At 39.0% G+C, this 71,769-nt stretch overlaps 6 protein-coding genes across 8 annotated transcripts in view; 4 read left to right on the forward strand and 2 right to left on the reverse strand.

Moving 5' to 3' along the window:
• LOC122668907 (periodic tryptophan protein 2) overlaps window positions 1-1,177 on the forward strand; it is a 12,457-nt gene extending 11,280 nt beyond the window's left edge. The window contains exons 6-9 of the mRNA XM_043865473.1: window positions 36-380; window positions 546-773; window positions 885-1,070; window positions 1,113-1,177. Coding sequence (XP_043721408.1) covers window positions 36-380; window positions 546-773; window positions 885-1,055 — 744 coding nt within the window. The 3' untranslated portion in view covers window positions 1,056-1,070; window positions 1,113-1,177. The remainder of the gene's footprint in view (window positions 1-35; window positions 381-545; window positions 774-884; window positions 1,071-1,112) is intronic.
• Window positions 1,178-3,986: 2,809 nt separating this feature from the next.
• Window positions 3,987-15,819, forward strand: LOC122669206. Its single transcript, XM_043865903.1, has 2 exons — window positions 3,987-4,215; window positions 15,488-15,819. Exons 1-2 carry the CDS (start codon window positions 4,076-4,078, stop codon window positions 15,621-15,623), a joined length of 276 nt encoding a protein of 91 aa, XP_043721838.1. The 5' UTR covers window positions 3,987-4,075; the 3' UTR covers window positions 15,624-15,819.
• A 1,794-nt stretch (window positions 15,820-17,613) lies between these two features.
• Window positions 17,614-27,427, reverse strand: LOC122666981 (respiratory burst oxidase homolog protein E). The gene is made up of 14 exons (XM_043863120.1): window positions 26,605-27,427; window positions 26,310-26,469; window positions 26,097-26,145; window positions 25,844-25,957; window positions 25,010-25,459; window positions 23,481-23,864; window positions 21,780-21,875; window positions 21,285-21,400; window positions 20,936-21,118; window positions 20,424-20,586; window positions 20,097-20,294; window positions 19,829-19,957; window positions 18,002-18,080; window positions 17,614-17,809 (listed from the first exon to the last, which is right to left on the reverse strand). The coding sequence occupies exons 1-14, from the start codon at window positions 27,179-27,181 to the stop codon at window positions 17,700-17,702; spliced, it is 2,808 nt and encodes a 935-aa protein (XP_043719055.1). The 5' UTR covers window positions 27,182-27,427; the 3' UTR covers window positions 17,614-17,699.
• A 16,607-nt stretch (window positions 27,428-44,034) lies between these two features.
• Window positions 44,035-44,868, forward strand: LOC122668788 (tRNA:m(4)X modification enzyme TRM13-like; the record flags this gene model as incomplete). Its single annotated transcript, XM_043865319.1, has 1 exon — window positions 44,035-44,868. A coding segment is annotated over one exon (834 nt), but the record flags the coding sequence as incomplete, so codon positions are not given.
• Window positions 44,869-48,125: 3,257 nt separating this feature from the next.
• Window positions 48,126-53,433, reverse strand: LOC122667112 (dormancy-associated protein homolog 4). Of its 3 annotated transcripts, XM_043863310.1 has the most exons (4): window positions 53,429-53,433; window positions 48,507-48,813; window positions 48,326-48,414; window positions 48,126-48,224 (listed from the first exon to the last, which is right to left on the reverse strand). In XM_043863310.1, the coding sequence occupies exons 2-4, from the start codon at window positions 48,793-48,795 to the stop codon at window positions 48,168-48,170; spliced, it is 435 nt and encodes a 144-aa protein (XP_043719245.1). In that variant the 5' UTR covers window positions 48,796-48,813; window positions 53,429-53,433; the 3' UTR covers window positions 48,126-48,167. The 3 variants fall into 3 exon arrangements, with proteins under 3 accessions (XP_043719245.1, XP_043719244.1, XP_043719246.1); XM_043863309.1 differs by lacking the exon at window positions 53,429-53,433 and having other exon boundaries at window positions 48,507-48,831; XM_043863311.1 differs by lacking the exon at window positions 53,429-53,433 and having other exon boundaries at window positions 48,315-48,414; window positions 48,507-48,831.
• A 12,065-nt stretch (window positions 53,434-65,498) lies between these two features.
• LOC122668789 (olee1-like protein) lies at window positions 65,499-66,070 on the forward strand. The gene has a single exon (XM_043865320.1). It carries the CDS (start codon window positions 65,573-65,575, stop codon window positions 66,068-66,070), a length of 498 nt encoding a protein of 165 aa, XP_043721255.1. The 5' UTR covers window positions 65,499-65,572.
• The last annotated feature ends 5,699 nt before the right edge of the window (window positions 66,071-71,769 follow it).

Raw genomic sequence — 71,769 nt, forward strand, 5'->3', positions numbered from 1 at the left:
CTTATGCATTGGTGGTTTCTTGTACATTGCACCAGGTCCTGCTGCGTAGGTTTCGGATAACCCACAATCTCTCTTTGGATGGAGTTTTAGACTATTTAAACTCCAAGAAGATGACTGAGGCTGGTCCTTTAGATTTGATTGATGATGACAATAGTGATGTAGAGGAAGGCATTGATAAGCAAACCCGAGGGAAGTTGGGCTATGACTTGCCTGGGTCTATGCCGAACCGTGGAAGGCCTGTAATTCGGACAAAATGCTTGAGGATAGCACCGACTGGCAGGTTTTGGGCAGCTGCAACAACAGAGGGAGTCTTGGTGTATTCAATAGACGAATCCTTTATATTTGATCCCACTGATCTTGACATGGATGTTACACCTGAGGTACTCACCATTCTGTTTGGCATTCGAGTCTCTTAAGAGGGTTATTTAAATCTCAAGAAAGTTTTTGTTTAGTTTTGCTGCAACCGAGTATTTATTACTTTTGACCTTTCAGGCAAATGTTTATTTTCAGGGCCTGATTCTTTTTTTAATCATGGTGTTGCACAGGCAGTTGATGATGCTCTTGATGACGATCAACCTCAGAGGGCACTATTGCTCAGCCTCCGTCTGAATGAAGACACTCTAATAAAAAAATGCATTGTTTCTGTAAAGCCAGTGGATATAAAAGCAGTTGCTTTATCGATCCCTTTCAAATATTTGCAGAGGCTAATTGAGGCATTTGCAGATCTTCTAGAAAGCTGTCCACATTTGGAGTTCATTCTTAGATGGTGTGAGGTATGTGTCATTGCTTTAGTTTCTTTTGCTGTTTACATTAAGATACACTCTGCTCATCATTGTACATCTGGGCCACTTTATAAAATATTGTTTTACCTTTCGGAACTGCAGGAGCTCTGCACAGTTCATGGTCACTCTATTCAACAGAATTCCAGAAGTTTGACTCCGGCTTTAAGGTCATTGCAGAAGTCCATTACAAGATTGCATCAGGATCTGGCGGATACTTGCTCCTCCAATCAGTATTTGCTTCAATATTTATGCTCAATGCGCAGCAAAAATTGAAACAATCCTGTAAAAGATATAGGGAGGAGGGGGGTGGATGGCATGGGCTGCATTCAAATTTTGTAGAAATTTAGCGGCATAACTGAACTGTATACCAGTGGAGGGTGTTTGAGGCCTGTAAATTTCTCCTTTAAATTTTGTAGAAAATTAGCGGCATAACTGAACTGTATACCAGTGCGGTATTTGAGGCCTGTAATTTTCTCCTTTATCTGTTTGTTAATTTTTAATTTTCTATGCTTCTTTCTTCTAAAGGGATTACCCTCCTAGCTTCTAAGGTGAAAAAGAATAATTTTGCCATTTACCTTTGATTGTTATGAAACAAAAACAAAGAAATAGAAATAGTTGAAGAACTATGGCCTTCAAAGCAAATGGCCCGAAAACAAGCAACTAAGGATTTAATAATCACAGAATTGTAGAAAAAAATTTCATTATAGAAGAAAGCTCCCCTCCCCAAGAAAACACAATAGAGCATGGTAAAGTTGGAAGCCAATCTAATGTCTTATGTGTAGAGGATCAAACTACGTCATGCCAGGGATCAAGTCTCATACTTAGAGAGACTTCCAAAATAAATTGCATTGGTATAAGCTGCTGCTCATCACTCAATGATTCGGAACTGGAGGGACACTAAGCAACACAACCGTCTCAATTGTCATGATCAGCTGGGCTCATGTTATTGTGTTTAAGAATTCATGGTTGGATGCTCTTCTAAGTAATGGATATTAAATCCCAACTCCTAATGAGTATTTGTGGCCTATGTTATGATAAATTAAAACTGGTAGAACTTACAAATTCCCTTGAACTTCTCCTTCAACTCGATTATGTGTTCACACTTTGTGGATCTGAAGTAGAAATCCGGGAAGTCAGTGTGGTATGTAATGTTGGATGGATATGGATTTGCTGTGCCAATGGTCAGCACCGTTGTGGGACCCTTGGTTCGTTGTGCTTCGAAAATTTCTTCCACGTATTTCCGTTGTTTGTTTCTCAGTCAATAGGGGCCTGCATGATAACATTTGTTTCTCTATTCTTCTGTTTTTGTTGTTCTTGAGAACAAAAAAATAAGAGAAATCCGTTTGTTAACATGGGTTCATTTTTTTTTTGTTCCTGGGAATGAGCCGGGACAAGAAAGTTGCTGAGAAATAGGAAAAAAGAAGCTCCAATTTGAAGCTTCTCTGTCCTAGAAATAAAAGGAAAAAATAAGAGAGGAGTTGCTCTTTAATGACCACATGCTTAATTTGATGGGCAAAACACTAATTTCATGTTCAAAATAAAACACCGCCTCCAATGAAACTTCAACCACCATCACCGCCGCCACTACTTCCATCACCAACACCACCACCACCTCCACCTCCACCTCCACCTCCGCCACTACCACCACCACCACCTCCGCCACAGCCACTGCCACCTGTATCACCACCACCTCCGCCATAGCCACTACTACCACTACCACCACCACCACTAGCTCCACCTCAACCACCACCACCACCACCGCCACCACCACTACCTCCACCGCCACCTCCACCTCTACCTCCGCCACTACCACCACCACCATCTCCGCCACCACCACTGCCACCTCTATCGCCACCACCTCTGCCACAGCCATCACTACCACCACCACCACTTCCACCGCATGAATTATCTAAAATGATCAAAATAACCTTCATGACTCTTAGTATTTTTATTGATTTACCCCAATTCACTTCTCATAAAGCTCGGATTGACTTGAGCAATGTGTTATCACATTTGTGTTAGCCTTCCAAAGTTTCCCAGATTCTTATTCATAATAAGGAGAGAACAAGAGAGAGTTACATACTCTTGAGTCTTGATCAAGATTATGCAAATTTTGACTCAACTTAGATGATATGATCGAGTCAAAAATTGGTTTTCTAACTAGAGTATCAAAATCTTTATTCTTTAGCAATTCGAAACAAACTATGGTATCAAAGTATTATTTTTTTTTTTTGGGTTGAAGATAAATTTATTGAGAAGGGGAGTATGAAACAGCCGCAGCATCCAAGTTACAAAGTTCCTAGAGCAAGGAGTGAAATGTGGCCAACATGTCTCACATGCTCAAGACATGGTATCAAAATCTTCTTCTTTAGCAATTTGGAACCCTTCATTGTCAAGCATAATTCAAGGAATCAGTACTAAGACAGCTAAATTGGTTGATTCAAATTAGAATCGACAACAAGTGATCCCGATTCTGGTTGAATCTGATCCAACATTTTTAGATCATTTTAGCTGAATCTCGTCGGCTGATTCAGATCGAAATGGGATCAGAATCAGATCTCTTGAAGCAAGCTGTCTTTTTTTTGGAGGGGGGGGGTTAAGTTTGAAGCATGCTGTCCATTTTTTTTTTTTTTGGGTGCATTTGTCGAAGGCCTATTGGCCATTAGGGCCCCACAAGAAGGCAAGGAGAAGACCCACAAGAGATCCATATGGACCTACAACGACTCCACTTCTTGGAAAGCAAGTAAAGAGTGAACTTGGTGCCACTAACTTGAACCACCGGTCAAGCTCCGGACGCAATTCTCCCATGGAAGTGACGAATATGATGCTGTCTGTTAGTCGTTGCTTTACTAGTTTCTACAGAACAAGGATCAAATGGCCCAATAAGGATGCGGGCCCACTTAGAGACTGGCCCAATAAGGATGCGGGCCCACTTAGAGACTGGCCCAATAAAGCTTAGATGATCAATGGCTGGTTGCGCTAGGGAGAGTTTGGGCTTATTTAAAAAAAAAAAAAAAGGGATTGAGTTTAGGCGAGAGACGGAAATTTCGCTTCCATTTCCGAGTATTGGACCGTACGGATCAAGAAGACTCCTGTGTGTTTCTGGGTGTGTGTTTTTTTGGTTCTGGAGGAGAGAGCACCTAGCGTTTCAGGAGCAAATCTTGTCTTAAACCCTAAACCCTAGTTCTTCCCTTAACCCACGCGTGTCGCAACACAATATAGGGATATGGAGTTCTATTGTGGATCATACCTTGTTTCGTCGAGCTGTTCTTGATTGGATTCGCGTTTTGTAGATGGAGGGACTAAAGCAAGGCCTTTTTTCGCTTTCGAAAGATAAAGAGCCGACTTCTTCCATCAGTTCTTCCAAAAGAGATTTCGCCGGCCCAACTTCCTCCGCCGACCAGTCTGGCGTTTTGATCACCAGAGCTCCCAGGTATTTTAATCGAATCACTCTTTTTCTCTTCTTCTATCCTCATTAGTCATTACTTACTGTTAAAGTTTTTATCGGTAGACTGAGTCGGCACTTGGTTTTGTTTACCTGAGGTCGACTCATTCTGTGCAAAATTTTTACCTGAATCGATTCGAATTTGGTGAGTGTGTTGACTCCCCCACTCTTAGATCTTTAAGAGTTGTACTGCCTCACTGTCTGGAACATTTCCAGGCTTTTTGTCGAAGAAGTTTTGTCACTGATCCGTGAATCCGTTTCCAGTTATCCTGATTACTACGTTTCTAGTGATGAAGCTTACACTTCCAAAAGCAAATATCAATTGGAGTCAAATTAGTCGAATGATACTATGACATTTTGGGAAACTAGTGCTATGCATGATTAGTATGTATCTCATTCAAAGTTATAGCGTGGGATTATGTTGCATGTACAGTTACCAGTAGGAGCTGCACTGACTCCCAGCAGATTTGGACACTGAACTCACACAGTCACACGTGGAAGGGGACTGACATGGGTGTCTAGAATAGATGTTCTGTGCTGATATATTTATCCTTTTTTCTCTCTGATGTAACAGAGGAGAGGGTTCTTCCTCCAAATTTAGAAGTCAAAGGAGGGGCTATTTTACCCATCTAGTTGTTTTAAAGCAGTGGGTCCATTAGACTAAGGCTCATGGGGACTAAGACTGTTTGAACTGTAGGACCAGGCTGTTAGGCCTCCAGCTGCTAGAAAAGAATAATCTGATGTCCTGTCTGCTTCTGAAACGTTGGTTAAACACTTAAACTGCCTAGGTTTCCAGAAAGCTCCAAAATTTGCCTTGTATTGCTTACTGTTATTGGAGGACTAGTATTAAAGGGACTTACTGCCTTAGGAGAGAAGAGGTGGTGGGGGTGGGGATTTGGATTTTAGATGAGCTGAGGACAATGTCTCTATGATCTTCTGGGTTTATGTTTTCAAAGTGGTGATTTGTGTTTAAGGTTGATCTTTGGTGAGTTGTGATAAAGCTAGAAAACAGAAGGTATAATCTCTGCTGGTTCCTTCCATTTTAATCATGGAAGAAGGAAGTATGTACTGCCATTTTCCATCCTTTAAGAACTTAAGATTGAAAGCATGTACAGGGAGATGGATAATTTTATTTTTGGATTGGAGTTTTGGCCCCGTGATACTGCTGTTGGTTGTTTTTTCACCTTTATGTTCATAAATATATTTACAACAACAACAACAAAGCCTTTTCCCAATAAAATGGGGGTATGCTACATGGATCCTTGTTCTCCAATCAGATCTGTTCGATGTCATACAAGATATGAGACCTAAGCTCTGCATGTCTTTCCTCACTACTTCACTTAGGGTTAATTTAGGTAATGTAGTCCTAGATAGGATAGGACCCTACTAGGGGCCAGGTGAACAGAAGTTCTGAAACTGATAACCGATTGGGCAGAATTGGGTAGTTTAGGGCAAAACTAGGGTTAATGCTAGGGTAAAGGGTGAGTGTGATATATGATAATGATGGGCAGGTCTAAAGGAAGCTAATGGTATAAGTTTTAATAGGTTTCAACAAAATTTGAAATTCTGGAAATTTTAGGGTTAGGGTATCGGGTTTTGGGAATGGTGAAATCTAGGGTTTAGAATAGGATTTATGGGCAGGGATTCAGGTCGAGCTCTATGCTGATAGGGAACAACACTCGGCCAGGTTTGGGTGAGTTCTGATTGGCAAATATGGCTGGACAGCAAGTTTAGGGTTTTGGGGTTTTAGAGAGATGAGGGGGATTAGGGTTAGGGTGTTGGGATGAGGCTGCAACTAAGGTCGAGTGGAGGGGGAGGTCTAAGGGGCTGTGATTGAATTTTGATGGTGATTGATGGAGGGAATTGGGCTAAACAGAATTTAGATGAAGTTAGGGTCAAGGGGATCGAGTGTGGGAATGTAGGTCTAGGTCAGAAGGTTAGAAACAGCAGGGTAGTTGCAGGAAAATAAAGTAACTCACTGGTTTTGCAGGAACTCAATAACAATAACTTGAATCAGCTTGTAGAAGAGTCTCCCGATCCGAACAGATGCAAGGAGTGAAGAAGAAGAACCTCCCGATCTTAACAGATGCAAGGAGTTGGCTGGTAATCCCCCAATTCCTCACCTTGAGATCTACAAGGCAGCAACACTCTCACAGGAGCAAAGGCAGCAAGCATAAACGATATATTTTTTTTAAAACTAAACTGTGGGGGAGCCTCCCACGATTCTGTTATTAATAAAGGCCTAAGGGCCAAATCCTAATGCAATTTCCTTCTCTCTTCCAAAATCGTGGAAGGAGTGTGAGACTAATAAACAACTTAAAACAAAAAGACCTATTTACCCTAACAACTTAAAACACTTTAAATAGCTGAGATTCCTAAGTAACCAATAGGATATAAGATTCTACAAGCCAATAGGAACACTTCAATTAAATTAGACCAACTTAAATTGAACCAATTGGATGCAACCAATTTGAACCGGTTCAATTAAAAACACAAAAATAAAACTAAGTATAAAACTAGTCTAAGGCTGAAATAAACTAAGTATAAGATTATACTACGGCTCTTATTATGACCCTATGCTTAGGGTGGCTTCTTCAACTTGAGTAGGCTTGGATCTACATCAACTCTCCCCAACTTAGAAATATTCATCTCCGATGAATGGGTGAAATCCATGCGACATTCCTGCAACTTGGGGTTAAGTTTCTTGACATCATTAGTAGGAGTCCAAGTACTATGCTGTTTGGAAGAAACCCATCCACGAATTTTGTGATGATGAGAGGGAAGCAACATGTGGACAACAACTCTTACACTTCCCGGGCAGAATTTTGGTGAGGCTGAAACAGTAGGAATAAAATCTTCAAGTCATGGAGCCTTCTCTTCAAAGAACCAAGGGGGCATCACAAATTCTATGTGTTCAACCTCCATAGGGTCTTCATTGTTAATAACCTTCTCATCGAGCTCCACCTCTGGAAGAGTAGCAACTTTCGGGCATAGAGACGGTTTATATCATGAAGAAGATGAGGTGGTGTTAAGGGCAGCAACTAGATCGTAAGATCACCTCATAAGTGCTGCCCTAAGGTGAAGGGAAAGAACCAAGAAGAAAAGGAGAAAGAAGATCGAAGAAGAGAGGGAAGAAAGGAAAACAATGGAAGGAAGGAGGTGGGTTTTTGACTTAGATCAGAATAGGGTTTTTTGGTCCTGCTCTGATACCATGTTAGCAAGACAGAAATTGGGGAAAATGGCTTAAGTGAGTAGTTTGTTCACTCAGCCCCTTCATTTATATCTTTCAATAATAAGGCAGAATTACAGGAATACCTTGTACAGCCGACTATGCTAGTAACAGGGAATAAGCACGTAGAAACAAGTAAAAACCAAAAATACCCTTATAGGGTTACATACTTAACAGTTTTCAACGTGGCTGCCCTTACTCTATATGTGGGCCATCATTTGGACGAAGGTGACACTGAGCACGCATCACGACTTCCCCATTTTGCAGTCCCCATTGTTGCGGAGTTTACTACAATGTGGGGTGGCAAAGGCTACTACTACTCATTCCTTGTCAAATGGAAGGGACGACCTGAGCTTGACTGTACGTGGATCCATGCCGGTGGTTTCAAGCATCTCAACTGGGATCTCTACGAGCGTTATATATCACTCTTTCATTCATCGGAGACGAACGATTTTAAGAGGGTGGGGGGTTGCTGATTTAAATCGATTTCTAGGCTTAAAGTACAGACGAAGGAATCACAAAGGGGATGGTCCATCACTCAAAAAAATGGGCCATAGAGCCAACTAGCATAGGCTGGGCCAGCCCAATCGAGAGGGTGTTGTGGCTCTAATGTAGCTCTAAATAGGAGAAGGATCCTATTAGAGGCCAGGTGTACAATGGTTCTGAAATTGACCAGCCGATTGGGGCAAAGTAGGCTGATTTGACTCAAAATTAGGGTTAGGTAAGGGCAATGAGTGAATGTGATATTTGATAATGATGGGCTGGTCTAAAGGAAGCTAATGGTATAGGTTTTAAATAGGTTTAAACAAAAAATTAAAATTCTGAAATTCTAGGGTTAGGGTTTCGGGTTTTAGAAGCTAGGTTGAAATTAGGGTTTAAAGTGGTATTTTGGGGCTGGACTTGAAATCAAGTTTCCCAAACAGTGAGGGGAAGGCTCGACTGAAGTTTGAAGGGGAATGGATGGCTGGAAGTGTGGTTTTTTGAATTTTAGGGTTTTTTTTTTGGGTTTTATGTGAGTGAGGGGATTAGGGTTTTTGATGGACAGTTGAGGCTGCAGGTTAGGTCGAGTGGAGGGAGGGCAGTAAGGGATCTGTGGTTAAATTTTGGATGAAAACTGATGAAGGATGAAGGCTGTACAGAATTTAGAACACTAGGATTTATGGAGGTCGATGGGAATTTAATGGAGACTTAGGGTTTTGATGGGATTCAAATAAAATTAAAAAGGGGGAATCGATTGGGAGGGAAGAAGAATGGATGGAACAGAAAATTAAACTTCAACTTACAGCAGGAAATCCACCGGCAGCAGCTTTATAATTGAAGGAACCTCCCGATCTTCTTGATGCAAGGAGTCACAGGAATCCACCCACCCTATCCATCTTGAAATCCACAAGGATATACACTCACAAAGGAGCAGGAACAACAGCAGCAACAGCCGATAGCAGCAAACAGATTTTTTAATTCAAAATTCAGTGTGGGGGAGCCCTCCACGATTTACTCTATTTATAATATGGCTTTATGCCAAATCCTAATACAACTTAATGACTTCTCCTTCACAAAATGGTGGAAGGGAAGGAATTAAAACTAAAACTAATAACTTAAAATAGTAAAAGACCTATTTAACCCTACTAACTTAAGTTAAAAGACATCTAACTTAAAACAACTAATTTAAAAGAAGATTCCATACTAGCCAATAGGATTTAAGGACCTATTAACCAATAGGAACACTTCACTTAAATTAGACCAATTGAACTAATTGGGTGCAACCAATTCTAAACCGGTTCAATCTAAAAACAGGAAAATAAACTAAGTATGGAAAATAATAATCCTAATCTATGTCAAGCCCTAAGTTCAGGGCTTCTTCTTCTTCTTCTTCCTACTTGGAGCTGCATCAACTCTCCCCGTCTTGAAAGCATTCATCTCCGATGAAAGGCTGGAGATCACAGAATGGTCTTCCGAATCAGGATCAAGTTTCTTGAGTTCATCTTCAGTGGATGGTTCAAGCTTGTATGCGGACAGCAGTTCTTTGACGGATGAAGAAGGCTGGAATTCTGGCTGGGCAGCAGCCGCTTGAAGGATCACATGAACACCTTTAGGATCATTACCTTCGTCTTCAAGATAAGCAGCCACATCGTCATCATCATCAGGAGGAAGTGCATGGAAATGAATTTCGCCCTGGTCTTCACCTTCACCTTCACCTTCACCTTGAACTCCTTCCTTTTCAGCCACGTTGACAGACTTCTTCTTGTGTGGGCAATCCCTAGCAATATGCCCCTTGTCTTGACAGTAATAACGGCCCATAGGAGCTTTGCTCTTATCATCCACACGTGGGGGAACAGCAGGGCGAGAGGTGCTGCCTATAGAGGAACTTTGTTTTGAGGTGCTAGTGTTGATGTAGGCCTGCTTGGAAGTAGAACCCGGCTGTTTACTTGAAGCTAATAGCTCCTCTGCTTTCAAGGCCTTCTCAAAACAATCTCGAACATCTGCAACGTCAACCACCCCAATTGCCCTGTTGATCTCACTTGATAGACCCAACCTGAACCGGGAAAGCATTTGGATACCCTCCTCCCTAATGCCAGTGCGAGAAGAAAGAGCATCGAATTTCCTCATGTACTCCGTCACAGTCATGGTCCCTTGGCGGAGGGAGTTGAATTGATCCTGCAGCTGAGACCTGAAGTGCCTTGGCAAGTATTGCTTACTCATTTCATGTTTTCCTAAGTGTGGGGTGCAGTGCCATTAAAGTCCATCTCTCTTTCAGTAGTTCTCCACCACTCACGTGCAGGTCCGACAAGTTTTGCACGGACTAACTTCATTTTCCTCTCTTCAGATAGGTCATACCAGTCGAAATAATCTTCTATTGCAGCAAGCCAGTCATAAAATACCTGGGGGTTAGGGTGACCATCGAATTCTTTCAGCTCAAGCTTCACCTTCTGGTTGTCGGTGTAGTGTCGATTAGGGCCCTGGTCTCCAGTGAAGTAGGACCTCATATACTCCTCAAAAGTAGGCTGGCGACCTCTGTCTCTGTCTCTGTAGCCTTGGTGGTGATCTCTGTGTTCCCTAGAAGGCTTACGGGCATCTCTAGGTCTGTCCCGACGATCTCTATAATAATCTCTACCATCCCTGTCATCTCGGTCAGTCCTGGATCTGTCCCTGTGACCTATGTGTCTATCTCTATAACCCCTGTAGTCATCTCTGGGGCTCCCATCTCTGTCAGGCAGCCTCTGTACCACTGAATGGAGTTGGCACTTGTCTTCTTCTATGGGTACATTGCTGTCCCCATTGAGTGCAAGTTGTCTATGCTCAATTACTTGCAGCCTTTCAGCAATAGCTCTCTGTTTAGCTCTAAAATCTTCAACCAAAGTCTTCTGGTCAGCAGTAAATTTCTGAAACATCTCTAACATTGCTGCCAAAGGATCGAGTGGTTGTGGTAGCACCGGATTGCCATGTTCAGCCATGGCTCTGATACCAAGTTAATGTAGCTCTAAATAGGAGAAGGATCCTATTAGAGGCCAGGTGTACAATGGTTCTGAATTGACCAGCCGATTGGGGCAAAGTAGGCTGATTTGACTCAAAATTAGGGTTAGGTAAGGGGATTGAGTGAATGTGATATTTGATAATGATGGGCAGGTCTAAAGGAAGCTAATGGTATACGTTTTAAATAGGTTTAAACAAAAAATTAAATTCTGAAATTCTAGGATTAGGGTGTTGGGTTTGGGGTTTTAGAAGCTAGGCTGAAATTAGGGTTTAGAGTGGTATTTTTGGGCTGGACTTGAGATCAAGTTTCCCAAACAGTGAGGGGAAGGCTCGACTGAAGTTTGAAGGGGAATGGATGGCTGGAAGTGTGGTTTTTTGAATTTTAGGGGTTTTTTTTTTGGGTTTTATGTGAGTGAGGGGATTAGGGTTTTTGATGGATAGTTGAGGCTGCGGGTTAGGTCGAGTGGAGGGAGGGCAGTAAGGGATCTGTGGTTAAATTTTGGATGAAAACTGATGAAGGATGAAGGCTGTACAAAATTTAGAACACTAGGATTTATGGAGGTCGATGGTAATTTAATGGAGACTTAGGGTTTTGATGGGATTCAAATAAAATTAAAAAGGGGGAATCGATTGGGAGGGAAGAAGAATGGATGGAACAGAAAATTAAACTTCAAACTTACAGCAGGAAATCCACCGGCAGCAGCTTTATAATTGAAGGAACCTCCCGATCTTCTCGATGCAAGGAGTCGCAGGAATCCACCCACCCTATCCACCTTGAAATCCACAAGGATATACACTCACAAAGGAGCAGGAACAGCAGCAACAGCCGACAGCAGCAAACAGATTTTTTAATTCAAAGTTCAGTGTGGGGGAGCCCTCCACGATTTACTTTATTTATAATATGGCTTTATGCCAAATCCTAATACAACTTAATGACTTCTCCTTCACAAAATGGTGGAAGGGAAGGAATTAAAACTAAAACTAATAACTTAAAATAGTAAAAAACCTATTTAACCCTACTAACTTAGGTTAAAAGACATCTAACTTAAAACAACTAATTTAAAAGAAGATTCTATACTAGCCAATAGGATTTAAGGACCTATTAACCAATAGGAACACTTCACTTAAATTAGACCAATTGAACCAATTGGGTGCAACCAATTCTAAACCGGTTCAATCTAAAAACAGGAAAATAAACTAAGTATGGAAAATAATAATCCTAATCTATGGCTCCCTAATCAAGCCCTAAGTTCAGGGCTTCTTCTTCTTCTTCTTCCTACTTGGAGCTGCATCAGGCTCGCTCAAAGGCTGACGTGGGGGATAGATTCCGGCAATCTTTTATTTATGTACTTTCTTTTTAAGTTCAGCCTATGTCTGTTTTGTTTTGATTTTAGTTGCTCGAGGAACAAATCTCAATTTCCTCTTAAGGGAATGCTATTGTTTCCTTTTTTCCTTTTATTATTTTTTAGTTTGGAAAGTTTCAAATATATATTGTAATGGACCTTTTGGGTCCTCCCCATGATTATTGAATGAAGAAAAATTTTATTTGCACAAATAATTACCGTGAGAGCATAGTACTAAATCTGGTCTCGGAAGGCCATTTCGGCCAGACCGAAATTTTGTTGACCAAAACATTGTATTTTTTTTTTTTTTCGAGTTTTGCTTGGCCATTTTGGGGTGCAAAATATCGAAATGAGCGAAATATCAAAACGAAATGACTGAAATTTTGATGAAACGGTGCATTTTTTACACCAAAATTTCCGAAATGTTCAAAATTTCCAAAACGAGATGACCGAAATTTCTGAAATATTGCATTTTTTCATTTTGACCTACCATCACATCTTGGACCCACCAAAATATCTGAACGCAATTTCGGTAAGATTTTGAACTATGGGTGAGAGACCTCGGGTGAGATGCAATAGACTGAGTGTGTATTCTATCCTTTTCCCCTTCTCTGCTCTTCTCCAGTCGATACCCTGTTTTCCCCTAACTTGAGTTCATATTCTATGATCAATTGATTTGAGGCTAACCGAGACCTCTACAGAAGCTACTGGTTATCACTGATATAACCATCAGATATTCCCAAGTTGCTTTTGATTGGAGGACTCCCCAAACAGTCCCTGCGGCTCAATTATCTCAAAGAGCTTTGTTGGGATTTTCAACACCATCGATCTCCAGATCTGACCGTCAACTGTTGCTGATATTTGAAGGCCTGAATTCTGACATACAACCATCCCTTCGATACTGATTTGGAGCAGATCAGATGGCTGGGTTGTTTATATTCAGTTGCCTTGTAATTCTGAAACCAACCTTCTATTTCCATGACACTGATATATCTCAGCATCTAGCCATTAACTTGCCCTGAGATTTTGAGGTTATATTCTACATATCAAGGCTGTTGTTCGATGGTAATCTCATCCCCTTTCATTCACTGTTGATGTGTTTTTTGAGATCAGTTCATTCTCAGGTTTTGGGCCCCTATTCTGTCCTGCAATAGGTGTTTGTTTGCTTCTTTTTATTGTTTCCATGAGCTGGGTTTATTCCATATCTATACTAGACATCGCTAGGGGATATAAGGGTGATTTTAATTCATTGTAACTTGCTGTTTGGTACAAGTTCATGTATTGATATAGTGGTATTAAGTCTGAAATCAGTGTTGTTTTGGGTTATATTTGTGATCCTGTCTGGAGTTTGGTTATTTGAGACCTAGCTTTACATTACAGGGCCTTTGGATTCTTCATACTGAACACTGCTCTCTTGACTCCATCTGAGATAGTTGACTCCATCTGAGATAGATAAACTACGCTCCCTGTTCATTTCTTCTGTAACCTGTGGAGTGAAATGTTGAAATGCCTGCTCTAGGTTACTAGATCCCTCAGATGTATACAGCTTTTGGTAGAAGGTAAAAATTTACTTATCAATATCCTCCTCTAGCCACGTGCCACTCTAGGATTTTAGCTTCAAGATCTTATTCCTGTTTGTCCTCTCCAGGGTAGTGGTGTGAAAGAAGCTAGTATTCCTATTCCCGCAGTGCAACCACTGCATCCTGGATTTCTGTTTCCAATGGGTTTCTTGTTGGTCAAGGAGGTTTTTCAAGGCATTTTGGGTCCTTGTTCCATATCTGCTAGGTAGGGGTGCCATGTCATGGATTGAATGCTGAAAATCATCCATCTTTGTAGACACCTCAGTATCAACATTTGGGGTATTAATCTTCTTCCGTTGTGCTAGTTTAGCCTAGGAGATGGCAATCTTCTTATGAATTTTAAACATGAGAGACCCTTTGATAGTAGTTTGCCAGCTCTGTTTAATATTATCAGCACAGCCTGGTATATCCCTCCATCTTGCCTCAAAACTGAACAACCTTTTCCCTTTGGGAGGGGAAAATAGAGGAGATAACAATGAGTTTCGAGAACTAGAATTGTCTATTTTCGTCTTTCTTGTAGTAAGAAGACACTAAGACCACTCACTACACACCACACACACAGACGACTAGCGTGGTCCTTCCCCCTGATAAATCAGCCATGTATCCAGGGTTGACCACATCATCACTGTTTGATCAAGGTGTGGTCACGGTCTCAATTGGGTCAGTTTTAAGTATTAGACCATGTAAAGAAGGGGCCATTGGAGCCCATGTCCATACGAGCACATCTGTCCACAAATTCCCTGAAGCAGTCAATCTGAGCAGCGGACTTTGGGTTGCCTTCTTGCATCTCATTTCCATTCAGTACTTCATTGAAATCACCCAAATCAACCAAGGCCGATTCTGTTTACTACTCATAGTGCTAAGCTGCTACCAGAAAGGGGGGGAGGGGGGGCTGTCAGAAGTCTTTGGAGGCCCATAACTGAGGGTCAGATGCCAGGGCATAGTGTCAGAACTCGCCTTTACCTTGCAGTCAATCATACGTTGGGAACTATAATCAACCTGCAATGAGATAGAACGTATCCAGAATACACACAGGCCACCACTGAACCCAATTCAACAACAAAGTAATTTGGAACAGAAAGACATTGAGAGAAGTTGAACTTATCTGGCTTGCTCTGTCTCCATTAGAAAGAACACAGAAGGGTGATGTTTGGACACACAAAGTCTGGAGAATCTGAACTTTCAAGGGGTGCGCCAAGCCTTGGCAGTTTAGCTTAGTATTTTCGTAATCCCTCACGGGACCGGCCGAGCCTAGGTCTCGCTTGATCAGAGTCTGCGGCTGAGAGCGGGGTGGGGGGGATGTTTAAGGGGCATATCAAGCAGCCTTCTTCCATCTCCGTGAGGGGGAGAAGAGAGGTCCTCCAGACAAAGGGCTCTTAACCGGTGCTTTAATCCTTTCTGTTTTATAGTAACATTCGGGCGATGACTCCATTTTAGGTGGATTAGTTACCTCAATTACTCTGTGGAAGTGCATAAAAATGTTTGTCATTTCAGATGTATGTTTGTAGTTGGAGAAATCTTTTCATTATCTGTCTGCTTTATTAGGGATCTGACATTGGACAATACTGTATGCCCAATTTTGATGGTATTGTCATTCAGAAGTGTGAGCCATTTGTTTCCTATATGCATTTTTGCAGGCAAGTAGTTTCACTGTGGACATGTACAAAACTTTGTGCCTTTGGCTTTGCTGTTGGTGTTATTGTTGGTTTCACACTGAAGCAACGTCTTAGACGATGGGCTGCTAAAATTCTCAAGCGACTGAAGGATGATTGAAGGCGCTAATTGGTTACTTTCATTATGTTGTTATTGTCCTCTTCATCAAAAAACTCATTCGTTGCTTGTTGGATAGGCTGTTGGTTTAGAATTTACTTTTTCAGTTACACAAATTACCTAGAAGAAACCTCTTTGTGTGGGATCTGCTTCTGGTGAGATATATGATATATCAAGCCATTACTTATGGTTTTTGAAAGTATTGGTTATTTATTTTTTTTGGGTGAAATATTCTTGTTGCTGTTGCTGTGGAATGTTATACAGGGTGTTCAACCTCCTCCTTCCCCCCCCCCCCCCCCTCTTTTTCCTTTTTTGCTGGAGCAGTAGTCAATTTTCTTTTTTGTTCTAAAGCAGTAACCAATTTTGTCTGTCTAGTCTGTCAAAATGAGTTAACTTAGCCTAGAGTTAAACCTCTTTAAGAAAAGTGTAAACCTCGTTCAAAAAGGATTTACTAATATCAAAAACCAAATTGTTGCACAAAAAATTAATTTACCCTTTGCAATTAGGTGCAATAGAACCAATGACTTAAAAATTTCTAATTCTTTTAACGCTGTTAGTATAGTTGCATTTTCCTTGTATGGATCATCAGAGACAAGTGGTATAAAAGACCAAAAGGTTAATGAAGGTTTAACATCTTTAAAGGAGGTGGGGGGTTTGTGGATTTGGGTTAAAGCCAACTGATGCAGTTTTGTTTTGCTAGGTGGATTACTAAATCTCTGAGAAAAGTTTTCGGATCGGCTCCTCTACGGCTTGGGGTTGTGTTGCTATCGTGCTGCCGGCAACTCCTAGGTTGCTACCTTTGCACATATGCCCATCCAATGGTTGGGCATCGAACTCTTTTCAAATTTGAATTTTGAGCGGCATTTTTGAAGAGCTTGATGCCCAACCATTGGATGAGCATATGTGCTGAGGTGGCAACTTAAGAGTTGCACGTAGAACGATGGCCGCATAACCCTAGGGATTTGGATCCTCTGGAGCCTGGGGTTGAGCGGCCATCATGCAACGCTCAACCCACAAGTCGACTCATGGATTTGATGTAAATCCAATGGTTGCTAGACGGCGGTTTGACATTTTTGAATTTTGAGCAATAATTATGAATTTGCAATTGAGCTCGTCTACCAACCATTGGATTTGCATCAAATTCATGTGGTGGCCTGTGAGTTGAGCGTAGCACGATGGCTGCTCAACCCCATGCCGCAGAGGATCCAAATCCAAAGTTCTTACCATGGCTCAAGGAAAATTCAATACTATCTCATCGATCGTCCTTCACCATGGCTGAAGAAAAATTCAATCCCATCTTTTATTATGACATTTGATAGATGAGATTCAATTTATACACGTCAAATATGAGACCCTTCATCATATGTAGTCCCCCAGTTTCTCCAATTTGGATCCTCTACTCCCGAGCTGCCCGGTAGGACCATGTTGCGTAGACACAACAAGGTGGGAAACGACCACCTTACCGCTGCTCGAGCGCCTTACTCGAGTGGGGGTAAAGCGATCATTTCCTGCCTTGTTGTGTCTACGCAACACGACCCTGCCAGGTAGCTCAGTAGTAGACGATCAGGATTTCAATGTCCCTTGAGTTTGGATCTTCTACACATATGTTCGCCTGCACATGCATGTCAGGTGGCAACAACTTTCTAGTGTGCTTTCATGAATACCTACCATTCTTCACCCTTTAAATGATAGCATGTGGAACAGATGTTGGCACCTAATCCGTCAGGTGAACGTATGTGCAGAGGAACTCAACTTGTTATGTTCCTTCCCACTAGAAAGAAGAAGAAAAGCAAAGAATTATTTGTAAATTATTAATACAAAGAAATGTGAACTCTACCCAACAAGACAACTTGTTAATTTACACAAAACATAAAGAGACGTATGATGAGGGCTTTGCTTATATGGAATTGCTATCTTTATATACATTTTACATTTCCATTGATGAGCTAGCAACTAGCAAATTAAGAGATATATAAAATTGATAAAACATTTTCCTTTCTATCATATTTTCATTTACACAAAAAAGTAAAGACGTGTCTGATGAGGGTACGTGTGGTGTGTCCCATTGATCGACATTCTTCAGAAATACTCCTTGTGGAACTCGAACCGTGTGGATGTTTTTTGTGTTAGTTCACGTGATAACTTCTTTAGCTCCTTTGCTAGTACTGGCATCCCACAGTAGAATACTCCTGCAATTGCAACAAAAGAAGAAAACCAAAAAAACCAAAAAAATAAAAGGATTTCAATTAAAAAGGGAGGTCGCACAATGCAATCCAACTTCAATTTCAAACTTCATGGCCCCCCTGTGTATTTATTTATGGTAGTTCTATGCTTCTATTCAGTTACTCAGGTGTACGTAGTATATAAATTGTTGCACTTACCAACAGTGGCACACGGGTGCTTTGAAGCTATTTTTTTGAACACGTGTTTCCAATTCGGCCGCGCGAAATGTGTTCTAACCTGCGACATGTGAAAATATAGAGATGGTTATATCAATTTTTGATTTTTTTCTAACAAAAGTGGCCTTTAATCAATCAATATCTACTAGGAAGGAGGTAGCTAAAGGCCCGTCCGGCGGCCATGGCAGACTATTCGGGTAGGTTATAACTATAATGTGATTGCATATTTGGCGTTCAAAAATTTTGCAATCGGTCAACCTTGTCATGGACATGACCTGCTTCTTATTTCGGGTTGATACGGACAAGACACGATTTGACAAAATTTTGTGTGTCTAACATGAAAATAATCAGATCTAGCAAAGCTTTTACCTTCGAAATTTCGAAAAAAAAAAACAAAACAAAGTGAAAATTTTTCCCAGCAAGAGTGGAAATTCACTCCTCCCTAACAATTCCGAACCCTCTCTCTCTCTCTCTTTCTACCTACTGATAAAATCGATCGATTTAATTTTACTGTTACACAATTGCATTTCCTTGCCTGCTAGCCTTATAACAGGAACATTCTTACTACAAGTGTAGCAGCAAAATTTTTTCCGAATCAATCATGTGCCTCCTCCCATTGGTGTATCTTTCTCACTCTGGCCTCATGGGAAATCTTTCCCCTTAAAAAAATATGACCAAATAAAAAGACATAAAATATATTTATAAAATACAAACATTAAGAAATTAATTCATATATTTAATGGATGGAGTTTCCCTTCACTCACGGTGAAGAGAGAATCTCTTAACTACCCCCCGCCCTGCCCCCCGCAGTCATATTGGACTCTAACAATAATGAAGGAGATTTTTGGTAGAGTAATTATGACCCTCTATTCTTTGGTTTAACTTCGTCTTTATAAATTTCCAACCAGAAAACCAATTTTTATATCATATAAATATATAGAGCGCATGTTCTCTGTCTGGGAGCGCATTTGGGCGCAGGTTGTGTCCAGGCATATGGGGCAGGATAGGAACGGGGTTTGGGTCATTGGGGTGGGCTGGTCATTCTGCCCTCTCCTATGTGTCTGGGCGTACCCTGCGCCCCTAGTGCGGAGAACTTTATCCTAAATATATAATCCAAAAGCTCAAACTCTTGGGTGGGGGAACTAACAGGTATATGAGAGGACAAAAGATCGTAGGGGTAACCGATGTAGGATTATTCTCCCAACAGAGTTGACTCGAACATTAAAATCCCCAAACCCAAACATAGAGCTATAGGTTCAAATTCGTGTCAAGTGTTTGTATATAATATTTGAGATTGAGTTCCCTGTCCAGCTGCACAACTTATGTTAGCAGCTCTCTGTATGTCTATCTCTCTCCTTTCACAATAAGGGGGCAAATATGTCATTTCAAAGAAAGAAAGAGAGAGAGATAGACAAAGGGACAAACATAGAGAGGTGCTAGCGTATGCTATGCAGCCTGGCAGCAATTTTTTACCCATAATATTATATCATATATGTAATATGTGTGTGTAGAACACGGATCGTGATCCTCTACGACGCTCTGCTCGTAGCGGCCTGTGACAGAGTGCTGCACGCAATGTCCGCCTTACCCCTGCCCGAGAGCCTTGCCCGAGCAGGGGTAAGGCGGACATTGCGTGCGACGCTCTGTCTGGGCCGCACAGGCCGGTACAAGCAGGGCGCCGTAGAAGATCTGTATACATAGAATACTAGCCCTACCGTATCGATCAACATATGAGGAAACTGAAAAACAGAAGAAGTATAAAAAAGCTAGAAATCATAGAGAGAGATATATATATATATATATATATACCCGGGTGCCAGAGAGGATGTCGACGCCGTGTTTGGCATGGTTCAAAGCTTGTACCATGGTAAGCAGGGTGGACCTGGCATCCCCTTCTTCATAGACGCTGGTGAGATAGTTGTGCAACTCGATCACACCCTGTTTTCAGAAACCATTAATTATTTAGTTAATTAATTAATTTATATTTCAGAATGAAGCTAATAATAAAAAAGATCGAAAAGAGGAGGCCGGAAATAGTATTATGAATGAGGATGAGTACTATTAATTACTAATTAACCTTTTGATCCATTTCGGCGACCTCGTTCATAACTCCTTTAAACCATTCGAAGGAACCAGATTCCCTTGTAACCCAGTAGAAATGAGCGTTTGTCGTCCTTTGCGTTCTCTTCCTCCCATGAGGTGTGGACGTAGAAGGAGTCATGGATCCGTGATTACTGCTCTCTTCAGATCTACATGTCGTCTCCGTGTTTGAATCCTAATTAAAATCCATCATCAAACATGCACGTATATATAGAGATTTTTTTGGTTTTGGGTTTTGGTTTCACAAAATTAAAAGAGACCGAAATTAAAGACACAGAGAGTGACTTAATAATGATGAGAGTACATTTTGTTGTTCTTCTGCTGTGCGTATATTGTTGAGTAAATCTCTGAGGATGCTAATAAAAGGTGTGGCTCCAATTCCAAGCCCAACAAGGAGTAGCACGTCATAGTTTCTGTAGTCTTGTGCTGGAGCTCCGTACGGTCCATCCACGAATAATTTTGGTAAACTACTGCATTAACCAACCCATAATAATAATAATAAGGATTCATATTCTTCTTAATTTCGAGGTTAAAAGATCTTTTAATCCCAAAATGTACACGAATTTATTCAGAATGGGGGTGGCCTCCTCCCATCGTTGACGGAGGTTCATCATACCTTCTTCGATACCATATTAAGTTTTCTATCTTAAAATCAATTGGTTCGAAATGAGATGGTCTCTTGTGGCTCTTATACTGGATAAAAAAAACCAAGCACCCACAGCCAGCCATTGTGGGATTACTCCAATATAAGTAATAATTAAAATTAAGATTTGATCAGAGTTGAATTAATTTACCCACGTGTACGTACTTACGTACCTGCTCTTTTCTTTAATTCCAACTTGACCAAATTTGGCTCTGCCGATTACTGATCGTGGGGATGAGCCACAAGTACTAGTTTCGGTGAATACCCGTTTCAGCTCTTGTGTCCAATCTCCTACGCTACGGATATGAACACTAATGTAGTTGTCATCAGGTGCTGAAGTAATGGAAAATGGGTGCCTGATAGAGAGATATTCCAGAATTAATGAAGTTAAATATTCATTTTATAGGAAGAAAGTAATAATTATATATATATATAATATTTCTAGCTAACTTAAAATGAAGAAGGGAGATATATAGAGAAGAAATGAAAGAGAGAGTACTACTACGTACAACTGCTACTCACCACTCAAATGGGGAGATTGTTGGGCATTGTAGAAATATGTACTGCCCACTTCTATACCTAAACCCATGGGGCTTCGACATCACTATGCTCAGTACATTTCCCGGTAGTAATGAAACCTGCAGGTGAGAGACAGAAATATTTCCATGACCCCCATACCCAAAATCCAATCACCCACGAAAATTAAGTTTGTTTTTCTTTTTTTTTTTTAGCTGAGGAGGCATATACTGCTTCTTATTAACGGAAAACCTGTCCAAAATATGAATTTTCTTTTCTTAAAACTACCTAAGAGCAAAGTTATCCGATACAGTCTGATACATATCGGTATTAGTATCAATATCAGTCTGAGACCGATACCAATTCCTATATCGATATTTAAATCCATGCCGCTAAATGCAAAGAATATATTTAGAAACAGTTCTTTTTGTAATAGGAAAAATAAATGAAATAATTTTTTGTTTTTAAAAAAACAAATAAAAAATGAATAGTTACTAATACCTTTAAGATCTTAACCGAGTAACTTTTTGATCGAAATGTTCGTAGAATTCGTTCACAAATGTAGAGCAACAGCGGGATAGAGATGTACATCCAGGTCTGTTAAATCAAGACACTGTTAGTATACGTAGTTTGTCTCTACTAATTAATTAATTAATAATGCACAAGTACTTCTAACTAGCTTAACCGGCCACTTTCTTTATGATCCAGTTGCTCTGAAATAATCTGGAAAGAAACCATTTCATTTTAGGTTTTTAAATACTTCAGGCCTTCAGATCGATCAGATCGATAACAGATAACTTGCATATATAATTACTGGAAGGGATGGACAAAAGAAACATCTTGTTCTATCAAGTAAATACTAATATAAAAGAAGCTTTCTTGTAATTTTATTTTAAAATTTTCCTTATAGGCTATCATACATCCTAATGCATGAAACCTTGTATAAAATGGGACTATTTCTTTTTTTTTTTTTTTGGGTGAACAAAACTTTAATAAGAATTATGTGTAGCACACATGGATTCCGAATTACAAGCTTTAAGAAACCATGGAATGGAATTGGGCCAAGTAATCCTACAGGACCGACCCATCCGAGCAAGGGAGTCAACCAACTGTTTCCTCCCTTGGAATAAAAGAAAAGTACACAATTCTAATAAACATGACGTACTCCATGAAAACAATATCCCGAATAATAGGAATCACTGCAATTGGAGAATCAGATTATGCACTGATGAGGATAGAGATCAATACTTTGTTGCCCGAAAAATGCTATAGTCGCTATAATTGAAAGGATCTGAGCATGCAACTTGACAGGGATATTTCCCTCCAGTTTATTTTTTTGGGGGGGGGTTGTGTGTGGGGTGGGTTAAAGCCTTAAATCTATCTAAAGAAAACCTTTTGGGCAAGAAAATAAAAATCATTCCGTTTTCCTATCCCTATTTTACGAAAAAATTTGGCAACAATCCGGATTGCAGTCATGTTCCAGTTGCCCCCAATCACAGACACTCTAATTTAAAATAATTTCCTTCCCTTTTGGATTCATAAATACTCCATTAAGTTTTAGCATTTTCTAAATTACCTTGAGGGATTCCAAGTTGGCGTACATGAGTGGAGCAGCAGGAACATGACTGCAACCCTGAGAGCAACTAAATTTTGTCCCTTATTTTATGGTTTCGATTATGGGACCATCTATGTAGGGATTTTTGGATTGGGACGTCAGGCAATTTGCTCGAAGATGAGTATCTGGCTAATGGCTGTCAAAACCTACCTTTGCATCACCACCAGAATGTGAATAAATAATAATGTATTATCTATTAATCTAGTGGCAGGGAATCACTTGGGATTACCTAATTTCAAGTTTTTAACAGGTAAATCCAAATCAATCATGCTCAAGTCTATGTATAGAGCATTTTTTTTCATTTTTTTAATGCTTCGTGTATAGAGCACAACTACCGATGGGATTATTTAGATATAAAATTATTTCAGTTTTCAACTCCAGGTGGGGTGGCTAGCTATCACATGCAGTCCTAGCTTCTTCTTCTTCTTTTTTTTTTTCTATTTTATGATATTAAAAAATTAAAATGGGGGATTTTTATAGTGGAAAAAGATGTCTAATGTTTAAGATGTGTTTGGTATGTAATTTTGGAATGCATTTTGAAACAAAGATGGAACAAAAGATAAAGACGATTGTGAAAGAAAATTTACCGTTTTGAGGTACCACTTGTGTTCGAGGAATAAGAAGTAGCCGTGGGCGAGGAGGACGGCGTAGACGAGAGCGAAAAGGTGATGGGAATACCAGAAAGCGTTGAAGCCCGTCAATCGGTTGAAAGGTGGTGGGAGCCTCACAACGTTCTTGCGGAAGCGGCGGGTGGCCAGTGTGAAAGAGATGATCATGAGGACCACCATGGCGAACCCTGTCACACCTTCTGCGCCCTTCACAAGCTCCCTGTACGTCGGCCTCTTGTCATTGAAATCCGACGATATCAGCATGAACTTCTCTGCTTTTGAATTCACGATACGCGGGAAATCGCATGCCAGATGGGTCCCGGCATGCACAACTATTCCTATCGCTATTGCTGTCGCAATAATCTACACACACCATTCCAAAAAAAGACAAAATAAGAGAGTGGTTGGGGATTAGGAAAGCTGATTATTAAAATTAAAAGGGGATGATCTCTTTGACATAAAACAACTAAGAAAAGAATGTCGGTTTGGGTTTCATGAAACTATCATTAATGCCCACTTCACTCTAAGTAGAAATCAAAATCTAATCTCTATTCTTTGATTTTAATGTTAGGGGTTCTCTATTTGAAGGCATCCACTCCATGAGTTTTCAATGAGGTATCTGATGGCTGGGTTGCCTAAGCACATATTGTGGCTCATGCTCAGGAATGTGTGTTAACCAGTGCAATGCAGCCGTCAGATGCCCATTGGATGCCCATTGTTTTTTTTGCCACTTGCCCAATTGTAGAATTATGTAACCATCTATAAATTGTACAGTGGATGGGTTTTCCCCTATGATTTGCCACCGTCAAACCAAATGCTTGGGATTCTCTTTTCTCTTGTATTTTACTTTTGCATATATAATATAAGGCGAGAAGTTCCTACCACAACAATGGAGTGGGGATTCATTCTTGTGACCTCTCACCATGAGCCATAAGGCTTACACTAATATTCTTTCTCCTCAGACAAATTGTGACCCCCATATAGAAGGTTTGCTTTTTTATTTTTTTGGTTTAATATTGGTTAAAGAAAACTATGCTTATGAGTTATGAATTAACCCCAAATACGAGGGAAAACAAAAGAAATTGTATGTTATTAAGGGGGAAAGTGGGTGTGGGAAGAGTCCGAATGCTCTCCCCTGCATGTGAAGGTTTTATGTACGATCTTATCATGATGACATATATCCTTTTGTTTCTATAAATGTCCTTTAATGTCTATGCCTGTAATGTAAAGGGACATTTGTGAAAGAAAAAAGACACGTGTTATAATGAAATCGTATGTGATGAATCGTTACTCTTTCATGTAGGATGGAATTCGGTATCATGGGAAACCCGAGAGAAAGTCCGGTGATTCTTCACGTACGTGAGCATACGTGAACGACTCACAGCCGTTCAGATAGATTATACTCACAGATTGGATTCCATCTGAATGACTGTGAGTCGTTCACGTACACTCACGTACGTGAAGATTCCCCGCTCATAGTGAATAGTATTTATTTTTTGTTTGTTTACCTTGTGGAAATTGATGTTGTCGTCGAAAGGAACAAACAACCTAGCACTGGTGGAGCGAAGCCACGTAAGAGTGTTGCGACAGACAGGAAGCAAGATGAGAGCCATGTTGAGCTTGAGGGTTTCTGCGGCGCCCTTGGCGGTGGTCAAGCAGTAACCCATCACATGGAAGGCATCCTTGTTCCGGTACTGCACGAACTTCCACATGAAGAGGGAAGCCATGACCAAACCCCAGAGCCCCAGGATCCAAGCTCTCTGCCAGTTCTCCAAGACCAGACCCGGTAACTTCCCTCCTAACACGCGCAACAGGTTTTTGGGCTTGAATGATTCCCCCATTCCCATGTTCATATTCACGCTCAGGCTCTGACTCCATCCCATGCTCGTCGCGCTCAGTGGTCTGCTGTAGTTCATGTAGTTTTCTTTTTGCAGCAACAACCCTTCCAACTGCCACAACTGTAAAACAAAATAAGCAATACATCATACTTGTTAAAGGCGGATCCAAATAGTATTTGATCGTCTACCGAATTGGAAACATATCGGTACATATGCGCTGGCACTGCTGATCCGAACCCCCAATCCCAAAGGTCTGCGTTTAGTTTGTCATCTCTTGCTCCCTAGCTACCCGGCTAGCTATTACCCACTCCCAATGAAAAATTCCAATCGGAACTCCAACTGCTCTCCTGGAATTGAAGACTTTTTGTTTGTATTCCATTAAATTAAAGGATCAAATGTTGTAGATATGAGGACTCGATCGAAACAAGATAAAATCAATCCCCGATTCCCATTCCCCACAAGTGGACAAAGAGAGTTGATAAAAAGGGTTAACATGAAATTTACCTCGATATAGCCCAGGTCTTCTGGGTCTAGTTCTTCCATTATCAGTGAGGCGTATTCTTCTGCTTGTTCTTTCAGTTTGGCAAGCTTGTTTGCAGAAGCACTGAGCATTATCAACTGTAAAGTGCAAAGCAAACAAGAAAAGAAGAAGAAGAAGAAGATGTCCGAACGCGTAAGAGAACGGCACCAGGAAAAGAGTTATAAGGAAAAGAGGGGAAAAAAAACAAAACAACCAAATTACAAACAGTCTACTTACTTCCTGGACTTCTTCTCTTGTGATTCGGCCATCTTCATTTCTGTCCGCCCTATAATTGACGATTATTGCCAAAAGCAAGCTTTGTTAACAAAGATTTCTATACTTTGATTAAAAAAAAAGCTCAAACAAATCAATGACAATTAAGAAGGCAGAGACAGAGAAGAATAATAGTGAGTGAATTGAAGAAGATTGGGGAGTACTGGAGATACCCACATGTCGAAGAAAATCTGGAGGCGGGCGTCAAAGCTATGGTCCGATATCTGCAGCCAGAACTCGTGAAGTTCTTCTTTCGTAATTCTCGTTATCTTTTGACATCTCCGTCTCGCTAATGCGTCAAAAATCCCTACCGCGAACTCCTTGGAGTCGTTCATTCCTGCTCATTAATTGGAAACCACGCGTAAACTATTAATTTTGACTATAATAAAAAACAGATTCAAGATTCAGACAAAACAATGCTACGAATAAGTTGAAGAGTGATCTAGTTCTATAATTTTTTCGCCCTTTTTACCTATACATTCGCAGAAATCTTCTCTGGAGAGGAAACCATCTTTGGCCAGCAGCTCGAACCGTGATTCGACAATACGCCAGAGTTCATTAGCATCCTCTGTTGTGGTGGTTTTACTGATGAATCTAAGACCCTTAAGCGCTCGTTGAGCACTGGATCTCGTCCTTTCGAGCTTAGTTTTGATTTTCCTGGCATCCCGAGCAGAGATCGTGAGCTCGTCGGGCTCCGACGATGATGTTCGTGTTCGCGACGACGAAGACCTCAGCCACGGAAATTTCCGGCGAATCTTAGATGTAGCAGATAAGCTCCGGCTTAGGAGACCATCAATTCCATTGAATCCAGTTGGATCGGCTCTTTTTGTCGGAGTAACACTGCGTACGACGATGGAGTCATCTTCAAGCTCCAACGTCACTTGCACATAATCGTCGTCATTGTTTCTGCTGAGATCATTGAGGAAGATTGGCAGCATTGCCCCTCCCAGGCCATACTCGCCGGAATGCTGCAAATCGTCTTGTACGTCGAATCTCCTACTGTAATTTGATCGTCTAGAGCTGCTGCTCCCAATTGATGGTGTTCTCATCTCATTCGTTTGTTTGTTAGTTTGTTTCCTTTCTTTCTCCTTCTGCTTCTTCTTTCGTTTCCTGATATGTTACTTCAAATAATAATTTCTTTCTCTTTTGTACATAATAAGAATCTTTCCAATCTCCAGATAAGAACTGACGGCGCCATAGCTTGACACGCTTGAGCTGAAGAAGCTTCTTAAAACAAATACCTCTTAACTGATATCCGCGCACGATTTCAACGCTGGTTGCTGTGTCTTTGCTTAGAGTGGTTGAGAATTGTTGAATACAACTTCTGATCCGATACATATATATTAACAGGATTTTTAAAATAAAAATAAAAAAAAAATTAAAGAGAAAAGAAGAATTAGGCCTATACTCTGTTCTACGTCTAAAGTATCCGAGATTACTTCATTTGGGAATCGGGGCCCTGAAGATCCAAATTAATGCCTTTATTTTATTTCTTTTTTCCTTCTTTAACGTCTGCTTACGTAGTACTGTAGTAGATACATTACTTCTTTCTACGATTGTAGGTGTAAATATACCTTATTGTTGCACCCCAAAAAGAAAAAAAAAAAGAAAAAAAAGAATATATATATATATACCTTAGTTAAATTCTGTATTTATACTTTCACAGTGTACCGCCATGCAAATATGCAATGTACTGTTTTGCCCTTTCCATTCATTTTCTTTGACTCGTCACTCCAAGTCTAAATTTCACCCCCTCTAGTTCCCTGCCCAGCCCAGTTCCCCAGTGCCCCAGTGCCAATACTAGGGAAGGGGGGGGGGGTGTGGACCCCACCTAGGTCAAATGTTTGGGTAGGGGTAGGGTGGTCATTGCACCCCCTCTTATTACAGGCACATGGAACTAGAGGGGACAAAAATCCCTCACTCGTTTTCATACATGCTCTTTGAACCATTGAAGTATCCAGTATAGCAACAAAAGTACGAACCAACATCTGAGATCAGCCAATAGGCTCGGAACTTAAGTTCCTTCGAGATCGCCCTTGATACTAATCATCACAACAATTGATAAGGCCAATCTTTGAGTTCGGCAATTTTGTTCAGTACATCACGATTACCGAGCCGATCCATTAAGCTTATTCAGACATTTATTAGACTTGGCAGCCATTTCACACACAATTCGTTTCGAGATTAATCAACAACCACTTCAGCAAGATACATAATTTGACCAACAAGCAACTAAACCAATGAGATAAACTAACTTGAGTAACAACCTCAGTAAAGCAAACCCTAACCGAAAAGAGAACATTCTTGAATGGAGACATGCTTTCCTCATGAACTCCTAGCTGACAAGTGTCTTACCCGAGAGACGCTACCTACCAAACAAAGGACACTCCACAAAGGTCTATCATCACATTGATTCTATACCGATTTATCATCATAACCCTACAAATAGTGGCTCCTAGCCCAGGTAAGGGGCCCAATTCATTTTCCATTCTCAGTCTAGAGAATTATCTTTTGCAGAAGGTCTAACTTAAGCATTAGAGTATCCTCGCCAGTTCGGACCGATACCCTCCAGCTTATTTTGTTCTTTTGTGTAGGTCAGTTCGGCTATGTAAAAGCATCAGATCGGATCTTGCCGCAACAATACCTATATGGCCTTGCACCAATATTGAATTTTTTATTTTATTTTGTTCCATGTCTTGTTACTGAAGGGTTAATTCCTTTATGATATATTTTTTTTTAAATTTTGTATAGGGACTTTTGGAATGACACCTATGTGAGTGTATTTAATATACGTAACCTTCTTTTGATTGCCCTTTGTTTTATTTCCGTAAGTTCTTTAAGTTGGGGTAAAAAAGATGTTTAAAAGAAGGGAGAGGTATTGCTACAATGTCAAAATGCAGTTTCCTACTAATGAGAAGGTGGGAATTGAATCAAATCACCTATAGGAGGCTTGTTTTAACGAGGAGAGAGAAAGTATGGGTCCACAAGTGGGACATGAGAGGGAAAACGCAGAAATCTACACACTCGCATTGTGACAATCTTTTTTCCTTAAAATACTTTTAAAATGATTTATCATCGTGTCATTCTAAAAAATTCTCATTAATTTTGCATGCTTTTTGAATACAGATGTGACATGATAAAATTCTATCCACCCAAAAAAAGATGTATTAATAAAAGAAAAAAAATTACAAATTATTTGATACCTTAAGGTATCTATAGGGATTACTAATTGAGTGGCATGTTAATGGTAGAAAAGTCAAATATTTAGGGATTACTTATTGAGTGGCATGTTAATGGTAGAAAGGTCAAATATTTAGGGATTGCATGTTAGTGGTAGAAAGGTCAAATATTTTAAAGGTCGTAACTTGAAGGAATAATTATCTAATAACCACTGCTTATGTCTTTAATGCTTACGGCTTATATATGCAAAATTGTTTTTTTTTACCAAAAAGGAATTTATATATATATATATATATGCAAAAAACCCTAGTTTTATATTATAATAATAAAGTTCGTGTCTTCCACTCCTAATTCCTGGAGTCCTGCTGGCTACTGTCCATGAGGCCACTAGAACGTTCTAGAAGAGTGATTGGTAGCTGTCCACCCGATTTTGACGCTAATATATAATTAATTAGTGATTACCATCGTAAAATTTAACGCCTAATGTATTTTTTTTGGGTGATTTGTATAACATTTCCATTTTTATTATGGTTGCATCTTTTACTCTAATGCACCCACGAGGAGCAGGGGTTTACGTATCAGTGCCATATCCAATACCAATTAGGGGTGTAAATGAATAGCCAAAATCCGTTTTCGTATCCGTGTCCGTATCCGTTTAGCACTATCCGAATCCGTCCGAAGGCTAAACGGATAGGCTATAGCTATCCGAAAAGTTATATTTACATATAAACGGATAAAATTTCAGATCCGTATCCGTTTAGCACTATCCGAATCCGTCCAATAGCTAATCGGATGCGGATGCGGATGCGGATATAGCACTATCCGAGCCGAATCCAATCCGTTTATAGCCCTAATACCAATACGAACCGATACAATATTGAAATCGGCTAAAATGTTACGCTTTTAGGACAAAAAAATGATTTTGGAGGCAAGGGAGGGGAAGTTGAAATTCTCTCTATTGTTTTTGTTTTTAAATTAGGGAGAAAGAGCGCCATCGGTGGCGCCGGACACGTGGCCCCATCATCCTGACACAGTGGTGCACGAAATGATCGCCGCACCCTAATAATTCCCAGAGTTCCAGGGGGTGTGGCAGTCATTTCGCCTACCCTTGTGTCAAAGCATAGGGGCGGCTACCATTGCACAACCGGGTGACGTTTTCTTTCCCTTTTAAGTAATAACCAGTAAGGCAGAACCCCAAGGGGCAACACAGTTGGCATGGGAGGAGGCCTAAGGAAACTGAAGGTCCTGAGTTTGACTCCACCTCCCCCTTTAGGACCACCCGCCTGAGAGGGAACTCCCTGGTGAATATGGGGGCCCCAATATCTCTCGGTTCGTGTATGTTACGAGGTCGTGCATGAGCTCTGGGGGAATTAGTCGACCAAAGACCGGATACCTCCAGTTTCCAAAAAAAACAAAAAGTACCCAGTAAGACAGACAATAAAGGAAGATAGGACGAAGAAACCCATAGCCAGAAAAATAATCATTAAATAATGTAATATTTAACGTGAAAATCTATTTTCGCCAGATTTAGTGGCTAGGATTTGATCATAAAACTATAGGTGGTCCTTGAAAGATAGACATTATTGTATATTCAACAATAGAATTATTCATACAATTGATCAATCTTCACAACCCAGAATCCCCTACAAAAATATAAGTCTAATAAGACACCACCATTAATCCGGTATTTTCTTAGGGCATATTTGGCTAACCTTCTTGGGTCTTTCTATTTCCAAAAACCAATTTCTAGGAGACAAAGAGGTGGTACTACTGAAATGGGTTGGTTTGAAACCTTTCATGCCTCTTACCCCGCTGAAACCAAAAAGATGGGGGGCATGTTTATGGGTTTTTCAGGCTGGAGGTCAGAAATATTCTAAAATGCTACATTTTTGTTGGTCCCACTTTACCTCCTAGAATTCGTAATTAAAGTTTCTGTTTTCAAATTCGAACCTGTGACCACTTAGTCACAATGGAGCAACCTTACTGTTGTACCAAAGCCCATTTTTTTTAATCCTACAATTGAATGAATATTCCATTTACACAAGAAATGAAAACATATTCATATATGATAAAAGATAATTCTTATCATACATGATTTTTTAATAAAAATAACACTTAATGTATAATTAGTTCTATATAATAAAAAATAAATAAATATAAAATACTTTATATTATAAAGTTGTTGGTGAAAAATCCAACACCTACACACAGGGGTACAACGCACGTGGTGGAGGTAGTGTGGGCGTGCCAGAGCCTTTGACGCAGGTCCAAACGGAACTGGAAACGGCTTGTTTCAACTTTCGACTAGGACGAAATGACCTGTTCTAAATGACTGAACGACTTGTTCTAAGATGAAAGGGCCTGCTCAGCCAGGACGAAACGACCTGTTCTAACTTCTAGCCAGGCCGAAACGGCCTGTTCTAATTGACAAAACGGCCTGTTCTAAGAGGTCAAAGACGGCCTGTTCTGACTTCTAACCAGAACGAAAAAGGGATCCTTCCGTGCCTGAGTAGCTCTAAGGTCTTTTGGGTGAAAACAAATCACGATGGACAAAGCAAGGAAGAAGATTGAAGATCAAATTGCTTACTTGCAGTCTGTATCCGTTGGAGTCATTACAACTTACGAAATCCAACATTGATGAGACATACAACTTGACATTTACAGTACTACTACTTTAACGGCCTGTTCTAAGACGAAACGGTCTGTTTAGGGTAGAACAACTCTACGGCCAAATCGCATAATCTCAAAGAGACGGATTTGATGAAGCTTCACAACTCTACCAGCCATGGATTGATGGAGCTTGCAACTTGATATTAATGATGGTTGTCTTCTGAAACACGGGCCAAAAGACAAGACTGTTGGAGTTGTTCTCCAAGCATCTCCCAAAAACGGTCTTGATGAAGCTTCCACAACCCTGCCAGCCTCGAACTGATGAAGTTCGTAACTCGATGATGATGGTTGTCTTCTGAAACACGGGCCAAAAGACATGGATGCTAGAGTTATTCTCCAAGCAAGGCCTACATGAATGCCCCTTGAAACACAAGCCAATGAGACATTGGTGGCTGGAACCCAACTCCAACAAAAATTACAAAAGGGATGAAAGATTACATCCTGAAAGATAAAAACTGAAAATGATAAAATAAAGATAAAGTGCAGATGGATTTTGTTGATCCGTTGAGTGTCCTTTCTTCAATGGAGACTTTTCCCTTTTATAGATGGATCCCATAAATGCTCCTACTTGGTAGTTATCATAACTACTGCACCCATGTACCTACAATCCCTTGTGTCAATGTCACATGTCCCTGACTTTTGCCCATGACCCCTTTGTGAAGTAATTCCCACTATTGCATCTCCTACTTTTTCAGATTGCTTCCTAGTGTGATGGGTCCCTTTCATTCCAAAGTAATAACCTCCTGTGCCATGTGACCATATGGGGTTTGTAACCTCCCACCATCTATAGTCATGGCAGGTCCCACCTTTCTACTTGGTTATTCAAATTTAAAAGGGTAACTCCTTGATGACAGCGTGCAATGCATGGCCTTATGGCACGTATAAACAAATCCCAATTTATGAAATTGGGATGCAAACAAAAGTATATTTGTTATCAACTATTGTCCAAAATTATAAATTAAAACCAACTTACATCGGTAAATACCCCAATAAATTGATCTAGATTCAATATAGATTTAAAAGCACCCACATAGATCCCTATCGAGATTGTAAAATATTCGTTAAACATAGAGAGGATAGTCTTCTAATCCCATAGGGCTTTCAATCAGATTAGTTTAACAAAGAACTAGATTGAAATGAAACCGGCAAACCCCCTCCGCCCCCCCCCCCTCCCCTCAAAAAAATAAATAAATGTTAGTGCTCTTAGCAATGTTGTCATCGTTTTTTGCTTTTTTCTTACTGGTTTGAAGGGTATCTCTTAAAATAATATATATTTTCTTGGGAAGATCGAAAACGCATTTCTGGAACCCTAGAGAAAAAGGAAATTAAGGAGAAGTCATCTTGTACCATTCTAGCGTGATTCAAGAGCATAAGACACGAAAAAAATTGTTAGAAAACATCGGTTTGGTTGTTGGCGATGGAAGTGTTTGATACGTTTTGTTGAAGATCTCACAACATTCGGTTAGAGTTGGGAGTTTGCCTTTGAGAAGTTCAATCTGGTATTTACAAAAAAAACCGAGCACCTCTACATTTCCCTCCAAAGAAAGAATTCATTTTTTGGAACTTGTTTGAACGAGTAAAATAATGGTCAAAGTCTAAGAGACATGCCTAGTTTTTCACAAGGATTAAGTTTCCCTCCACCCATAGAGGATGGTTCACAAGCCCTCCTAAGGATTTTGTATATTCCAAAATACCCTCTCAATACGGCGATAACCATTCCCGCCCTCTCCCGCATTGCGATAAATGAGATCCCATTCATCGTGGGAGGAGAGAAACTCAGTCCTTTTCACAATATAATAAACAATGATGACATTTTCACTATTCATTTTTATATTTTAGGACTTGTAAAAAACCTTTGTTTTAGCAACCATAATACTAAGAGTAAACCCTTACCCCAAAAAAAAAAAAAAAAAAAAAAAAAAAAAAAAAAAAAAAAGTAAACAACTAATTGTGGGGAAAAAGTTCATACCCGGAATCCCTCCCGTCTCCCTCTCATTATCTCTCATATGGTAGAACTTTACTTTTATTACAAAAATCGCATCCTCCAATTTTTTTTTGTTTTTTGATAATTGATAATAATATAATCCTTTTCAAATAAAGCTTCTAAGAAATGGCCAAATATTAATGGCCACATAAAGTATCAACTATCAATGCAAACCGTTAAATGACCATCTTGAATATTAATAATGATTTGATGTTCTTATATTACCCTTTCTGTATGAGAATAATATTACCTGCTGTCAAAAAGATAATGATTTAGTATGATCTCCAATTAAGAATTCTATCAAAATTTTAGATTATTTATTTATTTATTCAATTGAAAAAAAGTTATCCCTTGAGATAGGAGGTTAGTACATACACAAAAATGCATCATATAAACCAAAAGAAACATCATGTGGATTATGAAAGATAATAGCCCCATAATAAAAGATAAAGAAAATTTTAACATATTGATTTCATTAATCTTGTAAGAATGATGACAGTGTACCATTTTATCTTTATTTAACTAAGTTTAACAAATTAAGTATCTATCCTGGTTGTTGATAAATAAAATAAATTCATGCTTTACCATCATATATGCTCATTGACTTAATCAAAGATTTAATTTTGGTTTTGCTTAAAATATTTTTTTACTTCATGTTTTTGGCAGAAACTATCGTCTTCCTCACGAGCGATCCACGATACCTGAAAGACAAAGAGTAAAGGACCGGAGTTGATCTCCAGGGGGACTCTCCGACAATTAAGTCAGTATTAGTGGTGTAATGAATAGTGGGAAACAGAAGAATTGTTCAAATCCCTTACCTCATGTCCTAACTGTTATATATATAGAGTCCATGGTGTAGATCCCTTGATCATCAAGTAACTAAGAAACGACAAGGATTTTTGATAGAGATCGAATCTCTGATTCAATGGGCTACTTCCTTTTCTCCTTGATAGTCTGAAGATATGTGTGAATCATAATAGGAATGTGATTTAGTGGCCAATTGTGATGGTTTATTTGATAGATTTGCTTCTGTTTGCGAAGAATCCTTATAGATCATGTGGTTGATTAATATTCACGTGCTTATTCGAGGATGCCACGTGGCACATGTCTATTGGCCATGGATAATTGTACACATCACGTCATATTCTCTATTGATAATCAAAAAATGATTGTACAAATAAAAAATGTACAGGAAGAATGTTTCTAAAAAACTAGAGTGGAAAGTAGAACACTACCGTCATCACCTCCAAAAGTAAAGAACTAAAGAATAAATTGTGTTATAATACCATTAAAGAGTAAGAGGGAAGGACAGAATGACGAGGAGTTGGGTTTTAGTACATTTCTAACTACTTCACCATTCAAAATAATAGATAAGTTTAGATTTGACAAAAAATAAAATAAAAAGATAAGACTATTAAAAAATATTTTTAAGAAACCATGCAGCTGTACATCTCTAAGTAATTATGAATTGATTGAAGTTGGAAAATGTTTGGGGGAACTAAGGACCCTCCCCGGCCCCCATGAGATATAATGGAATTGTTTTGGAGTCCTCGTAGAATTACTTATTTGAGAACCTCCTTAAAATGGAAGCACTTTTTTTCGTGGGTGCAACTTAAAATAGTAAATTTAATCCCAATTAAAGATTTTATTTCTTTTGATTTGATTGAGATTTTTGTATTACCTTGACGCGGCTTGACCCATGAACAACGAAACAAAAAAAGAATATTATATCCACCAATGAAAATGAGGATATGTGAAGAACAAGAGTTAACGTTATTTTCAATTCCCTAGTCACAAATATTATTAGTTTTGTTGTTTTTAATAATAATAATAATAAAAGTCATCTACACTTTTGTTTTCTTTTATTCATTTTCACTTGCAAATCATCAAATGACACATGCCACACTATTGTAGGAAGTAAGGATCGGGCTCCTCTCCTGCGAGCCCAGCACGCACAGGGAGTGCCTAGTGAGGCATCTAACGACATTGGGTTGCTGGGTACACGAGGATATGTGCTTGTGTAGGGTTTGGCGTGAATCCTGATGTGCTCAGGGGCCAAGTGTCGTTGGATGTCTCACTAGACACTTCTTGGGTGTTGGATTCAATGCCTCACTGGACACTTCCTAGGTGCTAAGCTCACAAGAGAGGAGTCGAATCTAGGAAGTAATGATCACATGGACTTCTTTTCTCCAATTTAATATTATCCATAAGATGCATATATAATTTACATATCCATGAGGGTAATATGGCATCCATCTAGGCTCCAATTCTTGTAACCCTTAAGTTCACCTCAAAGACTTAAAACTTGAGATACAGTAACAGGTCGGACTCCAACGATCCTATTTAGATCTTCCATTCGAGGAAAAAATAGAAAATTCCGTTTTGAGCTGAGTTGATCCAACCGATCCTGGCCAAGTTTGAGCCGAGACAAGGGTGTCCAAATTTAGTCAGTCGATCTCATTGGGGTGATCAGCATTTATTATATATGGCTTTTGTCAATCTCAATAATTGGGTCACAAAGTTGATGTAGACGCTCAGATCCCAATATTAGAAACCATAATAGCTCTTCCAGGTTTTCTTCCAGAAAACATAATTTGGAATGGGGAAAAGATTCCCATGACGCGATCATGGAATTTCCTTATCGCACCACACCCTCTCTTTGTCTAATGTTCTCTCTTGCGCCCACTATTGTTGAAATTGGTTCCCAAGCGCTCCTATTTTTATGGCGTGGGAAGGGTTTACCATTTCGTGTGGTTGCCTAATGGGAACCCTTTAATATTGTAAATTTTAGCCAGGTTAAAATTTACCCTGGCTAACCTCAGGACTCAAGTCCTCTCACTTTTTTGTGAACCTCATGTTGAGAAATAATTGAGCAATCATGATTAGGTAAAAGTTGCTTTAGACTCATTGACTTGATGAGCTTATTAAGGTGGTTAATCAATTTTAGCTGCCTGGTCGGATGATGAGATCATAATTCTCACAATTGATATTGATAGGTATGATAAGATTAAAATAGACGTCACGTATCAAATTTTATGACCTAATTCAATCAAATACTCTATTAACACGCATCTCTTCACTTTTCAGCCGTGTCGAATGCGGCATTCGATATCTTATCGTTTTCAAAATTTAAAAAATTTATATTATCATTTTATGAACTTTATTTGGATTGAAACTCGAAAAAATAGGCTGGGATCTTGAGGTCAACCTATCCTTATTATTATTCCCTTTCAATTCAAATTGTTAGTTTTTGCAGAAATAAATGCATCAAATGATGTAAGATGAACTTGGTCTGTGGCCATTAATGGTGATGGAAACCAAGATTCATGAGTGCCACAGCCACTTAAACGATGAGTGTCCTTCTGAAAGCTGAGCTTCAAAGGACCTGATCGAATGCGAATGCTTCAACCATATATATTGGAGATTCATATGAGTCAAACGTTATTAGTATTAATATTACATGGCAAACAGCAGAGCAGAGCTGAAAACACGCAACCATACATAGGGAAGTGCTTGCTTCAAATATTATGTATATGGATTAATTAATAAGAATCGTGCCGGTGGATGTTCATTACAGCAAAACGCGCAGACCAATAGTAATCACGCGAGTCAACTCATACCTCATGACTATCACGCGGCTCCCTTTTCTCTCTTTCTTTCTTTTTTGTTTTTTTTATTTTTTTTATATAATTAATGAAAAAACAATAAAATACTTTAAAAGATAGAAGAAAGAGTATCTACAATATTGTCAACATCTTTAAGTTCTTGACAAATTCCATGGCCACACTGAAAAGTAGAAGATGGTAGAATATTGAGCAGATCCGGATTGCACACCAAACTTCATTAATAACAATCACGCGGGTCTATTATTTTTATCTCTTTTCTTTTCTTTTCTTTTCTTTTCCTTTCAACGAACAACTGTGTCCCCTCATGCTTTATAAAAGTCAGAAAGAATTGTTTTTTCTCTCCTTGTCTTTGGGTTTCTATTAAAAGTTTATGAAGATTCTACACCAAGGCTTCACACTAAAAAAACGGGAAAAAGAATCTTGCTTGACTTACGTGATGCCTGCTTTTAGAAACTCCAGACACAAAGGAAGGTGAAATGACTAACTTGTTCCTGTGTGAATGCGAAGAATTCCATCCTTGTTGATGCTTTTACGCATTGTGATTGGCCCTGTGCTAACGCAGGGGCCATGCTGCTAAGCAGAGAACCCTCTCACCTCACAAAATTTCTCCAATAGAAAACAAAAAATTGGAAAATAAAAATACATGCTGTCAATGTGTTCTGCATATCTCACAATCTCTTCTTTCTCTCCTTGTTAAATATGCAATTTTACTGTTTACTATTAGTTTGAAGGGTTTGATGCCAATACACTTCAAACTAATGGTAATCAGTAATATTGTAGCCATTACTTGATAATCTCCATTCCGATAAAATCTTCATCTCATCTGACACAAGGGTTAGAGGGGGTTAGAGATAGGGAGAAATATTGTAGCCATTACTTGATAATCTCCCAACTTTGAACATGAATAATTGATTCAAATAGGAAAAGCTATGAAAATGGACAGTTCAAATCTATCTTATGACTTGCATACAATTACAAACACTTGTAATACCAATAACTACCTTTAAAAAAAGATAGAAATTGATTATAAAAAATAAAGGAAAGAGAGTGCTACCTGGGCACGTGCGATGTACTGCCCCTACACCCAGACATAGGTGCGGGTGAAATGACCGTTGCCCCTAGGAAATTCCACCTTTCCAAGTATGACGGTTATTTTGCATGCTCCTATCTTTAGGTGCAGGGGCAATGCGATTGTTACTTTTTCAAACTTCACAAAACATTTATTCTGCCATATATGTAAATAAATGTGCAGTGTGTAGATCTCTATACCCAAAATATGACGTGGCATGATACAATTTTGGTGGTACTTGACTACATAGAGAACATCGAAATATTAATTTGTTAATGTTTTCCCCTAATTATTTTCAGATTTTAACACATTTTACAAAGATTTGATGGTGCAATTGCAATTTTGCAAAGATTAATAAAGCCAAAAGGCAAGATGTGACACATTAATTAGTTTGTGATTTGATAACGCGTCCATATATTCATATCCTAAATCAAACTACACCACTTGGTTAATTTTTATAGGTCCATCAACAAAAAGATCGATAAAACTTAAAATTCAAGCAGTACTATTCAATTTTGATGGTCAGCTACTTCGATAACTTCTAAGCATTTGCTTTGACTTTTCCCCATTATAATATATTCAGCTCTTTTAATTCATTTTTTGCAAAGATTTTGATTTTGGAAACTTTTCCAAAGCTTAATAAATTCAAATGGCAAGTTGTGTTTGGGATGAGACTTACCACATGATTAGGTAGTTTGTTAGCTCTCCACATATTTCACCTTAAGTCGAGTCATTCTTTGACAGTTTTACCAACAAACCATTGTTCATTACAAAAAGGAATCTTTAAATAAGGTGGGTAAGCTCTCCACATATTTCATTTTAAGTCAAGTCATTCTTTGACAATTTTACCAAGAAACCATTGTTCATTATAAAAAGGGATCTTTAAATAAGGTGGGTAAGCTCTCCACATATTTCATCTTAAGTCAAGTCATTCTTTGACAATTTTACCAACAAACCATTGTTCATTACAAAAAGGAATCTTTAAATAAGGTGGGTACCTTAAAAAAAATCTACTCCAAACAAGTTGTGTCCAATGTATGAGAGAGAGAGAGAAATGAGGGGGTGTGAGACTAGAGGATTCTCTCTCTCTCATTGGACCCACAATTACTGCAAAGGAGCTAGAGTGTACTATTTGATAGGTAATATTTTCATTCCAACCGCGGTTGAGATATATTTGATAGGTCATATGTGAAATTTGGTAATCCAATCAAATTGTATGATCCGCCATGTTGGAGACTTCTTCCTCAATATTATTTAGTACTATTAAACTCTTTTCAGTATTTTGTATTTTTTTAATTTTTGAATAAAAAAAAATTTCCCCACATGCATTGAGGGTGACATGAATTATATATCTCCATAAGATTTGGATGCCAATCAAGCTTCCACATGACAAATTGTTGACCTTTCTTAAAGAAAATATTGTTTCTAGAAGAAATATAAATTTAAAAGAATTGTTTTATTAAGAGTGCGATCAATTTGCAAAGGTGATTTGTTGGCTTGAAGTGGGGCTATGTAGTTCTCATTGGTTTGGGTTGTTTGTTTTTTGTTCTAGTGGTGTTGGGGTAGATTGTCTTGTATTTCGTTGTTTGATTTGTGGGTTGATTTCAAAAGGCTGTTAAAACGCTAAAGGCTTTGAGGTCCGGAGGAATTGGCCAACTTATATGTTAATCTACTCTTCTGGTGGGGCTTTGGTGAAACACCGCCCTCGAGGAAATTTTTTTAAGAACTATATGGGTATTTCGGTAAAATTCTTGTATAGGGTTTTGTTATAACTACATAGTGAGGGTTCTTTCATTGTAATGAAATTTGAGAGAATGTAAGGATGAGAGACTGTAACTCTATTTTCCATTAGTAGTGAAACGGATCTCATCTGACCATGGACATAGACAATCTTACCGAACCACGTACATCTTTATGTTTATTATGTGATTGTTGTTTGTGATTTCCATTCCTTTCAACATCATGTTAGATTTAGTTTTTTCAACAAGTGGATATGCGTCGTATACTTTTTCATTGTAAAGGAATTTATAAGAATTCAATAACTTGGAATAATGTTCATGTCATGTCATGTCATGTTATTTAATGTGAAAGCTAAAGCGTACGAGAATTTGTCTTCTTATAGATATGGAGAATACTAACTACTACTAACTCCATTTCTCAACTTTGAATTAGAGAAACCACTACTAACTCCATTTCACTAACTTCACTTTGCTTAAATAAAAGGGAATTGGAAAATCATCAGATCTCCTCGTGCATGCACTAGTAAAGAAAGGTAGCTTTCTATGTTCCATTTCTAAGTCGCAGTTTAGTATAGAAATTAAGACAGGTTAGGTAGAGTAGAAAGAGACCTCCAAGGAAGGTAAAATATATTCTGATAGTGCATGCAAGTAAACATATATATATATATATATATATTTCGGACTTTTAAGATTTTAGGTGGTTAACTTTTACTTTAATTACCCACCCTTTTATTAAGTAGGGTTTGTTGGGGGGTTATGGTTAATTTTAAAGAGTGAGTTCTACTAGAATCATCTCAAAATATCAATATATAGATGATGATGATGATATATATCATCAGAGCCAGAGAATGACAAGTCTAATTAATGTGCCTCCAAAGAAGAAAATTCTCACAGAATTTTCCAGCTAATTCCGCAATGTGTGTCCATTCGGATCCACCCATAATAATAATACTACTATAATCAACATAAATTTTCCATTCAAGAATATTAAAATAACGTGCACGACAGCATGGGGAAGAAATTAAACACAAAAAACAACAGCAAATTAAGGAATTAGAATTGACAAAATTAAGTGGTTTTCATGAGCGTGCTAAAGAGTTTTGTTATTTGGGTCATCGTTTGGGTGGAACATATGTTTATGTTTCAGGAGTGGAGCTAAGAGACAGAAAAATTAAGGAATTAGAATAGACAAAAGCTAAGAGTACTTAGAGTTGGAAATTAGTGTTTTAAAATACCCTGCCCAACCCGGCAATATATAGCTAGGAAATAGGAAATTGGAAATTTGGAATCCACCGACACTTTCCCATGAACTACTTCTAGATTTCAGTACTAAACTGACAGCAATGCAGCAGTAAATCTCAAAAGTACATTAAAGTTCACAGACTCGAAAGAAATTTGTTGTTGGGTGAATCCTTCAGAAGTAAGCAACTTTAAAAGTAAATTTGAGTAGTGTAGCAATGTAATTGTCCCTATCCTAAGTAATCTATCAGAGCTTCTGTCTTAGATTTCAATCCCTTCCTTTGTTGGAGAAGAAATTAAAAGAAACTCACTACCCCACCTCTTAATATAACCTAAAAACCCAACTTTTACTTTTAGGATGCAAACATATTTCTTAAAGTCCAGAGTTTTAAGGTAGAGATCGATCGATGTCCTGTCCTTCCCAAAATGAAAACCCGAGAGTCTCAGAATGGAAAAACATTTTTCAAGCCCAAAATCGATGTAGGATAGAGAAGTACTTTCCACAATGATGACATCTAACCCAAAAACCTGAGCTTCGTTAGGGTATAGAGACCCTTCCAAGATTATGACTCCAATAATGCCATTATTTCCAATTTGGAAATAAAATTTCCATACATTTTAGACCATCAAATGCACGCACTACATCACAGAACCAAAGATTTAGTAATTGCCCTTTCGTGTAGGCCGGTTAGTTATGGTCTCTTATTAAAACTATTTGTGGATCCGGTTCCCACTAGAGTATATACTCTCATCACCAACTCAAAACTCACCATGGCCTACAGCTTTGAAAAACCCAGAAGAAGAAAAACGACAAGAGCTTGCAAGAAGTTTGAACCCACATGAAGCAGGCCTCTATTTCTTGTATGCTTTAGAATTCAAAGCTGTTACAAACATATGCTACCTACTACCTTTATAATCTCCTAATCAAAGTTCCATGCTTGCTCCAACTCTATGGCTCACTCTAGTTGGATGTTTAATGTTGAAAAGTAATGAATTATTTTAAGCAAAAAAAAAAAATATAATAAAAAATAGTTATATTCATTAAAATCTTACAATCAAATAAAATAGTTTTCTAAGAAATTCCTTTTTTTTTTTTTGAGTTTAAAAATTAATGTAGCAAAATATAGTTACTATATTTAGTAAAATTTTGTGTTTCATTCATAAAAAAATACAGTGGGTGGGGCCTTGGTGTGACGGTTAAGTTGTACTATTGCAACCTGTTGGCTATAGACATTTGCTCTTCCCAAACCCTGCAATAGCAGGAGCCTCGTGCACTGGGGCACCTTTTTTTATTATTTAAAAATAGTTTTCTCAATTTATTGAATGTTTCTATATATCTACATATATTTTTTTTGATAGCCAACCAAAGGAAAATTAAATAAACAAGAAAGAGAATACATCCTTTGTAGGGGTGTCAAACCTAGCCCGAACAAGTAAAATCGACCAAAAAACCCTATCTGAACCGAATGGGAAAATTACACTATGACCCCCTGAGGTTTGTCCTAAATACAGAGCAACCCCCTGTGTTTTAAAAATATACAACCAGCACCCCTGAGTTTAGGGTACTTGTTACACTCAGCCCCCATCCGTTAGAGCATTCCCGTTAGTTGCTGATGTGTTGGCTTTTGATGCCTTAAAATGACAAATATAGCCCTAAAGAGGTGTGAGCTTACCATTTTGCCCTTAGAGAAGCCCAAACTTCACACTGTTGTCTCTCTTACTTTGTCTCTGCTACCTTTCTTCTTCCTCTTCTTCTTCTTCTTCCTGCAAACTCACCTACCCCCACCCCTTTGCAACCCCATCCACATAGGCTTAACACCCCCCAAGTCTCTTATTTTGCTCAGGAAGGTGTTCCTTCCTGAGCAAAGTCAAGAAGATAAGGTGTTGCCTTCCTGAGCAAAGTCAAGAAGGTCAAATTTGCAACAGGCTTAACCTTTCTACAAAAAGGGCATCGGTATCGGTTGCCTTAAATTGTTCTCAAATCTTCAATTAAGATATCGGGATGTAGCTTGTTTGTGTTTATTGGTACGAACAGAGATTTGAAGATCTGGAGGAGGGCAGAGGATGGTACGTACGAGAGTCAAAGACTGCGGAGGCGTCGCTGTGAGAGTGAAAGGGAAGCACTGCTTATCAGCATCGGTTTCTCAGTAGTGTCATTGAGAATGGAGGAGGGACGCTGCAAGCTTTGGTTCCCCAAGAAAAATCGATTTTGTTTGAACAAATGTCTCAGTGATTCTCTGTTTTGCGAAAACCACAACCCTAAGTCTGAAGAACAGAGGATTACATGTCCACTAGACCCCTCTCAGTAAGCTCTCTTTTGAAAATTCTGTACTATAAGAAAATCTAGAATCACATCTGAGAAGATGCCCGTTTTTGAAACAATTCCAATCCTTGAAACAACAACCTTTCTACAAAAAAGGGCATCAATGGCGGGAGAGATTATGATGTTGATGATTTGAAAGTCATTTCGAAAGATGCAGAAAACTTTACCTTCCCAAATAAAGAGCTGTTTGAGCCCTCGGATGACATTACCTCAAACATGAAGAGGAATGCAGTGTATAACTTGACCGTCCCAGAATTCTCCCAACTGATGAGAAAGATAGAATTGATTCACGGTTCTATCAGTTCGGAGATTCACAAGTTGTATAACATACCCGAAGTTTGGGGCATGTGGATTAATAAAGGAATAGATTGGAAATTGCCGTTCCAAGAGAAACATGTTCTGCAACAGGTGTCGATTCTCGGGAACTTGGCAGACTTTGGAATATTGGAAAATCCTGTTGGGAACATAGTTTGTCCAAACATTGCAGAACCTTTGAGCTCCAATGGGTCATCTAGGGATAAGGTCCCTACCGTCATTGAGTTTGGGGCAGGGAGAGCATACCTAACACAAATGCTTGCAGACTATTATGGTATCAATAAAGGGTTTTTAGTCGAACGGAAGTCTTGCAAACTCAAGGCTGATCGAAGTCTACGACAAATAGAGGACTTGACTTTAGAGCGTTTGAGAATTGACATAGAGGATTTGAATTTGGATGCTCTTGAATCTTTGAGGGGAGTTCCCTACCTGGCGATTGGGAAACATCTCTGTGGGCCTGCAACAGATTTGACTTTAAGGTGTTGCCTTTCTGAGCAAAGTCAAGAAGATAAAGCTACACATTCAAGTGGTAGTCATTACCTGAGAGGACTTAATATTGCAACATGTTTTGTCAGTGGAAACACTACATAAATAAAAGATATTCATAGACACAATAGTGGGTGTGGTCGGAGGTTGCAGCGGTGGTTGAAAAAAATGAAGAAGAGGAAGAAATAGTGGTGGGTGCAGGGGCGGTGGTTGAAGAAGAAAGAAGGAAGAAGAGGAAGAAATAGGAATGGATTACAAAAAAAAAAGAAATAGGAATAGTGGTGGGTCCCAATTTTTTACGTTAGAAAAATAAAAAAAAGTAGGATAAGGTTACTTTGATTGAAGGGTAAAATTATCATTTAAATTTTATATTTAACACCGTCCCGTTAAAGGAGTTGGGTGTATATTTTGGAAATATAGGGGGTTGCATTGTCTTTAGGGTAAACCTCAAGGAGTCGTCGTGTAATTTTCCTGAACCGAATTTATCCATGATTTTATGGATTGGGGCGGGAGGGGGGTGAGTAGTGAGAAAAGATGCATTGGTTTCAAAGTATCCAAACGAAGTAACAAGTAATAGAGAGAGTGCTTAATTTGGATCAAAAGTAACTGGCAACCAAGATAAGTAGATGAAGAAGTTATCTCACTCATGCCTAATTGTTTGCAAACTTGGGATTTTAAGCCTTGAGAGGTGTTCTTACTAAAAAAATATTCACTTTTAGAGCAATTAATAAGTAACCTGTGGCCGGGATCCTCAAAAAGATGAGGAGCAACTTGAACGATACACACATCTTCTAAATTTAACTCGACAAAAAATGAAAGCATCATCTGCAAAAAAAAGATGAGTCGATCATTTCAGGAGCAGCTGTAGCAATCCTGATACCCTTGAAAAGATTTAAATCTGTATACACAGCTAATAAACAAGGAAATCCTTTCATGACCAATATGAAAAGATAGGGACTAAGTGGTCGAGCATCCCTAATGAATCCCGGGTTAAAAACAAACCATAAGATCAGCCCTGAATTTTGATAAAATAAGTGACAGATCGACGAAACCAGATAACTAATAAGAACACACACTAATGAGATGAAGAACCCTAAGAATTCAAAGATGATACGAATAAAGCTTCATTTCAACCTATGATATGCCTTGGGGGACATATTAAGTTTAATTGCAACTCAAGCTTGCTTACTCTTACAATTTCTCATGTAATGTATAATTTCATGAGCAATTATGTATGATATTATCTGCATCTGATCGAGGATCTTTAATAAAAACAGACTGAAATAGGGATATGATAATGATAATCCAATCTTCTATATTAATTAATTGCTATTTTGGCTTTCTCCGCCAATAATTCCAATCATCTTATGCATCCAAGTTGGATGCTTAATTGTGTCGACTTTTTAACCAAGTGGCAAACAAGATCGATGATCCATGCTCTCTATGCAACGAAGGTCTCTAGGTAATAGAGGACCTTAATTACAAGTTGAATCCATTTTACATGTTAAATGATCATGAGAAATAGTTAAATAATAGTATATGGGATCTAGTGGTATTTATGTAATTTTATTTTATTTTACTTTGAACTCACTTTTAAGGAAATTTCCTTGGTTTTTGTTGTATCAGAAACTTCATTGATAAATTTATTTGTTGTAGCATATACATTAAAGACCTAGATGAATCTAGAGGACCACCAGTTTGGACCGAGTCCAATGTAGGGAGAGTAACTTGGGCCCTGGAAGTCCAATCCCGGTCGAAATATTTTTTCTTTTTTGCGTATTGGAGTTTTCAACCCATGGGCTGATTTATTAAGCCCAATATGATGTCCAGCTGGGAAGCCCATTCCGATTTGCATGCTTGTGAGTTGGGGATATGCTTTTCAAAAGAGAGAAAACAAAAAAGAGGTCTAAGACTGCTGTGGAAAATCTAGAACTAGTAAGAAGGGAATCTTGAAGAACTGCATCAAAATCATCTTCAACCTATTTTGGTGCAACGTACAAATTATTTCTTCTGTATTTGATTAAATCGCTTTCTAGTTTTCTGTATTGGATTCGTTTCTAAGATTTCTTAACATTTTGATCTTGAATCAATCCGACACATTTTGATACTCTAGATAAAAGCAGAAATAAGCATCTTTCTCTTCGTGGGATTGTCCCTTGATTTCTCTCCCCCCCGCCCCCCTTACTTTTATTGTATCATCAGCTTTTCTTTGTTAGTTATTTCTGTCCCACTCCCCTTTATTTGGTGCATTCCCTGTTATTTTTGTTGTTTTGCCCCTGCTCCCCCAGAGTTCTTTTTAGGATCTATGCCCTTGGATAGCCTCTTAGGTCTCTATTTTTCATTCACAAAAAAAAAAAAAAAAAAAAAAAAAAACAAGGTTTGATACAACCGATCATACTAGTATTGATGGCAGTAGTGACCGATACAATACTCAAATGCTATGTTCTATAATATTGGTCACTCTCGGCTATAGATTATTGAGAACTTCACTGGTACTCTGAAAAGCCTGGTGAGATGAGAGAATCTCCATGGCCTTCTGGATCTGGCTCCTCTCCAATGCACTTATGAGATGCACGGCGTGCAACACACATAGTGCGGTTGGGAAGCCCCAATCCACACGCCAGCACGTACACATCCTAATATGTTGGTGTGCAGATCGGGGACTCCCCAGCCACATGCACACCGTGCCACGCGGGAGAGGAGCCCAATCCAGAATTCACTGCTACTACACATCTAACCCATGATGAGCATTTTGAAATATTCCACCTCCATGTTAACTTTCTATTTCTGATTTCAAAGATTTTCTTCTTGATATGCAAATTTTTATATTTAAAAATCTTTAAAACGAACGAAGCACTAGAAAGATCCCACTCTTTCCTAATTAAAAATCAAGATTTAATTCAATTCATTTTATCATCCCTTGAGTCCATGCGACTCTGACAAGTTTGCACATCTCAACTCATGCGATCAATGCCAGAAAATTGTGGTAACCAGTACAAAATATAGACCGGATGATCGATGATGGATGTGGCACTACAGCTTAAGACCTCCGGCCAAGTGAATTCATTAATAAATTACATAAGAAATAGATGACAACAATGGTGGGGATGCGTTGAGAAGGCCAAGAGAAACATCCTCCTCCACTCACTCCATGCAAAAGAAAAGGAAAACACACACACACACACAAAAGAAAAAGAAAAAGAAAACGAAAAAGAAAAAAATTAAGTAGAACAACTCTCCAAACGCATGCATTGGAGGTATGCAGATAATTATTAATGTACAAGAAGATCTCATCTCTCAGATAGTAAGTGTGAAGCCCACAGAAGAAGATCTCTTCTCTCAGATAATTAATTGGGCATGATATGTACAAAGCAGAAGCTTCCATTAATTATATATTTTTCTGTTTATTTAATCAAAATCACCGTTTCGTCTCTCACCGATCCAGTGCATTTATCACCATCCTGCCCAACACAACCCGGTCATTCAAAACCATTCCAATACACTAATAGACACACACACACACAGAGAGAGAGAGAACAGGTAGAACGTACCAATCGTATACAGTAGGGCTTCTGGGCTCGGCTTGTTCGAGGGATTCCATTGCTGATTTCCTCCTCCTCAATCTCTTCATCTCTCCTCTGGACGTAGCCGCTGGGTATGAGCCAGGTTTAAACAATAAAAAAGATAGTTAAAAACATCAACAAATTGGAAAAATACAACATTTTTTTTCAAAAAATACGTACGTGAGAGAGGAGAAGCAGGGGAATTGGAGGCGGAGGCGGCAGGGGAAGAGGGAATGGATTTGGAATCGGAAGATGAGTTGCGAGAAGTAGCAGTCCTGAGAATGGTGATGCTTCGAGATATGGGGACGTCGTCCACGTGGGAAGTGAATCTTGGTGTTGAAGGTGCCGACGAAGAAGAAGAAGAAGAAGAAGATGGTGAGAAGGAGTGGTATCTGCGTAGCTTGCCGAGACCCGTTTCAGGAGTAGGACCGGCGACCGTGTCGTCCCACAGCTTGTGGAGGAGACCCATTTTTCCTTTTTCTTTTTTCTTTTTTTTTTTTTTTTTAAATTTTTATAAAGCTCTAATCTCTCTCTCTCTCGATACCACCACAACCGTTACAAAAGAGAATGGGAAAGAAAAACCGATAGGATGCCAACAAGGAAACCCAAAATAAGGGCCGAGCAGATTAGACTGACTGACTGACAAATTAAGAGAGAAGATGATTTCCTATTAAGAGTCAGAGGGATCGGAGCTATTCCCAGAGTCCCCCAACCTTTATTGATCAGATTTAAGAGTTGAGAGAACCCAATGCCTCAATGCCTCAATTCCCTCCTCTTTATACTACGAAATTAGGTAGCCATCCTTCAAGTTTAGCCTTCCAATCCAAATCTCCCATAGATAGATTATTACAGGTACAAGGATTAAAATAGATTTAGAGTTGGGAGAAGATGACGGGCGTCTAAGAAGATAAGATTCCTTCCTATAGATTTTGGAGTTTGGATGGCTGGCTAATTAGGTTAGGTCTCCCTCCCTCCCAGTGTACAGCTCTCGGCTCCGCTCACCTCTTGGCTCCTGTGGGTGCGGGCGTCGTCTACGTGGAAAATGGAGTGGACTCAGACTCCCCTTCCCAACCAACTTTCAAATGGATGGTTTTCCTTTTTCATTTCAGTTTTTGAGCCTCCACAATGTTGTATTTGGTGGCTTTTTGTTCGAAATATATCATCCAAATCATACATAAAAATATATGTAACATAGGGTTTAGATTATTTACTTGATTTGTAGGCAAATCAAAGTTGATGTCGGCAATTCAAGCACCAAATATAATGTCACAAACCTAAAATTATGTTGAGAAACTTAAGAGGCTGAGTCGTGGCAATGGACATTTCCCTTAAGACTTTAGGCGTCCCCTATGGTGTAAGTCGGGTTTGTGCAAATTAGCCTCTAAGATAAAACAACCCTTTGACCCCTCCAGTAGCCGTTGCACTCGCTTACTGGGCCCCATCGAGACACGTTCAAATTATGCTCAATCAACAAGAAGAATGAAATAACATGAACTCTCAAAACAATAAAAAACTAGAAGGAAAACCTGGGAGAAATTGAACACAAGAGAGATTGTGTAACAACACTTGTAATTCTCATACAAAGTGTCTAAAAATATTCTCTATATATAGAGGTAAAGGACCCCTTGGAGACACCCTTCCCAAGGGATGTATCCCTTCAAGAAACACAATGAAAAATATCAACATCGGTCAAACCCGCAAAATGTTGAACATAACCGGAAAGACACACAGGTATTTTGGAACTTCCTTTTATAAAGATACTAAAATTTTATTTATACTAGTTGAAGGTTCGCTTCAATGTTGTAGATTAGGGGTGAAACAGGGTCGGGTTGGGCCCGGTTTTTAAAACCCTAGCCCAACCCGACCCTAGGTCGGGTTGAGATTTCTCAACCCAAGGTCAACCCTCTCAGGCTTAGCCTAGCCCAGCCTGACCCTGATTGATCCTGATCGGGCCAGGTTGGCCTTGATTGACCTTGATTTTTGCTAGGCCCTGGTTGGGTATTGGGTCATTTCATACTCAATTGACTATTAGACTTTTCTTTGGGTTAAAAAACTTGGTCCAATCTTAAAATTATAAATACTTTTGTTCAATAGATAATTAAAATCTTTTTTTTTGGTAACAATAGATAATTAGATTTGCAAAATTTACGAATACCCCCCTGTGGTATTGACTTTTTACCAATGCATCCATTTGTAAACACCCTTTACTCGTACCCCCCCTGCTTTTCATAATAATTGTTAAGTTAATCCAAACCGTTAATTCTTCCCGTTAACCACAAACGGATTGTGTTTGATAGAGTTTTTATGACAAAAATATCCTTAATAGGGTATTCCTAAATTTCCCTTTAACGAATGCATCCACCTCCCAGGCACGAACATATCGCTTCACCTGCAACCATTGATAGGGAGCCGAAGCCTAACAGCTCCACCTCCACACCTCTCAGGCCACCACCTCCAGTGGAAGCCTTAATAGCTCCACCATTGTCTGCAATCCTTGATAGGGAGCCGAAGCCCTAACAGCTCCACCTCCACACCTCTCAGGCCTCCAGCGGAAGCCCTAATAGCTCCACCATTGTCCCTGCCGCAGCGCTGAATCTGGCCACCACCTCCAACAGTGATTACATCATCCAACTTGCTAACCTAGCTCATCGTGGGTTGCCGCGGCTCATCCCAGTAAGGCTGTGCACTGGTTGACACTCCATTGCAACTTGGAGCAAGTAAAAGTGACGATTTGATCCCAACTTCAAATCTTCACTTGAAGCCTTATAGTCTATAAGTGAAAACCCCTAACATATTTTTATGGAAAAATGAAATGTATGATGTGTTTGCTAATTTAGGGTTGATCTGAGTTCAGTAAAGTAGGATTTATGAGCCAATTGATATGATTTTGAGGGTGTGTGGTAATGGACTGTGATATTAGGGTTTTATTTGATTTCTGTAAACAATTTGTGATGAAAGTATGATAGGATTTTGCTGTGATTGTTATAAGAAAGTCAAATTAGGTATTTTAACTATTTGAAATTGAAATTAGGAATTTTACGTTGATTGAGTTTTGGATTTATGAAATTGCTGGTAAATTTGACAATGTGTGATCTAAATCTGTTTGGCCTGATCGACTATGTAAGTGCAGTAGGAGGAAATTTATATGTATGAGCTAAATGACCTTCCTATTTGTTATAATATGTGTTACTTCTTAACATTTGAATAATGTTTGCAATGACAACGCAACAAGTCCTCAATGGAAAGAACTATATGCAGGGTAGTCTACCATTAAATGAATGTTGAATGTAGAAAAATGGTTGATGTGGAAAGATATGGATATCTAGACTTAGTTAGTGACATATATAACTCACTATTGAGTTATATACCCAAAGGAAGATCAGTGAACTTTTCTGTGAAATACATAACACCTGAGGAGCAAACAGATATGTATGTGGAGAGTGATGCAGATGTACTGAAGATGTTTAACATCTTGAAGGATATGTATGAGGCACACCTTTATGTTTGCAATGTGCAAGTAAGTGATCCAATGGAATGCAATACCATCAATGGACACACAACCACAGTGATTGGTGGTGATACATCCACTAATAGACCAAGAAGTGAAGAGCCATTAGTTTATCCAATTGAAGGATGTGTTGGTGAAGAGGAAATACCTGCCACTACTAGTAGACCACCAAAAGCAACTGTGAGAAGGGGTGGTGGAAGACATGGAACTACAGTGAGGAATGATTGTAGTCAAACTGCTATTCTTGGTGAAAGAACTCGAAGATCTGTCCGTAAAGATGGTATCACATTTTACAACAAGAGTAGTGCAGTGCTGAGTGATACTGGTAGGTCATTTGAAGAAGTTAGGATGTCTACCAGATGTGTAGGGATGCATGGTGGGTTTGTTAGGGCATCTACCACAAACAATACAAGTATTGATGAGAATGTTGCCTCAACTAGCATGTTGGCAGCAGATCAGGAACTGAATGAAGATGAACAGGGTAGTGACTCATCAGATGAAGATTGGCAGGCTCGTGAATCAGATGAAATATCTGAGAGTTCAAGTAGCAGTGAAGATGAGGCAAGTGATAATGAAGTGGAAAAGGTGGAAGGGAGGGATGGGAACAGTAATGATGACAATTCAGGGTTGGTGGAGTCTAGTAAATGAGATAATGTTTCTGATGTTGAAGGAGGTGTAGACCAACAGATCTCATTGAGAGTTGGTAAAGTGTTTAAGAATGTGAAACATTTTAGAGAGGTTTTACAAGATTATGAAGGTCAAGAGGGTTTTCATACTTTGAAGCAAAGGAATGAGAAAGCTAGAGTAACTGTAATTTATGATGAGAAGGGTTGCTCATGGAGGATCCATGCCTCACCTATTGAGGATGGGATCACATTAATGATAAAGTCACTTAGCCCCCATCACAGTTGTACTAGATTTGGCACCAATAAGAAGGTGAATGCAACTTGGATAGTAAGAAAACTTGATCCCAATCTGAGGTATGACCCAGATATGAGCATCAATATCATGGAATCACTTTTGAAGGAGAAGTATAATGTAGAGGTTCAGACAATGCAATTGTACAGGGCAAGATGGATTGCAAAACAAGAAAATGAAGGAAGCCACTCAAAGTCTTATGTTAAATTGGAGGCCTATGGGACAATAGTAAAGCAAAGAAACCCTGGAACTTTATTTGTGATCGAATACCAGAATGCAAAGATATATAGAGTAGAAGTGAATGGAGGGTGACAGTAATTCCACAGTGCAAGCGTATGTTTGTATGCTTTGATGCATGTAAACAAGGATTTTTAAAGGGATGTAGACCTTTCATTGGCCTTGATGGATGCCATCTGAAAGGGGTATATGGTGGAGTGTTAGTTTCGGCTGTGTCAGCTGATGGGAATAATGGTATATTTCCAATTGCATATGGTGTGGTTGAGTCTGAAGGCAAGGATAGTTGGCTATTCTTCCTTCATCACTTACGTGAGTCCATCCAAATCACAATAGACACAGCCACTAGTAGACCATTCACATTCATGACTGATAAATAGAAGGTACAGCTGCCTGTTTTGCCTTATTTAGTTTTAAGCATATAATTGTTAACATAGTTTACTCTAACAAATGATGTTTGGTTTTCCCTTTTAATATTTGTGTTTTATTCTGTTGTATAGGATCTCATTGAAACAATTTCAATCATTTTTCCAGAAGCAAATCACAGGCATTGTAGCAGACATTTATATAACAATTTGAAATCACAGTTTGGAGGTGGGAGTGGATTGAGGACACAATTCTGGGCTGCCAGCAAAGCATATAGTCTGCATAAGTTTAATATGACCATGAATGAAATGAAAACAGTAAATCAGGAAGCATATGATTGGTTGATGAAGAATCCAGTGAAGATGTGGGCAAGACATGCATTTGATCACAACATCAAGAGTGATCACATCACCAATAATATGACTGAGTCATTCAACCAGTGGGTAGGAGTCCTTAGGAGCAAGCCAATCCTTACCTTGATAGACCAAGTTAAACTGAAGTTGATGGGTATGCTACAAAAAAGGTATGAGAAGGGTTGTAATTATCAAGATATTCTGACTCCAAGGATACAAGAGAGGCTTGATAAGTTGCAGAAAAATGTTAGGTATTGTATGCCAACATATTCAGGGGAAGATGAGTTTGAGGTGCAAGATGGAAGTACTAGGTATATGGTAAACCTAAGAAATCAAACTTGTGACTGTGGGATCTGGGTAGCAACTGGACTACCATGTAGACATGTAGGATGTTGCATTCAATATAATAGGGCCAATCTCTTTGAATTTTATCATGCATATTACACAACATAGAGATATCTTTTGGCTAATAAGGGAATAATTCATCCATTACCTGATCCCAGCACACTAGATGACAATAAATTGCTTCCTCTATCGATGAGGAGATCAGTTGGCAGACCAAATAAAAATAGGAGGAGGGAAAAGGATGAGGCACCTAAGGGAGATGTTAGGAAGAAGTCCAGCAGTATTAGATGTTTGAGATGTAATGCAATTGATCATAACAGAAGGACATGCAAAGGAGGTCCAGTTAAAGGAAAGGACCTAGCTTCTTCTCAAAACTGTGGGACCAAGGTAATAATCTACTCATATTTTAAAGTTTTTAACATTAGAACAATGTGTGTTTATTTTCCTTTTTTCATTTGGTTTTGTTAATGCAACTTTAGAGGAAGAGGCAAGACATGAGTACTACCTTCTCCCGGAAAGTAACCAGGTCCTCTCAAGCATCTTGTACAACTTCACAAATAAATGAACAAGATAAGCTTCGAGAAAAAATGGCATCCAAGGCTGCAAAGGAGAAGAAAGGAGAGCTAGTAAAAAAACCAAATAACAAGGGGGTTAATGAGTAAGGTATGAGAATGGCTGCTTAATTATGAGAAGATTTATTACAATTTTGTTGTTCAATTCCTGATTGAGCTGAGTTGCTGATTTTCAGGTGCCACTGGTGAGGAGTTGCTGAATTTTAAGAGTTGAACTACAACTGTGGAGCTGATGAAGTTGGTGACTAGGAGTTGTTGAAGTTGGTGGATAGGAGCTGATGAAGATGGTGGACAAGAGTTGATAAACTACTTGAGTTGCTGTCCTTGAATCTGAGTTTATTAGTTGTTGTTTGAAAACAATTATATAGATTTAATTTGTAATTTGACTCTAAGGATATTTAGGGATCTTGGTTTAATTTGTAATGACCTAACATGATGTGGATCTGATTTGCTGTCCATGGTACTCTGTGTTGATGTTTGAAAACATGTTTATTGTTGGACCTATATGGTGGGAATATAGGTACTCTGTGTTCATGGTAATCTGATTTGCTGTCCATGGTACTCTGCCTTATATTCGTATTTTGTCCTTGGTACTCTGCCTTTTTAAGTTAAGTTTTTAATTAATGATGAGTTCATCTATAGTTTTTGGTTTGAGAAGGAAAGGCAAAGATTGATGATGAGTTGTGAATACTTGTGTGCTCTGTTCCATAAAGCAAAGCCATATTTGGGTGTGGTACTGTTGCAGAATACTGAGGCCAGGGTGCTTCCAGTAATTTCTTGATGTGCTTTTCATTTTATCATCTCAGGTTATTGGGGTTCCATAACCCGATGTGTTCTTCATTTTATCACCTCAAAAGTTGCAGTAGAACCAGTAGAAAATATGATATTCTCCCTTTTGAAATGCCATGAGAATATGCCTTCTCATCAGTTTGGACACATGCCATTGCAGTTGCTCTCATCTAATTTAGAGATGTAAGCAAAACAGAGGAACTGTTTCATAACCTCTGTGTCTCTCTCCCTCTGCTGTTAGGCTGATTGGCTATAGATCATGCCATTGTAGCTGCTCTCATCTAATTTAGAGATGTAAGCAAAACAGAGGAACTGTTTAATAACCTCTCTGTCTCTCTCTCTCTGCTGTTAGGCTGATTGGCTCTAGATCAGTCAGATTAGCTCCTGAATAAATTGGGTTTTATTGAGTTTTGAGTATCCATAAAACTTATACCATTGTCATTGACATTGCATCAATTCATTCATTTAAAAACAATGGAACTTTAAATGTGAAATGTGAAAGCCTCTATTACATCAATTCATTACAACCATAGAGTTGCATAATTCAATACACCAAAAAAAGATGTCAAACAAAGGTCCACTTCCCTCCCCCTTCCCATGCATGCATTACATCTTCATAAAACTTACAATTAAGTTCAAGACATACAAAGCTACAATAAGTTGAAACATTTGCATCAAGTGACTTCCCCACAACCTTCATCAAACTACAAAACTCCTCCCTCCTCTGTTGCTCCCTCCTCTGTTGGTCTTCAGGAATAATTTCACCCACATTATTTGGGGCATCATTGGTTAAAGGGCTCTGTCTTGTTTCACCCATGACAGTACACCATTGAAAGAAATTGCAACCACCATTGTTTTTGTCTGCACAGTTATAATAGAGTCTATTCGGGTTGTCTACCGAATTTGAAATCCTCACATCAGCTCTTTTCCTACAGAAGCATAGCTTGTTCTCAAACTTCAGGTACCTTGAATTGCTGTCATTCACACTAACAGAAGACATCTTACCTACAAAACTACAAATTTGCATTTACATTAGCTCTATAGACCACAAAGAAGCATGAAAAGAGTTACAAAAAATTTTCACATGAACTTCCTATTACCTATTCATATATTCACATATTCACATTCTCCCTTCTTGAATCACAGCAGATGTTCACATATTCACATGCTCCCTTCTTGAATCACAACAGATGATTATCACAGATGGGAATCATAGCTGGGATACTAGCAGGGAAACTAATTTTCGACTGATCAATTGGGTGGCATTTGGGTCTGGGTTTGACAGGAAACTCATAGTTTAGTGAGTTTGGGTCTGGGTGTGAGATGGTCTGATTTACTCTACTGTAATACTCTAATTTACAGTATAATATTGACATTATACCTAATCACACTAATAAATATCACAGGGATTATACAATATCACACTGATTTTTTCAAACAATGTGTAAGGTATATTACTTAAAGCAAAGAATCGATGTACGCAGTTGTAGCAGACTTCAGTAGAAGACCTTGGTAGCAGCTCACTCAACCTCAGAGATAATGGAGTGCGGCAAGGACAATGGTGGCTTCGGCTGGAGGTGGTGGCCGGATTAAGCGCTACGGTAGGGACAATGGTGGCTTTCGCTGGAGGTAGTGGCTTGGGAGGTGTGGAGCTGGAGCTGGAGCTGTTAGGGCTTCGGCTCTTCCTTCTTCTCCTTTTTGATTTGGGAATTTGCTAAGTTAACAGTTGGTTTGAAGGGCAATTTGGTCAGTTAAGTTAAAAGTTGATTTGAAGGGCAATTTGATCAGTTAAGTTCAAAATTTAACATCTACCGTGAAGAATTAACGATTTGGATTAACTTAACAATTATTATGAAAAGCAGGGGGGTACGAGTAAAGGGTGTTTACAAATGGATGCATCGGTAAAAAGTCAATACCACAGGGGGGTATTCGTAAATTTCCCATTAGATATTAAACAAAAAGTTGTAAAGCATAACCTAACACAAGGTCGGGTCGGGCTGGGCTGGGCTTAGCCCGAGGCCTCAACCCTGGCCTAGCCTGACCTTGACCACGGACCTGAAAAGTTCAACCCTAATCCATCCTCAGGGTTGAAAAATCTAGTCCAGCCCCTATTCGGGCTCAAGGCAGGCCAGGGTGAGCTCGGGCCGACAGGGACAAACTTACACCCCTAGTCTAGATGAACTAGTGCGGGACTTGGAGTCTTCAACAAGGATAAGTCTTCCAAGAGAGTAGAAGAGGTGGAGTTTTCCAAGGAGGTGGAGTCTTCAAGAATGTAGGGTCTTCCTGTGAGGATCCGCCATGGAAGTGGTCCGTTCCTCGTGGAAATATCGTCCTCCCTTCGAGGACTGGAAAAGAAGAGTGTCACACAATCATCGGGGGATTACGATCATACGATCATATGAAATGGAGTAGCCACCTAGGGTTAGGGCCTAGGATCGGCCGATTGGTATAGCCGTGTGAAGGGCTATATGATTCTGTTTGGTCTGGTCAGAAATTCGGAGTAAGTGGTTAGGTTATGAGAGTGGGAAAGTGTTACGCACCCACCTCGCCCAAGTAAACCGGTATTTCTACTAGATGCTTATTTTTTAATATTCTCCCATTATAAAATGTCCTATACCAGCATGTACGACTAAACTATGATGCCCAAACTATTCAAAGGAAACTAGACTACATAATGCTAAATACTATGTACACTACACATGGATATTTACAAGTCTACATTGTGCCAAAATCAAAGGTTAACGATAGAAATGTATACATGCACTATGAACCAATATGATTATGAAAGATGCAAGATGGAAAGTGTCCCTCGGCTTAAGTGGAGACAAATGACTGACTTATCCTTTTTTAGACAGCATAACGACTTGCAAATATTGAGTCTTGAAGTCTTGGGCAGAATAACAATGTCATGAGAGCTTGGGAGCCAGATGCTCAATTCTTGGATAAAATAACGATGTCATGAAGTCTTGGGAGCCAGATGCTCGATCCTCAAACAAAATAACTACATCATTGGGAATTCTCTCGATCTTCAAGGAAGTGGTCACCCCCCCCCCCCCCCCCCCCCCCCCCCCCCCCCCCCCCCCCCCCCCCCCCCCCCCCCCCCCCCCCCCCCCCCCCCCCCCCCCCCCCCCCAAAAAAAAAAACACCCCCCCCCCCCCCCCCCCCCCCCCCCCCCCCCCCCCCCCCCCCCCCCCCCCCCAAAAAAAAAAAAAAATCCCCCCCCCCCCCCCCCCCCCCCCCCCGAAATTTAAAGAGAAGATTTAATAAGAAAAATGGGTTATTGTTGGGTGGTGAGTTTTTTCATATGAGATGTGCTGCCCATATTTTGAATTTGATTGTCAAGAAAGGTCTTGAGGATTGTGGAGATGTTGTAAGTAGAGTTCGATTCTGAGTGAAGTATGTAAGAGTTCACCATCAAGGTCACAACATGTTTAGATTGTGTTATAAGCAAGAAAAGATTGAGTGTAAGAAAGCTTTGAGTTTAGATGTTTCTACTCGTTGGAACTCTACATATCTTATGTTGCAAACTCGCTTTGGAGTTTCAAAAGCTTTTGAATGTGTAGAAGATAGAGACCCAAACTTTACTATGGAGTGCAAGGATGGGGTCCCAACTACTCAAGATTGGGAGAGAGCTAAAGTTTTATGCAAGATGTTGGAGTTTTTTACAATGCAACTACAAGATTATGCAGGTCTCTTTTTACTACTTCAAATCTTTACTTCAAAGAGATTAGTGTGATTGAATCACAGTTGAACAAGTGGTCAAGAAGTGAAGATGACATGATTCGGGATATGTCATTGGCAATGAAAGAAAAATTTGACAAATATTGGGGTGGTAGTGGCACTCGACAAAATGAATATTATGTTGGTTGTTGCTCGTGTTCTTGATCCACGATTTAAGTTGAGATATGTGAAATATTGCTATTCAAAATTATATTCTCAACATGAGGTGGAAGAGAAAATTGAGAGGATTAAAAATGTCATGGATCGTCTCTTGAGACATTACCAAATGCAGTGGGTCGACAAGTAGTACAGTGAGAGTTGATTCATCTACAACCTCTTTTGATGGTTCATCAATAGATGATGATGATGTGAATTTTCAGAAAGGGTTTTCGTAATGCATTAGAAGAGGAGGAGCGTTTCCATGTGACATCCGACTTAGACAAATATTTGTTGGAAGGTATTGAGAAGGAGGATGAACTCAATTCTTTTGACATCTTGAATTGGTGGAAGGTCAATAGTACACGATTTGTGGTTCTAAATAAGATGGCAAGGGATGTTTTGGCGATTCTGTCTCAAGTGTTGCTTCGAGTGTGCTTTTAGCACCGGTGGTAGGATTTTAGACCGAGTTCCGTAGCTCTTTGACACCTACGATGGTAGAGGCATTGGTATGTACACAAGATTGGCTACGACAGACACGGTTTCAATTGATGTTGAAGAGAACTTAATTGACCTTGAGAAGATCGAATCGAGGTAACAACCTTTTAAATTCCCTTATATCATTTAATTACAATAATAATAATAACATTATGAATGATGATTAAGTTTATTGATTTGTTCATTTGTTAAATGTGTTTTTTTCACTACTAACAATGATTGTGGTGATGCAACTATAACTTTGACTTGATGGATGATAATGCATATTTATTTGGCGTGAACTAGTAAGGACTTGTATCCAAACAATAGTTCTTATTAGCTAATATTTTCTTTGACATCTGTTTGTATTAATAGAGTTTTTCCCTCATTTTGGGCATTTTTTTCCAGGAATCCTGATTCAAGCATATCATGGAGATGGATCATGGATGCTTTGTGATTGATGGTTGATTGTGGCGATATTTTTATTCATGGATGATTGTAGCGAGAGTATTTTTATGGATGTTTGTGGCGTATTTATATGGATATTTGTGGTAGATTATTATGGATGATTGTGGTAGTATTTTTATGATGTTTGTGGAAGTATTTTATTTATGGATGTTTGTGAGAGTATTTTTATTTATGGATGTTTATGGTAATATTTTTATTTATGGATTTTTATAGATGTTTGTGAATTATTTTTATTTAAATTTACAAGTCCCTCTCTCCCTCTCTCTCCTTCCCATCTTATTCTTATTACAGGTTTTTTTAGATATATTCTTTGATATATATCAATCGGGTCAAGACAGGGTTAAACAGGTCAAGACAGATCAATCGGCCGACCTGCCCGACCCTATGGTCGGGTCGGTCGGCGAGAAAACCCGGCGGGTCGGGTCGGGTTGAGGGTTTCTTGGCCCTGCCAGGTTGGGTCGGGTCGGGTCGGGTTTAGACCTCTAGGGTCGGGTCGGGTTTTGGTAGGCCGCCCAACCCACCATTGACACCCTAATTTCGGGAAAGTCGTTCATAGGATCCGGCTTTGGACAGGTAACAATGTTGAAGGATTCAAAACTGGAAGTGGAGCAGACCCCGAAACAAGCAAAACAGACCTCTAGGAGGTAAAAATGGTGAAACTGGGCTCTAGGAATGCGTATTCCAAGAACTCTTCCCCTCTACAAATGAGGGAGGGGACCCTTATTTATAGGGGCGTTTTTCCCAAAAAATCTTCCCCTCTACACTCATCTCTTTCCTCACCAACACTCTCTCCACTCTCTGACCATGAGGACCCCATTTTGACAATTCAATTTCCCATGCGTCGATTGGAATGGCATAGGAGATTACCCCCACTGTGATGTTGTTAGAAACCCATATTCTAGGATGCATATAAACTATTATAACTTTGGGAAAATCACGAGCACATGTCCGATTGTGCATGCCCTCTCACGAATTTTTATCTTTTCAATTACATTGCTCGTACTTGATCTCAAATGCATCTAACAGAGGAGGCAAAAATGACTATCCTACCCCCTGTCCGAACACACTGCCCGAGGTGGGGTCCACATGGGATCCACCTCCCTCTATTAGATGTACTTGACGGCAAGTCCGAGCAGTGTAATTGAGAGGATAAAGATCCCCCTCTCACACACTCTTTGATTCTCATTTCTCTCTTCACACACTCACATACTCTCTCTCTTTCTCTCTGTCTCATGTGGGCTCGTTTGTATACATATCGTAATACACTCCCTCCCATGCATCCATTGGCTTAATGTGCAATGTACTCTGGCAGCATGTCGACCGTTCCCCCTATAAGTTGTACACTATAGCTTTGTATTAGGATAAAAGTTCTCTTTATAGCCCAAGTAGGTTGGACATCTCGTTTACTATGCGACATGGTAGGATAATCCCGAAATTCAGGCCATTAGATAAATAGCCAATAGGGCATGGTTTGGTAATTCACGTATCAAATTCAAAACCTAATTCAATGAAACGCCTTCTCATGTAGTAGCATGCACCTTCTCGTAGTCTATGTTGGTGTGAATCCTCTTCACATTCTTGAATTTTTAAACTGTTTTCATTTTTCTACTTGGCTAACTGGATTTATGCTAGGGAAAATTACATACCCCTCCCTTGTACTTTGCCCCAATTATAGTATTCGTCTCTCGACTTTCTATTATTATGCCTGTACTTCTTCTGGCTGACGGTGTTAGCATGGTGTTAGTTATTGTTTGAAAAAGATTATTTTACCCTTGTACAAAAACAATAGATATAAAATTACAGTACTAACTTTTTCTTCATATTCAACATAAAACACCCATAACTGAGCAAAAGAATTGCAGGTCTTGAACCCCATTAATAAACAAGAAATCTTTTTGTTATGTTGTCTTTGAACCCATTATTAAAGGTGTGCAGCTATGGGGAAAATCAACATGCCATAGGTGAAGGACCATCTGGCCGGGTTAAAGACATGTACGCCCATGTATCACTATTCCTAGAGAAAAGAATGTACATGTTCTGGAGTGTACATAGCTCTCACACTCCCTCCTCCTCACATTCTCTCTCCTCCTCGACCTCATGGGCTCTTTCTATACGAATTTTGAGACATCTCCTCCAATTCGCCCATTTACTTGACATAGAAAATGTGCGCTATTACAAGTGTACGACTGGCATATAGATCCCCTGACCATATTTCTATTATACATTTCATAGATTGTCTATGTTCTCTGTGGGTGTAAGCTCGTGTGTGTAAGTTTTTTATAAGGTGAAAAGAACGTTGCCTAGTCGCGTGGTTCCTACGATTAGACATAGAAAAATGTGCAAATGTACCATCCCATTCTCTGTGAAATAAAAAAACTCATCCATGTTGATGTCCATGAGCATGCTCTCGTTGGCCCCCACACTGGTGCAGGGTCTACTCAATTAAACAACGATCTCTTGCCTTTTTGATAAATAAAATTAAAGAGAAGATTTTCTGAGAAAGCAGCATAAGGGAGCATACCTATAAGGTGTAACAAAACAATATCATATATAAAAGGACAACAAGATCATTCAATGTAATGAGGATAGAGAAATAAACCCCGCTAGCGTACCCTGCCCTAGCGACACACAGAGAACCTTTTTCCATAAAATTTTCTTTGTTTGCTTGAGCCTATCCCATTTCGGCTTGCTTCAATTCAGATGGCTTTACTTTGGCAGAGATAGCGATTAGCCAAGCTGAGCAAAAGAAAGCCCCCGATTTGTTGGGGGGTGAGGCCCTTGGAAGCTTTGATTAAGTCCAAGAACATGTAGGGCCTCTTAGTACCTATTTTCATACAGTGATACAGGTCATCAGATAAGATCAAAATCGACATCTTCCTAATTGACTTGGACAAAAGATTGGACGACCCAACATCCTTTCACCATATAGGTGGATGATTTTATTGACTTATCACCCACAAAAGGACACTCTACGGGTCCCCCCATCTGTCTCTCTTATCGATCAATGACTGAAAATTTGATTAGAACGGGTCCTTTATTTATTTAAAGCAAATTTCTTTTTAATTGATTCCTTTTTATGTCAATAATTTGAAATCTTTCGTTTTCTTTTTAACAAAAAGCTTTTCAGCACCATAGGGATGAAAGAAAAGTACACCTATTTAGAATCATAAATGCTCAACCCATTACTATATGAAGTTGATAATATCCTTCATTGTTCTCTTGGATATTTACCTTTAGGTGAAGAAAAATTGCCATCAATCTTGTAATTTAATTGAATCGTCCCTCTAGATGTTATATGTCTAATGGGGTTCACTCTAGAGAGAAATAATTCCAACAGGGGTATCGTTACCCCCATCGATCTCAGTCGATCTCGATACTGATATTTATCAGTTGAATCGGTCCATAACAGTCTTATTCAAGATCAAAAGGTCAATTTTGTATCAAAAAAAAAAAATCAACATTTTTGCGGTATATTACATTTTTTCTTTTTTGGTAAATCGGTATATCAGTTGATCCATATTGGTGTTGTGTCTGTATTGGGCTCTGACAAAATTGATAAGTATTGGTCGATACAACACAACTACTTAGAACACTGTTCCCACATCCTTCCAAAAAAAAATAAACAGATTTCTGCCACCATTTTTTTTTTGTTGGTAAAGGAAATTCTATTGATTAGAGCGTGAAAAATGTATGGAGTCACAATTACAGAGTTGGACAATCCATGGAGTGGATAATGGCCAAAATGTCACGCATGTTAGAGACACGACGACTGCCTTAGCTAAGGAATCAACTAAATTGTTGATGGATCATAAAAGAGATAGAACAACTGGAGAAAAAACTCGAGAGATAGATGATATCTTTCACTGTAGAGTAGACAGTGAGATGGGGGTTCCCAAGATTCTGAATTTGTTGAATCAACTCCAGGCAGTCGGATTCTACCAGAATGTAAACTTTGTTGAATCAATTATTCACCTCATTTTTAAAGAGCAAAGCTCTTATAATTTATAAGAAACCAAAACTCAATTTGAAACCTTAATCTAAACTATTCTATGGCTAAGACTAAGATTAAACAATAAAAACCTAAATCCTACATTTGAGAATTTTTAGAGAAAATGAACCTAAACAAGACAATATTTACTAAGGTGTGTGTGTATTTGAATTCTCAATTTTCCAAAACCCAAAATGGGAAGTGAATTAAGCTCACTATTGACCAAAATTTCAAATCAAGTAAGGGGGAATATTCTGAATTTTTTTTTTTTTGCTTTGTTGCTGGAATATACTGGATACGGGCTGACCTCGTAATAACAATAGGGCTATCATATTGTTGGGCATTGAATTAATTGAACGTGAAATCCAAACCCACATCAAGGACACATGGTACCTTACCAACTTACAAATTAAGAGAAATTTCGGTTTATCCACAAAAAAAAAATGAAAAGACAGATCTCTCCTCGTGCAAAAAGATGATCCAGACTTAGATGGAAAGCTTACTCCTAAATTGGGGAAAAAAATTGCAATGCTCCTGCTAAAAGACTGGCAGACAAGGAAATGGAATAATTCATTTTTCTTGGGGTTTATAAATACTCTCCTAGATTTAATATTTTTTAAAATACCCTATAAAACTTCATTTTTTTGACTGACAGTCTTGTAGCAGGTAGCATTTCTACTACAATTGTAGCACCAAAATTTCATCTCCTAAATTATATGTTTGATTAATGATATAGCTTACTACAGTTTGCATAAAAACAAAAAAACAAAGAACAGAAGAATGTTCTCTGTGCCGCAGCACAGCCTGCGCCCAGACACATGGGGGTGTGCGCAGGCTGCGTTGCGGCACAGAGAACAACAAGCCAAAAAAAAATTACTACTCTTGCAGGAACAACCTTGATTAATTCCATTATTATATATTAAAATGACATAAATAGCGACGGATTTGTCTCTCTGCCACTCAGTTTCTGTCTATGAGAGAAGTGGAGAGAAGGTGTCTTTCCAAACAAACCGCCATTTTGAAAGGGTCAGAAAGAAAAAAAATGTTAGCTAGGGAGGGAGGGAAGGAAAGGAACCGGTCAATCCCTCTTCTCCACCTCAAAAAAATAAAAGAAAATAAAAAAAAAAAAAAAGAAAAAGAAAGAAAAGAAAAGAGTAAAATGAGAGTGATCCCCTAATAACGGCTTCCCAATTCAGGCAGGCTGGCCATTAATTAACCTCCTCGATCTCTTAAATCTATATATAGAGCTCCTAGTTCTCCTTCTCTCCTCACAACCCTCAAAAGAGTCTGAGAATTCTCAAACCCAAACACCACAAAGCTTAAAAAAAAAAAAATAAACCCAGAATAAAAAGATGGCAAAGTTTTCTCAGGCTCTCCTTGTCGCTACCGTCTGCTTCTTTGGCCTTGCTGGGTTCGGCTATAGCCATGAAGACTACCAAGTTGTGGGAAAGGTGTATTGTGACACTTGCCGTGCCATGTTCGAGACCGATGCGAGCATACCCATGAAAGCTGCACCCGTCAAACTCCAATGCCAAAGCCGTGAGAATGGCACCATCACCTACTCCGTAGAAGGTGTCACCGACGAATCCGGCAATTACCGTCTCCCAGGAAAAGGCGAGCACGAGAATGATATCTGTGACGTGACGGTCCTAAAGAGCACAGTCCCTGACTGTGATGAACTTGCTCCTGGGCGTGACCGTGCTCGTGTTGTGCTCACACACAACAATGGCATTGTCTCCAACGAACGTTACGCCAATCCTTTGGGATTTTTGAAGAAGGAAGCTCTTGATGTCTGCCCTGATGTTCTCAAGAGTGTCGGTCTCCTCCCCATCGTCACCATTGGCGAATGAAACATTTAAGAAACCTTCTCATTTTTACTATTTCTCTTTTTCCTTTTTCTCAATAAAACTTGAAATCTCATCGTCCCTTACTTCCATCTGTCCCATCTCTTTTTCGTGTATTTGAGTGAGTTTAATTTATTCATGTAATTTTGAGGGTTACCAGATTTCTAGTACTCCCCCCTGCAGTCCCCACCCCTACTTCAAATTTGCATTTATTTATTATTCCTACGTGTCCCTCTCTTACTTGCTTATTATAATTTGCATATTACGTTATTGATTTTAAACGATCGAATAAGATGTATGAATGATCCATAGAAAAATACATACATAATTATGGTCTTTCTTTTGATTCATAAGTGTCAATTCTTTTATGGAATATTGTAACGTGAGAAAAATTTTAGGAAACATGTTCTCTGGGGGGGCTGTAGGCCACATCTAGATACCTATTTCGCCCCACGTCTCATGAAAGGCAGAAATCTCATCCCGAGAGATGTCAATGCACATTCTTATTCATTGATTCCCCCCCCCCCTCCTTTTTATCCGAACGGTCACTTTACATTATTTAGCTTATACAATTCCAACCTTGATATGAGGGTGACAAACTATGAAAATTTTAATGCAAAACTATTCCTTTAATTACAAAACTTCTTAAATGTTTCTGTTGTAACCAATTAAGCAATCTATGTTAAAGTCACTAGTGCTATAGGTGTAGTTTTTTTTTTTTTTTTTTGGAGGGGGGGGGGGGTTGGGTTGGGTTGGGAGAGGAAACTGTATCCTAGTTGTTCAATTTTTGGAATTATCATATAACGCAACCACAGGGGATCTAGGGAAAGGTTTCGTTGACCAGGTATATAAAGAATTTTTTGCCATAAAAAACACCTTCTACCCTATAGTAATAAGCACTAAGGATGCATGACAAGATAAGCCATCAAGGAATTTCTTGATAATCTTCTAGAAATCTTTATTTTAAAGGAGTCACATCAAGGAATTCTTTGATAATCTTCTAGAAATCTTTATTTTAAAAAGTAAATAATAAAATCATTAGAAAATTAGAATAAGTATTGCCAATGATCAAGTACCTTAATATCAATTTTTTTAGTAATAGAAAACAAAAATCATTACCTTGATAAGATGCATGTCATGTCTCATTAACTTATTATTAGAAGGCATGCATTTGTTATGAGCAATGGATATACAAAAACATCATGCATTGTTTGCATGATATATGGTTATAACAACTCATAGTCCAAAGGACTCACCATACACTGTTTTTCTTCTTTCTCTGATCTCAATCTAGATGCATGTTGTTAGAATATGAGAATGAATTATGACAATGAAATCTCAATTGATAAAGAATGAGATATTGGAGAAAATCATAGAATTTGTCTGGTAAGTGTATTTTTACCATACACCTTTAAGTAGATGGATTATTTTAAACCATTATTTTTCTAAGGAAATTCATTAGAGGATTGATGAAGAATGGGAATTCAATTTTCAATGTTAATCAGTAAAGTAGTAGGTAGAGTATAAACAGAGTCATTGTACTCGAATTTAATTCACCAAATTAATGCCAGTTGAGCCCAATCCAATTAAACCCCCTAGTCCTCCCAAGGAACTAAGGGTGTCAATTGATCGGGCTTGATTGGTCTCGGTCGAGCCTAATCAGGTTTAAACAATTTCATACCCTGCACTGTGACCACCCGTTTAGCGAATCGGTTTGAGCTTGGATGGGCTCGGTCGTTCTTGAGTTAGAATCGGACCCTAACCAGGCTATGGGCCTGTTTAACTCTAGACGGTCTTTAAATGGACTCTAAACGGTGCAGCCGTAAAATTCTGAAAATTTCTAAATCTCACTTCCTTCTCCTCATCCACTCTTGATCGCTCTTATCAAAGGCGGATGCAAGAAATCTAGATGGGATTGTCCAGCTAATGTTGCTAGTAGAAGATGAAACACACATGCTGTCAAAATCCCAACAACCTGATTCAAGGTATGTCAACGAACATCCCTCTAAACTCTCTGAATATGTATTAAAAATCTTTGAATTTCTTGTTCCAGACTCATCCACTATGGTTTCTGCCCATACCCATTTCATTTTTCTGGGTGATTTGTACGTGTTAATGGTGTTAAGTTCTGCTATACTTGTGGGTATTTAGTTTCAGGAAGTTTTGGTTTCACGGAAAATTGAATTGAAATTGGGTTTGGGCTAAAATTGGGCGGTGAGTTTGGAACCAAAGCAGAAGCTGGAATCGAAATTGGGTATAAGTCTAAATTTTTTAAATTTAATTGACGAACTTTTCAATTTCTGGGTGGTTTGGATGAAAGGTGTGGGGTACTGGTATCATCTGTATCATCTGGATTAAGAACATCATTACACTCTATTGGAAGCCTTCCAGAGGGGGCTACGATTCTAGTAAGAGCGAAGATGGAAGAGGCGGGACAAATGAGTTATTATGGTACAAGGATTCAAGTCACCATGTTAATTATCACACCCCGAAACTACCCCTGGGAGGATTCGACGGTTGACCCGAATACCCGAAGTATTCGAAGACCACCAAGATCCAGATACAGTAAATACACGTCACAAGCACAACACAATTTCAAGATAACACGTGTTATATTGATCAGAGTGCAGGAAAAGTAAAGTGCTATAAGTTTTATACATATTATTTACATTGAAAGTTTCAATAGCTGGATATTCCCAAGTTCACGACCATCGAGCCAACACACAACTATTCTAAAATATAAACAGTGAAAATTCATCTACAAAAAAGGATAGTATTAAACAAAAGAAAATAAAAAGATAACGCCACGTCATCAGTTCCTGTTCTCCAAGTAATCCTTTCTGTCACAAACGCATTCACCTGCAGGATCATCTAAAAATAGAAAATTCCACAAGGGTGAGCTCCACTGAACCCAGCAAGTAAAGGATAAACCACACACAAGCACATGCACACACAAAGCAAAATTCTAGATGCATGGATTCAGTTTTAATCTTAATTCCACCTATCAAAATATCTAAGTCTCTAAGATTGTGCTACAGCAACACCTTAGGTAGCACCCCCTTCTTTGGCAATGTCAAACCCGAGTTGCGTTGGAAGCCTGCCGGTCCCTTGCCTCAATCGGACATCACTGGTCCCAGTACCTCCGTTGGTAACGGCTGGTTTCCTGGTCCTCAATCGGACATCGGCGATTCCAGTACCTCCTTTGGTAACGCTAGTTTACTCAGCAAACCCCCGAGATTTAGTCCTCTACCACAGTTCCGGTCCTCAGTCGAAAATCACCGTTCCCAGTACCTCCGTTGGTAACTGCTGGTTTTTCCAGGGAGGACTATCCAACACGTAAACCCCTGTTGGAAAGGGTTGTAGCACTAGGGAGTGACATTCCTAGCCATATGCAAACTAATGGCATAGTACAAGGTGTACAGTGCTCCCGCATCCCATACTACGGCACACCATACCTCTCGTTTTCAAGCCGACTACGACATCTATTCTAACACAAAGATTCACATTTCAAACCATCATATCAATATCACTTCACATTTTCATATCCATAACCATAACCATCAGTCAAAAGATAATTTTTGAATAAAGACAACATTCATTCATATGCATGATTTCTAACAACATTCTAAATGAAATAAACATTCCCAAAATAAATCAAAGTCTATCCCTACTTACCTTGTTATGAGTGCAATTTGACGAGTGAACGGTAAAGTCCTACGAATGTTTAACCACATCTGGTGTTAGAAAGTGTCAAGAACTCGTGTGGAGTTCTAGGGTTACCTTGTGGTAAGGTTAGGTAAGGTCTAGGACGTATTCACGAGTGAAACAGAATCTCAGGTTGATGAGGCAGTCAATCGAGACATCAACCTGAGATGGCAATGTTCAAAAGGGACAGAGACAACATTCTCTGGTTGATGATGCAGTCAACCAGGACATCCACCAGAGATACAATAGCAGCACGGTAGGGCTGAAAACTCAAGGTTTTGATGGGGTTTCTGGCTGAGCTTCATCCAATTAGTCAGGGGGATGCTGTTTACATGACCATCACCAAGAGATGGACCTATATTATGATACAATTTTTTTTATAAAAAATTACGGGTTTTGAAGATGGGTACAACCATGGCTGAAATTCTTTGTTTTAAATTGTAAAACAGTCACATATGGCTGAAACAAGAATCCATTGCTTCAGTTTTAGCAGTAGATATATAAATTGAATAGTAACTAGGTTAATATAGGACTAAGGTTTGAGATTTGAACATATATGAGATAATTGTTTTAATTTTTGAAATTTCTAAACCAATTAGCTAAAGAAAAACAGTAGAGAAACCAAACTCATGGTTTAATTTATGAAACTGATTTAGTATAATAAAAAAAAGAGAGTTAGGAAAGTAAGAACTCATCTAGCTTGAAGTCTACAAGAAAAATGAATGAATCCAGAAATGGATTCATCAATTTAACTCAAAAATTGATGGTTCTTCCTTTGATTTCAGCAAGAAATTGGACATGAGAAGATAATCTAGAGTGATTAGAAGTGATGAAGGTAAGGATCTTACCTAAGGATGGGGATTAGATCAAAGTAGCAGCCCCTCAATCGGCTTTCCTTCTTCTTCTTTTTCTTATTTTCTCTACTTCTCTGTTCTCTTTGTTTTCCAAATGGTTTGAATAAAGTGGAGTAGTGAATTAGATTGGTTTTAATTAATCTTTGTTTTTTTTATTAGACAAAACATGAGGCGGTTGGATTAGAAGGAGGAACATGTTAGATAAGTTTCAAGTTTTTCTTTTTATCAATCCTAACATGTGTCATTTAGAGTTTAAAAGAGATTTTTTTTATTATTAAATTCTCTTCTTCTTATCCATCTTTTAGTCGGTTTAATGGAACGTAGTGTTCTTCTTTAATTAATTAGATTAGTTTAGATGGTGGTAGTGGATAAGTTTAAGTGTTTTCTTTATTAAGCTAACCTAAATTGGTTTATAAATTGATAGGTGTCAAATTTATTTTTGATAGGTGTCTTTAACCTAGTACTCACATAATCCAAAATTTTAATTCTAATTCTAAATTTGTCTTTTTTGTAAGATTTGGTTTATTTAAACAAAAAGTTGACCCATGCGCGGGTAATTGGATTTGGTGGGCCCCGCGGATCCTAGAATGTTGGAAAAAATATTCCGAGTGATTAATCGGGATGCGGCGACGAGATCTCCGACCCAAAACACTGGGCCCCGCGTCTCTAGGAGGAAAATCGCGGTGGTACAATTCTTTGGTCGATGCAGCAATCGACTAATACATCAACCTGAGAATTCAGTCTTTGTTTTCTTCGTGTCGGAATATCTAAAAGTCAATGCGTTGCGTAAGCGAACCCACATGGACATATTTATAGTACCAAAAACACCTAATACGAGGTTAGGGTCCCTTACCACAAGTTGTACATCAGCGTGTGGATCCCACAACCGCACGGGGGATGTATCCGTCGTTTTGCCGACAAGTGGTGGGTTACCACCAGGATTCCTTCTTTATCTTCTATCCGTTCGAACATCAAATCAATACTCCATAACGCACACGATGCCATGACTTCGGGTTTCGAATCTACATTCGGATTCGGGTTAGGGTTCGAGTCAATTTTTTTTTCCAGGCTGTAACATTAATGGTAAATTCTCAATGGCAGTAATTCAAGCCAACAATTTGTTGGAAGATCAGAGTCAACTTGAGC

Source organism: Telopea speciosissima, chromosome 7, assembly GCF_018873765.1.
Source record: "Telopea speciosissima isolate NSW1024214 ecotype Mountain lineage chromosome 7, Tspe_v1, whole genome shotgun sequence".
Lineage (NCBI taxonomy): Eukaryota > Viridiplantae > Streptophyta > Magnoliopsida > Proteales > Proteaceae > Telopea > Telopea speciosissima.

Coding starts and splice junctions, on each gene's coding strand:
- LOC122667112 (XM_043863310.1), bottom strand. CDS start 48,795: ATGGGTCTCCTCCACAAGCTGTGGGACGACACGGTCGCCGGTCCTACT. Junction 48,415..48,506: donor CCCTGCTTCTCCTCTCTCAC/GTACGTATTTTT, acceptor GCTCATACCCAG/CGGCTACGTCCAGAGGAGAG. Junction 48,225..48,325: donor CCGAGCCCAGAAGCCCTACT/GTATACGATTGG, acceptor TGTGTTGGGCAG/GATGGTGATAAATGCACTGG.
- LOC122666981 (XM_043863120.1), bottom strand. CDS start 27,181: ATGAGAACACCATCAATTGGGAGCAGCAGCTCTAGACGATCAAATTAC. Junction 25,460..25,843: donor AAGACCTGGGCTATATCGAG/GTAAATTTCATG, acceptor TTTGTTTTACAG/TTGTGGCAGTTGGAAGGGTT. Junction 17,810..18,001: donor GCACCCGTGTGCCACTGTTG/GTAAGTGCAACA, acceptor TTGCAATTGCAG/GAGTATTCTACTGTGGGATG.
- LOC122669206 (XM_043865903.1), top strand. CDS start 4,076: ATGGAGGGACTAAAGCAAGGCCTTTTTTCGCTTTCGAAAGATAAAGAG. Junction 4,216..15,487: donor TTGATCACCAGAGCTCCCAG/GTATTTTAATCG, acceptor GCATTTTTGCAG/GCAAGTAGTTTCACTGTGGA.
- LOC122668789 (XM_043865320.1), top strand. CDS start 65,573: ATGGCAAAGTTTTCTCAGGCTCTCCTTGTCGCTACCGTCTGCTTCTTT.